The sequence below is a fragment of the Hyalella azteca genome, unplaced genomic scaffold (genome assembly GCF_000764305.2).
Source record: "Hyalella azteca isolate HAZT.00-mixed unplaced genomic scaffold, Hazt_2.0.2 contig4507, whole genome shotgun sequence".
NCBI lineage: Eukaryota > Metazoa > Arthropoda > Malacostraca > Amphipoda > Hyalellidae > Hyalella > Hyalella azteca.
The window spans coordinates 811,651-883,739 of NW_025934720.1; the positions used below are offsets into that span (position 1 = coordinate 811,651).

The 72,089-nt window shown below is 37.4% G+C and overlaps 3 protein-coding genes across 3 annotated transcripts; all 3 read right to left on the reverse strand.

Annotated features, from left to right (window-relative positions):
- Positions 1-10,944: 10,944 nt before the first annotated feature.
- Positions 10,945-13,851, reverse strand: LOC108680098 (tetraspanin-3). The gene is made up of 5 exons (XM_018168856.2): positions 13,717-13,851; positions 13,345-13,533; positions 12,618-12,791; positions 12,006-12,245; positions 10,945-11,592 (listed from the first exon to the last, which is right to left on the reverse strand). Exons 1-5 carry the CDS (start codon positions 13,765-13,767, stop codon positions 11,527-11,529), a joined length of 720 nt encoding a protein of 239 aa, XP_018024345.1. The 5' UTR covers positions 13,768-13,851; the 3' UTR covers positions 10,945-11,526.
- Positions 13,852-25,604: 11,753 nt separating this feature from the next.
- Positions 25,605-38,406, reverse strand: LOC108680095. The gene is made up of 7 exons (XM_047880044.1): positions 38,345-38,406; positions 30,243-30,334; positions 29,266-29,457; positions 27,983-28,165; positions 27,647-27,691; positions 26,596-26,760; positions 25,605-25,989 (listed from the first exon to the last, which is right to left on the reverse strand). Exons 2-7 carry the CDS (start codon positions 30,303-30,305, stop codon positions 25,942-25,944), a joined length of 696 nt encoding a protein of 231 aa, XP_047736000.1. The 5' UTR covers positions 30,306-30,334; positions 38,345-38,406; the 3' UTR covers positions 25,605-25,941.
- A 5,450-nt stretch (positions 38,407-43,856) lies between these two features.
- LOC108680094 (23 kDa integral membrane protein) lies at positions 43,857-58,089 on the reverse strand. The gene is made up of 7 exons (XM_018168853.2): positions 58,031-58,089; positions 53,629-53,720; positions 52,558-52,749; positions 47,487-47,669; positions 46,018-46,062; positions 44,917-45,093; positions 43,857-44,099 (listed from the first exon to the last, which is right to left on the reverse strand). Exons 2-7 carry the CDS (start codon positions 53,689-53,691, stop codon positions 44,040-44,042), a joined length of 720 nt encoding a protein of 239 aa, XP_018024342.1. The 5' UTR covers positions 53,692-53,720; positions 58,031-58,089; the 3' UTR covers positions 43,857-44,039.
- Between the last annotated feature and the right edge of the window lie 14,000 nt (positions 58,090-72,089).

The following is a 72,089-nucleotide window of genomic DNA, read 5'->3' on the forward strand; positions in this document are numbered from 1 at the left end:
ACACGAAGCTTGTAATCAACAAAATATGAGGCATTCGACGCTGCATGGCACGACGCAGTGATCACGGTCTCGACTAGGCGTGATTAAAATGGACATCGCTCCTGCCACTAGACCCAGCGAGTTACTACCTACTGCGTTTGGGCTGAACCCGTGATTATTATAGGCCGCTATAGGAGAAGTAGGAACGAGGGTCAGTTGTATAGATTTTTGTTTATTAATAATGGGCTGAACGCGTGATTAAAATGGACATCGCTCCTGACACTAGACCCAGCGAGTTACTACTGCGTTTGGGCTGAACGCGTGATTATTATAGGCCGCTATAGGAGAAGTAGGAACGAGGGTCAGTTGTATAGATTTTTGTTTATTAATAATGGGCTGAACGCGTGATTAAAATGGACATCGCTCCTGCCACCAGCCCAGCGAGTTACTACTGCGTTTGGGCTGAACCCGGGGCTGTAGGAAGCGCTGATCAATAGACACCATACACGCCTGGGGAGGCGAGCACGGATCAGTTGTCACAGAAAAAATTGAGACTGAAGTAGAAAATTTGTACGTTTGCATAAAAGTATTCAATATAATGTGCTAATTTCAATGTTTCTATCTATTTATTTATTCATTTACTGCTCAATGTCTTTTTCTTCCATTTTGTTCATAGTTCGACGGTGTTCAATTCCAAATAAAATATCATTTCTTGGATTTTTTCAGTGATTTGAAATGTCGTTTCAGATTTCTAATTATTTGGTGGCAAAATTAAAGATGTTGATATTTATTTGTTGAGGCAAACAAGCGACTCTTATGCGGCGAACGTCTCTTGCAGATGCGGAGAGCCTTTTGTAGGAAATTTGTCCTATTATACATATTAAAAAATTTGCTCTTTTATAGTCGCACGTTTATAGGGAATATATACTCTCCTGTCTCCCACGATCGATATAGCCTGGTATCCGGGGTTCATCTCTTTCATCTGCAGTTTGCCTGAATTTATACGAAAATTTATCGGATATCCCTGTGGGCAACAACGTACGTTCTTTTGGCCCTTCTAGAATAAACTGCATTTTGGGTTATTTAGCGTTTTTACTATTGATTGACCGAATTTAGTTTTCCGTTGTAATTGATTGTTAGAAAATTTAGTTACTGGTAAGTGTTTTTCTGAGTTATATGTTATTAATTGTTGCAAATTACAGTGAATAACCAATTAATTGTAATCATTTTAGTCATTTCAATTAAAAGCATTGAGATCGAAATTTTGCGCTACAAAGAATCTTTTTTCTTGTTACCAACGCAACCTTTTGCTGCCATCTGAACTAGAAGATAAATCATCGTCAAGCCGACGCAAATTTGAAATTATGGTATTCAACGAAAAACTATAAATTAAAATTTGAAAAGTATACCATTCTTTTTAAATATGCATTATACTAATTTTTCACCCTAAAGTATACGAATATCTCCACCGTAATCATTTCCTTAAATATTTGTTTATTCCCTTAAATTACATAGGTATGTTTATTGTATTTTAATTGCAACTGTGTTAATTGTAAATACTCCCTTGAAAGGGTCCTGAGCTGCTTTCTATATACGGTACTGTATGTATATAAATGTAGATAATTTCACTCATCTCAAGTTTAAAAGATCTGTTTTTAGTATCATCACTTCAAAATAATAAAATTAACTGTTATCAAGTAGAATATTTTCGCATTATACTACATTTTCTCACGTCTTGAATATCTATGTTGTTCTACCTCTAAGTATCTTTTCTTCTTCAAGTTCTTGAAATTTTCAACTTTAGTCGTGTTGGATATATTCAGTAGCAATTTGACGAAGAACAGATATTTTCCAGCTGCACCTTTATATAGGATGCCAAACTGTATATACCACGCAAATTTGTGAACAGTCATCATTTATAGTATAATTGTAGCAATAACGGGTAATTGAATTGCCTCGGTGAGTTACTTTCGCACAATGGAAGAACTTTGTGTTTTACGATTGATGTAAAAATGTATCATAAAAATCATTTTCAGTTGGATTTCTCATTGCAATTGAACCATTTTCTCTCTGCCGTGTAATTCATCTTCACTGAGTGTAGCTTGGGAGGCTCCTTACCTGATTTTCTTCGCTATTATTCGAACTAGACGTTCCTCAGGGCCGTCGATGTGGCTGCAATTGCATTTCCAGTGTAAGTTAGAAGGAAATCGGAGCACAATCCGGAAATTTTCGTGCGTGACATCGATTCGTCAACACTTACCTTACAAATTGCGGCCCAAGTGAGTCGTTTCGTTCATTTTTAAATTGTTAGTTGTTCTAATCTGCTGGAACAAATTGAACTACCCAGACTGTATGATTTGAGATATTTAGAAGAATTTTGTGTTGAGCCACTGTACCAATTAAGTGCTGGCCGATACAGGGATTGGGCAGACAAAATAAGTGAAACAACTGAGAAATCCACAAAGTATATTTTAGTATAGTGTAGGTCGACCTTTTGCAGAAATTACAGCCTCAATTGAACTAGGTATTGATTCATACAAATTTTGAATTATTTACCAATAAATTTTAACCCATTTTTCAGTTAAAACTTCTTACAGCTCTTTTAAATACGATAGCGTCGGGAATCGACTTCTGACTTGAATATCTAAAATCAACCATAAATGCTTTATAATATTCAGATCTGGTGATTGCGGTGGCCAAATGAGGTGCTCAACATCATTAAAGTCTTCCTCGTTCCATTTGTAATAATTCCAGCTGTATGTACCGGGGCATTATCCCCATGAAAGATGGCGTTCCCCTCCCTTCCTCAATTCAAACAGTGCTTGAACCATTCGATGAACTTGGTCCTCTAAAATTCCTAAAACGTAAACTCGGCCAGCGGTTGGAAATAAGGTAAACGGTGATTCCTCAAAAAAATCACATTTTCCTCTGCTTGAGTGTATTCACTATATTCAAGGCATTATCACTATATTAATCTATATTATATCAAGGCATATTATATATTATATTATATATTATATCAAGCATATAATATATTATATCAAGGCATTATGCACTATATTCAAGGCATTTGTATTTGAAACCAGAGGTTTTCTAATTGCAACTCTTCAATAGAATCCAGATCTGTGCAGCTCTCGGCGAACAGTGTTTATGAAAACTGGGTTCTGTGGGTGTCCGTTGAGGTCTGCTGTAACTTTAACAGCCGTGGTCTTTCGACTGTCTCTCACGATTCGATGTAGGTACTGACGGTCTTTCTCAGACAACTTTAACTTTCCGCCAGACCTGTGCTGAGGACGTTAATTCTTCCTTCTCTTCCAAAAGCAGTCATTACTTTTGAGACAGTACCTCTAGAAACGTCAAATATTTGGGAAGTTTCTGTCACACTGGCAGCTGCCATACTGGCACCAACAGTTTGGCATCGTTGAAAGTCAGAGAGGTTTGCAATTTTTAGGTTATTTGTTAGGTTATAGACACAAAAATTTACTATAAATATCTGTGCACGGATAAAATATCAATTAGCAGCAACAATAAACAACCAAACATAAAAATATGTCACGTTTTCTATACTTATACATTGTTCAAAAATTACGAATCACCTGGCATATCAAAATGCCAGGTGATTCCCTTATTTTGTTCAAACCCTGTACGTCTGTAACAATAAAAACTTCATTAAACGATGTTACGTTATATAATTCCCCTACAAATGTTATGGGATATAGAAAACTCAAAGCCCCAAATGAGAACTTTCACAAAATGAATCGTGTTTTATTAGGCGTACAGTATGTTACATACTATATCATACGCACGTGAAAAAACGAGGAAGCGCTGCAACTGTGATTACGGGTTGTCGACAGAAAAAATTAATTTGTTCAGCCAAAAACATGGTATGTTCGGGAGATTGTGTTAACCGTCAATTCTAATTCAGTATTCTCTCAGTCTCTATAATGTACCTAGCGTAGATGCAGCATAACATAGATTCAAATATCTGCACTGTGCATGGATGGCAAATTTCACGTGAATATTATTGAATAGCAGGCTGAGTAAAATTCTCTAATTTGTTTGTAAGAGCGTACTCCTTTTTAATCACCATACTTCAATCGTTTCATGTGCTAAATTTTACAGCTGTTCAAAGAAGTGATATTTAATATTCAAAATCAATAAATTACTTATATAATGACCGGTTTAAAGGCAGGCTTCTTGCATTTAAAATAAGCGATCTAATCCTCTGCTAATTTGCCTGTAACTTGAATGCTGTTTTTTCTTTCAAAGACAAATTTATTCGAAAAGTATTATGGTCGATTATATGCTCCAAAACTCTATAATAATATTACTTTCAGGCGCTATCGGCCAGTAATTTTACATAGTTTTTTAAATATCTTCTATTTTCTGCCCTTTTTCCTTACCAGTGAATCTAATACGAAAGAACGCCTAATCCCCAAGACTTCGTCTAATTCCTTTGCGCCTCCGTATACGTGACGTTTATTTGGTGGTTGAGTCTCAACACTAAGAATTACACGCGTTCGATGCCCAGGATACCCTAAATAATCTTTATTGAAACGGTCCGGGAGTGCAAAAGATGTCTACAGTTCGTTTCGTTTGTCGGCATTTTAAGTCATTCAATTTTCGGGACTATTCATGCTGGACTCAGTCCATTTTTTGTGATCTCGATTAAATATATAATTGACTGCTAACACTTTTTCCACGAATAACATCCTTGTTTTTTCTACCTGTTTTTTTTTTTGTCCAAACTCTATAGCCATTGAAACATGTATTATTCCCAGTGTAAATAATTTACGACTATTAGACTATCAATTCAGTTGTGTGAAAGAGATGAAGTTTGCACTAGTGAGTAGCCATTGTATATTTTCACGAAAAAAATCAGCCATCAAGATGGAAATTTTGTCGTTTATTCCCCATCTCTTATACGCATGATGGATAAGACCTAATTCAGAAAATACCATTTTTCGCTACAAAGATGAAAGTATAGACGCTTTTACACGGAGAATAAAATATCATATATCTGCGACAAATCCCGAAATTCCAGTGTAATTATTAATATTCGAAAACAGTCTCTATTTGTAGAGTAGGTATGTGTGATTAGCTTCTTACTTCAAACGAATGACTTTATTTTTAACCTGAATACAATTAACCATTTAAATCAAGCTTAAATTTTCACTCTTCTGTGAAATATCTTTTTTGTGTATATACTCTATTAATTGCTGACGTTGATGCATCTTTTTTTATCTAAGTTTGAAAGAGTATTTCACTAGCAAACGAAATAATTTTAATTTTTCCGTAATTTAATGAGCAAATAAATTAACAAAGACTCCTTATGCACTTAGGATAAGTAATAAGAAAAGCGCGGCCCAGAAGTTCACGTGTGGGCAGAGATCGAGCAGGTGTAGCGTATGTACAGCTGCTGGAGCTTGGGCAGGGGCACCTTTAACGCTGGCGGGGCAGCAGCAGCAGCTGCGGTGCTACTTATTCAGCCGCCCTTGGTTGTCTTTGCTGCAAGAGACCACGAACTGAAAACACTTAAGCTCACCTACATATTTTTTGTGTTGACTGCCAGCAAAATATTAGTTATCTGCCAGTTGAATCGCACGGTGCCTAAACTATCTTGAGTAGAATGCCACTGAAAAACAAATTATTTACCAGTTGAAGCTCAACGTACCTAAACTATTTTGCGAACACTTCCTACGAAGTATAAGTTATTTACCAGTTACCCTTAAGATCTATGATACTAGTATATCTTGATTTAATCATGTTGTCTTTCCTGAAACGGACCAGAAACTGTGCATGCCAAAGCTTTTATTGTCTACTGCTTGTAAATTGCATCACTGGTGTTTTTAATTTCGATTTTAATATTTTTAACATGCAAATTTAGCCACTATTAACCAACAAAAATGCAAATTAATATTAATTCATGCAATTTAAAATGACTCTGAAACAAGGTTGTTTCCTCCCTTTAGTATTTCACTTACAATTTGTTATATGTTGTGTTTTTGTAGCTAGTTAATTGCGAATTTAATTGTTTTCTATCATTTATTTTCATTAATATGCATAGGTGACCGTTGTTACTTTATTTCAAAAAAATTATTCATTCTGTGCATGTTCTGCTGCCGAGCAAGAAACTTGGCAAATTAAATAATTATACATAAATACTCTGCAATAATGGGAGGTTATATAAAACATTTCAGTTACACAAAATAAACGGCCATGATTGTATATCAGATACCAAACTTTCGATTGTGCGATCGCGCAAGCTTATTTGCGCATTTTCTCATTTATGGAAAAAATGCGCTATTGTGCTCGTCATGTCCGACCGTCCGTGAGAAAATGCGCTCTCTGTCACTCACTGCAGTGAGTATTGATCTAATTTTTTTTTTTATCGATGAAAAGCTCGTTTTCGCAGACCTTCTTTGAAAGTATGAAGTATGTATAAATAAATATGAGTAAATAATTTTTATGGCTTGTTTTTATCATGCCCGTTTGGAATGTCTCAATTCTGACATCATAAATATTTTATTTTGCTCCATATAGAATCAGATGACTGGAGAGCTGACCATTCTGCTATCACTATGTTGTATTCCAGCTTCGCTTGCTTCTTGAATATGAAAAATGCAATTCAGCACAGGTTTAGTCTTAGTGACCAGAGTCTATCGTTTAGGCATGTGTGTACTTTGTGTACAGCTTAACTACGACTATTTGGCCAGTTCTGTCAAGACAGTACGAGCAAGAGTTATCCTGTTGGTGCAGTAGCTCAAACCGGCGAGTAGACCAGTCAGCCGAATCGTAGCCTTTATTTTTACTGCTAATTCAGCGAGTTATGTTCACAGCTACTACAGCTCTTAAGGCTTCTGAAACATGTTTGTGTATTGCAAAGGGGAGGAAGCGATTCTGAAATAACTTCGGTGCCATAACTTGAAATGGGATATTTGCTACAGAAACGGTGCTGCTGCTTTCTATTTATTTAGACATCACCGAACCCCATCACTGTATGCTTAAAACTGCAGCTAGGTCTGTACAAGATTTATTGGGAGTTGCAAGAAAGTTGGATTTTTTGCAAGTTTTGTAATTCGTTTTGAAATTGAAGTAAGTTCCCTTTGAAAAAACTACACTGTTAAAGTTAAACTACACTGCTAAAGTTTTGTTGCCATTCTAGACCGTACTCTTGGATGTTCCAATTTGAGCCAGTACCTTTCTTTCTCTCGAACAAAATATTAACTTCTACCTGCTACGTTATGTTCAATATATATGTTCCTACCAATTCTTCGTCACATATTTTCACTTGGTGTTAAGTTAACTAATTTTTTTATATACTATATATACTCTCGTCTGTGAAGCTTTTTAGCTTATATAGGCCTTTACAAGGAAGCATTTTGTATTTTTTTTTTCTTCTTCAAATTTTCGATCTTCTCTTGTTATGTATTTTTTTGTGTGCTCCTGTGTGAATAAAGAGTAAAGAATAAAGAATAATTTTAACCCTGCTATCGTGCTTGGTTACATTCAATATTCATGTTCTATCCAAGCTTCCAACCCATGTTTTTGTATTGTTTTTGCCACGTTATCTAATATAAACTTTGTTGCCGTGCTTGGCTATGTTAAATATTCTTCAGATGCTTGGACCATATTTTTCCTGGGCACACTTTACAAGCTATACTTTTTGGCTTGATTTCAGAGGCGCACCGAGCACTGGAGCTGCTCGAGGATTACCACGCAAAGCTGTCCCGCACCCAAGACAAACAACTGCGTCTTGCCATCGAGAGAGTCATCAGAATCTTCAAGTCGCGGCTTTTTCAGGCGTTATTAGGTGAGTACCTTTTTCTTTCATTACGTTATTGGGTGAGTACTTTTTATCCCAGCCGTTATTAGGTGCGTATCTTAATTTCCTGATATTATTAAACGAGTAACTTTTTTGTAAGACGTTATTAGGCGAGTATCTTAATTTACAGTCGTTATTAGGTGAGTACTTCTTCCCGGACACTATTGGGTGACTACCTCCATTTCCAGACGTTGTTATGCGAGAACCTTTTCTTCCCGGACGTTCTCAAAATAAGTTCATGACCATATTATGGAAGGTCTAATCGATAGTAATGCGTCAATGTATTGTAATTAAAACTAGGAACGATTCCTTCAAGATTTATTTACGTATGGAAGACTGATTTTTATAATATCTTCTATATGACCTGCGTTATTTTTAGAACTACTGTAAAAGTTCACACGGTTCTGCTTATTGTTTTTCGTAAAGGAATTTAATTTCTGATTTACTGAATCGTCAATTGGAACATAGCGAGATGGGAAATCCAGATGCACTTTAATCCGGAAAGTATGAGGTCCAGATTATATTGTACGTTAATCTTATTTAAATATTAAATTTATCGAACGATGTATTCAAATGTTAATCCTCTTTGTACAGATTGTTTGATATTAGTTATCATTTCATAACTAACTGAAACTAACTATAACTTTTTATCCGAAACTTTTTCCTAGTACAGAATCCTCTTCAACTTTGTAGATTAAGCAAGCTATATGCATCCTATTTTATCCTTGGAAGTCGATTTATAGTTAACAGTTTTGCTTCTATACGAATTATTATAATTATTCTAAATCAATCATGTTAATTAATTAATTAATCGAAAAAGCGTTCGTAAAGCAGCTTCCTTTTCCGTCGCAGTTAAAATTAAAGTTTGATGAATGAGCATCATTATTCAATTTCTCGTCTTACGACTTTCGGACGAAGTATTTCAGTTTTAATATTTTCTCATTTAAAGTGAATTAATGATAAAGATCGCGATATGAACTGTGGAAATCTATGCATAGCCAATGAACGAGAATGTATGTGCTCCTCAGTAACGCCTAAACTCGAATAAAATAAGTCATCTGCCGCGTTTATTTTTTCTTCTATTTATACTGGCTGTTTTGCGCCAGTATGCATTCATATAAAATATTACAAAAAAAAACTTCCCGGATAAATGTTGACGGCATTTCATAGTATAATGATGCATTTTTTTTTAATTACCTACGATCAATATTTAAATAAAGGTGATATTATAATTAAGGGATGGAACTATTAGTAAGAAAATTATCGGCAACTCAAATGACCATTAAAAGATCGTTAAAGTTTAACATAAGCGAGACGGAGTCGCGGAGCGTGCACGCTGCGTCGCTGTAATGGTCTCGTGTTCTCAGAATGCAAATCGGGTAGTAGGCGGGATATAACTTAAGGCCAGCTGCAGTGGACATGTGGAACTTCTCTCTTTTCTTTCTTCATCAGTTCGTTGACGCATATATGTAGTATTACCTGGTCGTATCGCTCCAATGATCTCCCTAAAAGGCTAAAACTGCGTGCGGATCACGATCAATTTGTTGCCCTTGGTGCACACTGACAACTGCACTTCGTGCTCAAGAGTCAAGACAAGACTACTGAAGGATAATTAGCAGATTTTGAGTTTGATTATCGTGCATATGCAGAATTTCTACAATCAACATGTATTCCTGAATACTCCTTTCCAGTTGCTTCGTTCACGGCCCATCCTTTTTCCGCAATGGCGTTGCTGTTCGATCACAATTTATTAAGTAGTTACGCCTAAAAAATAAAAAATTCTGTGTTATCTCTACAGAAAACTAGGTATTTAAGCAAATACTACCCTAGTGATGTTTTAGACATTTCCCATATTATATACGGGCTGCCGACAACCTCCTAGTTAATGCGCCAATCATAATTAGTAATTACCCTAATAATATTGCTCAGCTAATCCGAGACTTACTTGATAACTAATTAATTTTCTCAAATAATTCTGTAGGTACAAAACTATTTACCTGTTTCAGGTGCACCAAATTGGGTTTGAAATTCTGCAAATATTATTAGAATTTAGCCCAAATTAGGAATTGTTGGTGGGATGCGTTGTGCATGTACTGTAAGCTGGAACGTTGCATGGGACGCACACTGGTACGTCGAGGTAAAAATGGTGAAAGTTTACATAGGTACTGACTATCTCCGCGTAACGAACCTGTGACGGCCATTGCACGAGAGCAGTTCAACTGCGAATGATTCACATTTTGCGTTATGGCGCCTCTTACTTGAAAAATGGTTCCACAATTATTCGTATTTCAATTCGAGAATTATTTTTAACTTTCATCCATACTATGCACGAGAACTCGCGTCATTCAAGTATCGCTCCTGACGCAGAACTCGCAAGTGTTATTCTACTCTTCTACTGCAATCAATTCCACCATATATTATTAGATTTATGTTTTATTGATCAGAAATGCGTTTTGTTGCGTTTGGGCGATACACTTACTTTAAGATTGATTTGCTCGCTAATTTTTATGGCTAGAAAACACCTGCGAAGAACCGTGATTTGTCTGTCGTGAAACTGAAACCAAGGACTGAAGTGGGTCAATTTAATAGCGGTGGCGACTGGTGGGTCTTCGACACTACAGAAGAGCTACCCTAATGCGTTTGTTATTTGCGTAAATTACTATTTACTACGTCAAACCACGGCGTACTTATAATGGTTTATACGTAATTGTTTCAACTATACGTATACTACACTCCAAGGTAATAATTTTAGTACCACATACACCTACGCGAAAAGTGAATGCTAGGGTCGTGCCCAGACCCTCTGCACGGCCGGATAAATTCACCGAGACTGGCGTCTTGGATTGGGCAAAGCTTCAAGTGACGAATGATAAGGATTTGAGTACAAAATTCATCGTTTTTCGAATCGTAAACGTAAAGAACAGCCGCTCTCATTGACAGCATTCCAACCTTGAGTGATTCAGAATTGAGAGACACGATTTCCAACCCACGCCCCTTAAATAGTGCTCCGTAATTTTCATCTCAACTTCTGTAGTGTATTCGTTTCCTACATGTCCCATCTCTGTTTGTAACCATGTACCTATGTTTTTCATACAAATTTTCCATGCTTCTGGATAATACGTCAATGAATACTATTCTTCACTTCGTATTACCATTTATTAAAATAATTCACAACATACAATGTGTACATGATAATTAGTGCCTATAATGTAGTTAGCAGTCTCACGTGCTAAGTACGCAGAAAATCTGTTGCGTCAAGTACGTGTAGAATACTGTAGTTCAAGCGATAAACGTAAGTAGATCGAGAATAATACGGATTAAACTTAGTTCTACAAATACAGGGTAAATGATATCACTTTCAGCAGTATGGTTTAGGTCCATAAATTTCGAACCTCAAACACTGCAATAAGCTACCCTGATTCTCCATTTCGAATACGATTTACTAAATGAATCCTTTAAACAAACTAGTCAGGGCAAACAGCTCGTTAGAAAACCATGTGAGGATTTGACATTCGACAAAAACCTCTACGATATTTCCAACCATTAGAACCCAACGCAAATAATAGTTAGTTTTCCAGAATAAAATAGTAAATTACTATAATGATGGGTGCTAAACAAACAGGAATCATATATACAAAAATAAGAAACTTGTTTTCGGAACTCATTTCCATGTTACAGTAGACTATCCTCATAGTCGAACTATTTCCTCAGTCTCGCAAAATCTAATACACCCGATGATCACTGCCGCCCCTCTTGCCGATACCGCATGCGATGAGGACGCATCCAAGCTGTAGAAAAAAATTCAAATTAATAGTTGGCAGTCCACGACACAAAAATGTTTAGGTACTGTGGGCTGATAAAATTAATTAATTTCAAAATAACTGGCCACACAAGCCCATAAGCAGCACTATTCCTCGATGCAATGGCTATGCAGAACTAGTTCCTAAAAATTTCTGGATCAAATACCGCTGGTCAAAACACTTTAATTCACGATCATCATGTCGCCATTCTAGCTTTAGGTGTAATCTACTATTGTTGGTTTATTTGTCGTTTCGACAATACGGTGAAATTTTGACTTGCAGTTTCTTCAGAGGAGAGCTTTCAAATGAAAATATTGGACAATTCTTAACAAGATTAATCTGAAGAGACTGATAGTGCTCTTAGTTTTCTCCTTTGACACCCGACCATTTATTTAGCTCACCTGTACAAGTCCCAAAATTATCGCTCCGATCGCAAGCCATAACGCCTGTCCCCTTATGGTATCAACAAGGAGAGTGTAGCATCCAGTGACGTAAATATTGTCGGGGTTGGTGTTCACATTTTGGTAGCAGCCCGTGACGTTAGTCTTGCAGCACCCGGGGGGCACAGTGTTGGCGGGCAATGGGGAGTTGATATAGCCCGAATTCCAGTCCGTGTAGTTGTACACTCCGCAACATTGAAGCTGCCAAAGTTATTTGAAACTTGGAATAAGTTAATTATGCATCTACAGTAATTTGATGAATATTATTTCATCGAATAGAATTGCCGATGGGAATACAGAACCAAAGAAGATGAAGAAACTAGCACGTTTTTCTTCAAAGTTCTTGTCACATAGAACTTGAATTCTTAGAGATTGCTACTGAAAATGAAGGGCGATTTTTGGCTCTTGGCAAAATATTTCTAATCAAAATAGGGTGGGGCTGTCGCCAGCATTTTTGAAGAAATTAAATTGTTACAGGAAAAGTGTCGTAAGATCATTCCTACGTAATTTTTTTTAACATATTGCTTATTTCAGCACAGACTTCATATTATATGTGAATAATAAATAGCTTACCTGATGCTGAGCTGCGTCCAGCGCATTATTCAGTTCTGTGTCATCACCACCATACTTGCTGAACACTTCGGCCATGCTGTTCGCAATCTTCTCTTGAATTTCATCTTTTTCTACAAGACCGTAGACTGCAACCCCAATTTGGGCGCAGAGCAGAACCAATACAATAGTGGCGTACTGAAAAGAAAATAAATTACAATCAAGAGCGACAGGCATAGAAATCTTACAAAGAAGGTTAGCGCAAAGACGAGAAAAATTATGCTATCTATCTAGCGGATTACGGCATTCGTTAATTTTCTACCATAGTTTTACCAAGGTATCCGAGTAAGGTGGCCTACACAGAATATTATCATTAGAAAAAATTTCCCTTTTCTTGGCTATTATTTGACAATATTTGTAAAAATGGAAGCGCCAGAGAAGCACGATCAATTTAAATTATGGGAGTCATGTCAATGTTGAATGCATGCTTTACACTGGCATACTAAACTCATTATCGCTCACGTTAACGTTGCCTCAGTTCATCTAGTCCGCATTTCATTGAACGAAGTGTACTAAGCCTTATTTATTTCGGCTATTCAATTCAGTTTTTCTACGAAAATTTCAGCTATATGACAAATCAACTGGCGTCGTTGAAACTCGGAATCAGCTAAACAGTTCATGGCAAATAATTGGCTAAGTTAAGCAGAACAGTCAAGCTAATAACTGAACTGAACTTAACTTCGAAACTTACGGTATAGAGAAGACAGGGACTCTCTCGCATCGCACCAAAACAACCAAAGAAACCAATGAGCATCACGATGATGCCCAGAATGAGGAGGATGATGGGTAGCGTGAAAACTCCATCGCTAAGCAGGACCTTGAAGTCGTCGCTGTTGGCCAAGATCAGGGAGGCCAGAACAATGACGGCTACACCCATAGCCTGAAAAAATTCAGAGATGAATTCCAAGTCATGGAATACTATCAGAGCTAATACAATTGAAAATGTAAGTCACAATGTGTGAACTGCGTGACCTGGTAGATATATACAACTTAGGATAAATGGCAAAATATTGCGCGGATTAAACATGCTCGAATATATACACACGACTAAGAATTTACTCACAAAGACAATGAAGTTCAGGATGAACAGGAAAAACTTGGAGAAGCAACCCATCTTGATCTGTTTATTGGGTAACTCTTCTTGTTCAATTTATATTAATTTACCTCTGAAACAGATGCGGAAAATTTAAAAATTTGCACTGGGTGGTATGGGGAAATCTGGGTGGTATGGGGAAATCAATCTTACTTCGTAAAATATGTTGGTTTCTTACAATCCTAACGTTCTTGACAATTTATATTCATCCCTACTTGCAATTTCTATGTAGTAACAAAAACACGAACACCCGAGCCAGATGGTTTGACTGCATAAAAGAACAGCGATTGAACACCAATTTAACTATCCACTGTTGCCCTGCGTGTAATGCGATCGAACGGTTCTACACGAGACCAGACGGTCTTATATGAACCTTGAACCCTCACATAGCAGATGAATTTCTTTTAATCCACATATTGCTTGCCAAGCTTCAATCAATATTAAGAAATAGTACAGAGTAATAAATTGTGTAGTTAGTCCACAGGATTCACGTTTGCATGCAGGTTCTTGGTTACCCTTGCATCAAGTATAAGAATTCTTATTCTGACGGCTAACTGGTTCCAGCCGACTATTGACACCTGGCTGATAAGCCTCAAACTTTCACTTCAACTCGGAGATAGTGGTAATGCGCGGGGCGTGTGGCAGCGATCAAAGGGAGAATTCACTTCCGGTATAGATTATAGGAACGAAGCCAAGGTGAATGATAACAAGAAGGTTTGTATTGATTACGTATCTCGTTCATTGAAACTTTCGATACCTTTAGTACTCATACGTTGCAAATCCAGTTGTCAAAATAGTTTACAGGATCCAAAGAATCAAGTCAATTTGCTTTTGTTCAAAGTTTTAAGTACTTCGCACACCCATCCTAAAAAACGACTCGTATCGTCACTGAATATTATACACCTAACCTAGCAAATTTAACTACATAAATTATCAGTTGGTCAGCAGATTTAAAAATTTTAACGCTTTGGTTCAGCAGTAATCAAAGACCGGAATGCCACGTCCAGACCAATTATACACGTTCGCATTTACGGTGCTGCAAATGCCAACTTCGATTTACGTTCAATCAATATACAGATGAGAGGCGGTGAGATACACGGGCAGCCAAATAAATATACCTACTTAATTTATAAACATTGAAGCACTTCAATAATATGGAACATTAATTGCAGAGTTTTGTATACGAAATTGAGCAGATTAGTTTTTACGTGTAACATCACTAGCGCCCTCTCGCAAGATGCTTCCTGATAAACTGCGCTCCTGCTGACTGAGTGCTGAGTGGAGAGTCCTACGGCGGTTGGCAACCAGGACCCGCACTGTCCGCCTGCATGCCATTGGACGACAGATTGCCTTCTCATGACGTCACTCAAAGCCTTCTCATTGGCCGAGTTTAATTTCAGTTGTGTAACTTCCAGGATTTTCTGTGTCATCCTGTTTTAAAGATTTCGCCCACTCAAGGTGGCAGGCGTTTGACTAACCGCAAAGCTCGGACGTATTAGTAAATAGTAAAATTTGAGTCTCAGAGTATTTGCTAGTACGAAAATATCATTTCCGTTTAGGCTGTCCGATAAATATTGACTAAAAGAAATTCGTTACGACTGAAATATTTAACGAGGACAGTTACCGATGAATTGAATTTATAATAAACGGTCGCTGTTTTATTTTCTCGGTTGAAGCCACAAGGTAATAGTACATTTTATTTGAAGCTAACTTTGAAGCTAACTAATATAATAGGACAGTAGTAGTAGCGAGGTCAATATTAAATTGAATAATTTGTTGGCGGCCTTCAATTAAATGTGATAAACTTTTAATTAGAACGACCTTCGGTCCTGCAATCTTCGCTTAATTTCATCAACAGCTTTCTAGTTTCAGCTATACAACTTAAGGAGTTCACATTGCTATGTTCAAAATCCGTCCTATGAATTCATTGGCATGCACAGCGACAACACAACCTTACCAACCGTAGAAAGAGCTGGCAAGAACTCGAGCTCTTCAGGCAGCTGTCGTAAATGCACATCTGTGCCGTGATTTCGCATCGTGAATGATGTCACTAGCAACAGGTGCACACTGCAAGGGCCTATGCCAGTTAGCCCACAGCCCACCAGATTAACCAGAAGAGCGGAGAGAAGAGTTATTAGTTTAGCTCTCGTGACGTCAAATTCAGGAAATGGACACAAATTCTTGCTCGGGTACCAGTATAACTTCCTACATCCGTCCTTCTTTCGCCCCTCATCATAGGAAGCTCAATTACGAATTGGCCATTGATCTAAACAAATGGATCTCTAGAATACGGAGGGTTAATAACTAGACAGTTTAAAGTCTTGATAGTCTTACTGTAAATATTTGAAAGTTACAAATATTTACACTTTTACAGTATGACTGTCACTAAGACATAGGTAGTATCATAAATTGTAACTGAAAGGGCCACAAATGTCAAGAAAATTTAGATACACAACAGCGCGAGCAGTAATGCGCGATTTTCATCAATGTATTATACAAAATATCCAATGGCCGTCCCCTGCTCTCGCAAATAACGACGCACGACTCCTATTTCAAGTTTCACCACAACTGGGAAGAGCGTATCGCAGTGGTGAACGTAATATCAAACTAAAAGCCTGAGGCTAATCAGGCTATCAAACGAATGTTAAATGGAAATTCATGAAAAGTCGCAACCATGTTAGTCGTCTGACTACGACCAGACACAAATCCCTATATATTAAACAGTGCTTGATGTTTAGAAAGTGCTTTCCTTTGTTTAGACTTGAATTTTATACATGAATAGTGTCAGCAAACCCTGCTAAGACGTAACTCGTCAGAGATGATCACTAACTGGACGAACAAATGACACCGCCGATTTCGATACAGTATTAATGTAGATTATAAACGTTTATTATTGATTTAATAATCAGTCACGCTGTCAGCTCGATCGGTGTTTTTATTCGTTTCCTGCACAGCAATAGTGCAGAATCACAAAACACATGAAAGGCGCACATCCTACACCCGTCAAGTCTACGTCGTCACTGAACAGAAGCGCAGCAAAGGGGCGTATTTATTCGTGTAACAACTAACAATGCTTAGCCCGAAAAGTGATCCCACATGCCATTTGCTTTTATCAAATGCATGCGATCCATTTTCCTGCACGAGATAGGAGAGTCATTGTTTGATTGGAACATGCGCTTTATTGTCCAAATTCATCAGAACAAATCTAGCTTATTTTGTCAGTACTAAATTGATACCAAATGACCAAATGCGAGCAACGTTATTTGTGATCAAATCTTGAGTAACAACGTTTGCCATTGTATTGCAATAATTGCTGCATTTTGCTCGAACGCTGAATACGGCGATTAATATATATGTTTCAGAGAGTAATCTCGGCTGAAAATCAGCCAATTCCTTAATGTCTCAAGCTTTCAGCCACATAATAGCCACAACAGTAGTGATGCCAGTTCCAAAGTAGTGCAATTTGTGGAACCAATACTTTGATGAGACTGGACTTCTTACTGATGGAAGTTATTAGTATAAGCTGAAAATATAAAAAAAGAAGTTAACGTCGAGGTGTTAATAATTAAATGCACTTCTTTCAAAGTGGATTTTTCTATCTGTTGAAAAATGCAATACTAGTACTTACAGCTTACTTGTCTTTGATCAAAATTTTAATTTGATTTCTTCTTTGCATAACAAAAATAATGTTTTTACTGTTTACTGTTCTCATGTATGATTAAGTTTGGTCAGGCTACAATGATGTCGCGAGGAGTAGTCTATGAAGACCATCCCGGATTACTAACAAATCCTAGTTTTTCTGAATAAAGTGATTTTCAGCATCCCAGTTTTTTTCAAGTTGATCCATGTTGTATTGTCAAAGTGCGTTTTTTACGCATGACTATGAACTACTAAAATTAAACGGTTTTGGAAAAAAGTCCCTCGTACCTTATCTGAGGGACTACGATTCCTCCTCGTTGCATCGTTCTAAATCGATACCTGATAGAACTCCACTGCCCATCATTTCAGCCTGACGATTCCTCCGTGATGTGGAATCGAAATTGAGTATCACCTCTAGCTGATGAGGCAATGTTCCGTACGTCACCGTTCCCCAACGCGCGTTCATTGGCTGGGAACCACCTTCTGGATTGACGTCATCACATCCCGTTCATGGTATTGGTCAAGCTAGAATTCACGTGATTGTGGCTGAGGGTGACTCACTACCGCTCAGCCGCAGCTGCATCATATGTACAGTGTAGCTAAAAGACTTTGAGGAAAATCCTTAGTGCGTAACATGACGTAATTCTACTAAGAACTTTACCTTCCGGCAGTTATGTTTATTCCCTAATTTTTAGACTGTATGTCATACGTATTGCTAATACGACACTCCTCAATCGCGTAATGATGATGTTGTTACAGAATTTGTCCTATAAACTCATTAGTCAAAGTCATATTTTGATAATCTGAATAGTTAATGCGATCGTAGCTTTAATTGCCGGGAATATTTGACTGCTATCTCATCTCCAAACTTCCGCCTTGCTTCATCCAGAAAGTTATTTTGATGAAGAGTTACCACTGCGCGGATTGATTATATTATTGCACCATTTATCTAAACCTAGTCCAAGATCTGAACCGAGTTCCTTCCTAGAACAAAATCTGTTCTATACGAGAATCCGCCCTACTGCATAGAACCGAATGTCATCTGCGTGTGTTCATAGTGAATTTTTATATGGTACGTTGCTCTTAATGTACTGTAAACTACCGGTTTCTATTTAAACATCATATATCAGGCGCATTTTTTTCATTTTTACTAACGAAATAATTGAAAACCCGATTGAACTGGATACTTCAACATAGACTTCGATCGCTCTCTCAACTCGGAAATTTATGATTCATACATTTACCCCGGACATCAACGATATAGTTTTGGCGTAATAGCCCTGCAATCAAATCTGTGTTTGCGAAATAAATGCATCTTTCTATTCCTGTCTGTTTACGGTGGATGAGCCCTGAGAGGTTCTTCCTCGTTGTCAGTCCTGCTCTTAGCTTCTGTCAATTCTGGCCACTCTTTGTCAACATCACGCGGTTCGTATCTGGGCGTCAACTGAGATCTGATTGAGTGATTGATATGCTCTGTGTCAACTCCCGCGTATTTAATTAATCACATAGAGATTACGAGATATTTGATGTCACTTACGGTACAAATTATTTGAAAATTGTGCGGTAGAATAATAAGATAATAATTAAGCGTCTTCAAGAATTTTGTTACGAGTTTATTGCTTCCACAACAGATCCAAACTAATAAAGAAATGATATATACTGGAAATGAAGTTAATGTAGAAAGTCGTTAGCTGCTCGGTGTATGTATTTTTCGTGTAATTTCTCTCTTATTAAGTGAAATCATATCAGCTTATCTTAATCTTTAGGCTTATAAATTGTAATAGTTGGTACAAAGCTTATCTTTATTAGGCTTTCGGTTTGTGCGTTAGTCATCATTTTATTAAACTTTGCTAGCGTCGTGAATCACGCATGAACTCATTGAACTAAACTGCCCAAGAAGTGACGTAATGCCTCGGGTTATAAGGCCGGAAATGGCGCTATAGCGAATGTCGGTGCACCAAAAGGTTTGACGCGAATAGAGAATTTGTTTCAAGAATCTTCGGACTTTACTCTTTAAAAAATTATTGATGATAGCTAGAAATTTTCAGTATGTACTCTTGTATGTCATTTGCATTTCCCTTCTAACACCAAAGGTAAACTTTTAACAGACGAAACTACAACTTATCTCATTTGAAATGAATTAAAAACAGAATTTGTTCTCTTTTGAGTTTGGGCTATGGCCTCAATGCGTAAATTTTATGATTGTAAAGGTCATTTACATAAGTAAATCTGTCTAGTAAGTATCTCTCATTAAGTAAATTAATCTGTCCTTGCTTACTTATATTTTCATTTTTTCGGTGTATTAACAACCAAGTTTTTATTTTTCGTGGCATTTGTGATTGCTTTTACGATCTTTATTAGGATCATAAATTGTGCATTCCAAAGTATTGAGTCGTTGAAACTAAGCATTATATCAGGGGCTTCCCAGCCCCGTAATATAATGCTTAGTATTTCTTCACAATAAATAACTCTCTCTAACAAAATCATAACGATCACTAATATTACTCAAATTCACTACAACGATTACAATGATTTTTACTAGGGTGCATGGGAAATGCGAATGAAAATGCCTTTACACGTTTATAAGTAATTGTTGTGATCAAATGAGTTCAGTGCAATACATAATTGCATGGAGGCTGCTACATCGGCCACATTATTTTGCAAAACTTTCAAATTCGAATACATGCAATATGTTGCTTACTTGCAGTCTTGCTTCTATTTGTACCACACCATGCACTTATTCGCTCGTGCATCCGTTCATTCACTTTCTTGTGCATTCACTCATGCATTGCCAAAGTTCATACGTTTACCTCTGATGTTATACTGTACATAGTCGTGTTGTACCCTCTACATGTCCATGCATGTACTCGAGCGTATAAATACCAGCGTCTTGTGTGGATATTTGGTCGATCATCGGTACATATATATTATATAGTCATACGTTTCTTCGATTATGTTTCAATTTATGCAGAAGACTGTTTGTTCAGTAAGGATTTATAATGCAGTCACACTCATTCATGGTTGTGCGTTTGTTTATTCGTGCGTTCATTTATTCATTATTGGCTTTAAACTATATCAAGCAACCATTGATGTGATAAATCATATGAAGCAACCATTGATATGATAAACGATATGAAGCAACCAATAAAAATATACTTCTTATCACATGACATGTATAGCAAATGAAATGTATATCTTTGATGTTTCTCTAAGCTCTTGGTATCTATAATGTTTATACTACACTGAGAATTTGGTTTTAAGTTTACTTCGCCAATTGTATCCGGCATGTGTTAATGTTCAAGCTTTGTTTTTGTACATCGAATTATTTAACAACGAGAAGGACAGAGTTCAGCTTTTAGAGGAGTAGCTTTTTTCTCACCACTTCGTTTATAAGACCGTGAAAAATACGAGCTTGATTTGCATGTTGCGAATTAGACGCGATCAATGGCCCCAGATACTCAGAACTTTCTCTAGAACTGCTTCAATTGTCCGGGATAAAGAAGCTACTTCTCGATGGTGCCTGCAGTATATTGAAGGCGAGCAACAATTGCGAGTCTTGCAGACATCTTTTACAAAGTACAATTGTACGCTGAATCAATGAAAGCAAATTCCATTATGTCCTAATCGAAAGGGTAAATTACACGTTCATTTGACGAACATAGGACAACGCATAGAAATTCGTGCAGTCGTGACTTTTTCATTTTTCAATTGACTCCTGAAATTCCATGCGATGTGTGCTGGTAATTTTGATGATTAAAGACCATGATTATTGTCGATCTAAGACTTGCCGACTTTTGGCTATGAGCTTCACTTCACCAATTCTGCAATATATTGTTCAGCACTTGACGTTGAATTGAATTTCATCGTTGAATCGTATTCACTCGGAAATGGATATCATTGAGGAGATTAACGCCATTCAATTCAATAACAATGTGACTGAATGGCGTGATAGTCATTCCTTTCATTGTATCGGAAATCGTAAAATTAACTTAGGTTTTTATGTACTGTAAAGAGACAAAAAGGAAATAAATATTCAGTTATTTTTTCAATAATTCTATCATTTTTATCGAGTTAATCGTACACGCCTCTAGCCATGACCGGACGTTCAGTACCATAAATCAGTTCGTCATCGTGATTCCTGAGGCTGAAGGCTAAACGTTAGCAGCGAACCAATACAAAGATTCTTTTATTTGTATATTTGCTTATGAAATCGTGCAATTGATCACCCAGTGGCCGATGGATGACAAATATTGAAATTTGATACTTCAATAAGGTGACGCTTTGCACTGCCACCACCAGCGCGTTTATTAGTATACTAATACTCGTGCATATATTAGGCGGCTGGAGCAATTTTCAGGGCACCATGAGGAAGGGGACAGCCGGATAGATCGTACCGACTTGAGATCATAAGTTATCAGTTTAAGTTTAAGTATAAGTAAGTTATCAGTATTTATAGGCCTCAGCACTAATTGGTTTGATCGACCCACGGGACACAACCACAACCAACTGCGCACATGTAACCTTGAGCAAAAAAAAAAAAACACATCTATTTGTGCAGTAATTAAGGTCGGCAGCGTATTCTAAAAAGATGGCTTTGATAGGCATTACTAATAACAATCAATCTAAATTGAATAAATATCGTATAAAACTGCTTGAAAAAAAATTCGAATACTAAGAGAATTCACTATTTTCCATCGTTCGCATCTCCTTTATGAGATCAAATTTATTTGAAGCTGTATTATAAAACTGAATGAGAATAACTTAGCACACGTGCTGTTTGATGCCTTCATACCTACGTGGGACGTTGGGTGCAACTCTATTTTAATTTTGAAGCTTCAATAATTATTGAAACTATATGTTATGCTATATAAATGTCGAAGGTATAAATCTATAAATTATTGGAAATTTATTTTAAAATCACTCTAAAATCTGAAGGTATTAGTAATAGCTAGAACAGTGAAGAGTTTTCAGGGAGTTTATTTTGACACTCATTTATCACTTAAAAGCAGTGCAGGACTAAAAGCAGTGACTAAAAGGTCTTTGATTTATTCAAATAACTTCATATCGATGCCTTTCCTATCACTGAAATTACTTTTGAGACTTCCTTCCGTCATTCTTTCATTTCATTTTTCTGGAATATGTGAAACAATATTTGACTATCACTCAATATTTCGTCTGCCTGAAATGCCATAATGAGGCGCGTGCTGGTGACTCAACGCGTATCTTATCATCGATAAGGGTCGGCGAGGACGATAAGCTCTGACGCATTTCGGTCATCGATTTGTGTTGCCAGCATTTACTTCCTTCGTATACTAAGAGAAAAATACTTTTAATTACGAGATGCATTCAGGTTATAACGCTTCCCATATTTTTTTCTCTTAGTTGGAATTGGATAGCAACATGAGGTGTGTTTAAATTGAGCACCTCGTAACTCGTGTATGTACCCCGATGCGAAATATGCCTGCAGGTTTCTTTCAGAATTGAGCTTCCGTTTTTTCGACTCATGAAACATTATTATTTCCCATTGTCTTTCTAGGCCGCTTCCATTGGGAACATCCTGAACTGTGTTGTGGTTGTAATGCGGGCTGCGCCAAGGTCTCTTGGATTTATGCAATGCGTGCATGACGCAGATCCATGTATTATAGTAAAGTCACAGCGTCGCACATATGCAGGGAATTACTTGAAGGATTAATTTCAATGATATGCTTGTGGCACTTGCAATGCAATGATGTGTTGTTCTTGTCATGCAACTCGTATACTGGCCAAGTGATGTGACGCTAAATAATTTTATGCTCCGTTGTCAAATATGTTCCAACCATGCACTGGCAACCAGATCTTCAGAACACGAAGCTATAGGAGTTCTCTGACTGTATAATCATAATGCCATGCTGAATGTGTTCCTCCACTTAGTGCGATGCTAAATATGTTCCAACCTGATTGTGTGATGCTTGATGTGTTCTTAGGCAATAATCGCGCTATGCTATGCATGTAAATAGCTACTCACTGTGTGATTTTAAATGTGTTATTGTCTAATGATGTAAAGGTTAATTGCTTCTTATGATATAATGTGATGCTACTTGTTCTGACCAGATTTTGTATTGTCAGATGGGTTCTCAGCACATCATCGTGTGATGCTGCATTTTTAGCCTACGGTCGTGCGACGACAAATATTTTCTTACCCGATGATCATGTGATACTAAATCTATTCTGATGAGATCTTTTGGTGATTTTGTTATAACATATTATTGAATTCTGCGTTCTAAGCTGATTGGTTTGATGCACGCCGCGGCGCGATTCCAATTAGTGCAAATTGTTTCACAGAACCCAAAAAATAATTTTCAAATTGAAATGAGGTCTGTGTAGAAACTACTTTTGTGATGAATGCTAATTTTAAGGTACCAATTCAGAAACATTTTCCAGGTTTGCCTGTACGAAAAGGACGATCATCCACTGGCTTTTGACAGGAATACTTAACAAGAATAGCACCATTGATAATCGATGGAGCCATTGTGCTAATTCAAGTTTGGAAATTTAGCATTGCCACTTAAGAAGCCGAATTTTTTTACATAATTGATAAATTTTATATTCTAGGCTGAATGCTGAAATAAATATATTATTGATGCACAAGTACACAAACGTGCTTAATAAGCTTTGAACGAACGCTAACGAACACAATGACGGTCACATTGTTCTACGAATATCGACGTCGGACCAAAACATAAGTAATATTTATATTTTAAAACTGAGCCCACGTTGTGCTTTTAGCCTGAGCCTGACAGCCTGTGTCTTGATGATGTCTATTTTTGGATTTCGGCATTAGCTATTAGGTGGACATGAACGAAATTTCTGAAATGATGAATAATCGTGAATAATTAAATCATGCTCTTATTTTTACTACAGATACCTAATTGCTTTTCAATTTCAATTTTAATAGCTGATTGTGGTAATAGTCTCATGTTTGAAAATGAAATTTTTCTATGTCCATCGCTGTAAATATTTCAGATCAGCTTGTAACGTTTTCTGTGAACAAGAAATTTTCTCTGAATCTTGAGGACAAACTCTTTAATTTTATTAGCTCTCACGATTCATCCGCACGAACTTTCTAGTCTCTTCAATTTTCTACTTGGAATATTTCTAAATTTCAGTTTTGCAAATGTGCTTTGTAGATTTTTCGCTCGGTCTGCTCTTTCAGCTATTCTTACCTCACATCGATTTAATTTCTCAGACAGATATTTTTATTCGAACAGCTGGTGCGACTGCGAGTACTCAGTTGACCGATAAGATACCGCATCTCTTGAGTAAATTATTTTGAGATTGACTCGCATCTCTCGTTGACAACTTAATCATGCCGGCTTTTCGAGCCAAAATGATCTGGAAACTTTCGACACATCATTGGCTACCTACACCAATGAAAGTAATGAAATTGCTATTAATTAAATGGCGCGGAGACCTCTATTTAACCTGGTCAGGCTGATGTATGATGGTATGATCATACTTCATTTGCACCATGGCCAATGGGATTTTGAAAATTATTATTTCATATAGCCCAGGAAAATTACTTTATATCTTTAAGAAATCCAGTTGCAGACAACTTTTTGACGCAAGTGTCCGGATGGTCAAATGCGGTCCAACTATTTGACAGGTAATTAATAGGTATTCATATTTAATTGGCAAGCTACCACGGCGTTGCTCGGGATAGACAATTCCTGCTCCATGATCACCGTTGCAGCAATCATAATAATTATTCTTAGTATTAGTTCTATTAAGATTAATTAAGAAAATACTAAGATTATTAATTAAGAAAAAGCCTGTTCAAGCTTTCATAAACCTTCCTGCTTTTTAATATGAAAACGGAATGTTTCTAGACATTGAAATTCAATTAAGCAAATGTAGGTTTATATATAATTCTCCATTTCTTCCTATCCTGTTGTAAGTTTTGAACTTAGGTAATGTTTAGATGTATCTGTTCCATCCACGTCTACAAAGGAACACTTATCTAACTCTCGTTTTTTAGTTTGAAAGGGAAGGGAATTTTATATTTCAAAATAAAATTACGCTTTCAATTTCTCAATCTCATCCCTAGTATATTTTTCAAAATTTCTCAGTACTCCACCATATAACATTAAAAAAAATTTGTGTTTATTTTTTAAACATTTCTGTTTCTGTACACATTCCATTTTGAAGAGAACAGGAAAATAAAACTGCTCTATTAGTTCCTATACAGTTTTATATCATAATGGATAGAGGCGCAAGAATCACAGCAAAATCTCCAATCTATTTGTAATCTAATTTCATCCTAAATATGTATTCGCTAGACGGTTAACCTAGACCGTTAAATATGTATTTACGGTAATTTTATTAACTGCAGTCACTGAGACATTGTTTCAGAAGCAGCGGGGCGCGCTCTGATGGGCATAGCATCGGTACACTTGACGCAGACACGTCGAGGTCAGTTAATTGGTACACTTGACGCACAGACACGTCGACGTCAGTTGGTACACTTGACGCAGACACGTCGAGGTCAGTTGGTACACTTGACGCACAGACTCGTCGAGGTCAGTTGGTATAATTGACGCACAGACACGTCGACGTCAGCAGCGCGAACTGTCAAAAAAGAGGAAAACATGAAGGCTGTATTTACGTACTGACGTGTTCAACGAACTTAATTAATTTTAGCAAATAAATTGTCAGAGCAGGACAGAGGATTGAAAAGGAAAAATGTTCAGCATTGATTTTTAATATATTAAAAACATGAAAAAGTAAAACTAGAGTAAAAAATTAAAGCAATCTCGACTTGTGGTATTTTTATTAACCTGAATATTGAAAATTGTTTATGCTTATGCTGATATTGCTCGATAATTTTTGTCTACTTTATATCTTATGTTTTTTTTTTTTTTGGGGGGGGGGTTTAACTTGAGGTTTGGACGTTCCACTCATGTTTCAAGTCCAATTTGAATGTAAGAATAATTATAGTGAAATAGAAAACAAATAACTTGAAGTTTCAAATTTGTCGCTAAAAGTAGTTCTGCACTATAAATTGCTAGAAGCCAGTTGTAACTTCTCTTCGTCGGAATAGGTGCTTTGGAAAATGGATCGATCGATTTATAATTTCTCATACTTTTTCGATCTCGATCTCACCGAAGAGTAATAACTCATGACCATGAATAATAACAATAATAATAACTAAAAATTTATTTAAGGTATTCTCACCAGCAGGACACCGAAAAAGATGGCGAAGTTCACAGTAGCTACAGCCATGTCGCTGACTACACTAGAAAACATGACCCAGCAGCCTTGGGTGTAAATGTTTTCTCGATCTGCTGTGCAAACTTTCCCTGGGACATATATTTTACAGCATCCAGCTGGTAGCTCTCCCTGCAACATTCAATTGTATATAGCAATGTTGAAATATAGATGCTTCAAGGAAAGTTGCGACAGAAAGACACAGTGACGACAGCAAATCGTCAAAGTACTTTCTTTGATTTTGAGTGTGAAAATGTTCATGCATTGATCATCTGGAAGTCATCATGCAGGTTAGAACGGAAAAATGATATAATGTTATTATGTTATGATAATTTTTTTATATTCAATATAAAAGCTTATCTATAATCATTTTACATATGCATGGTAAATAAGCGTCGTCGCTAGGGTAATTAATAAAAATCTCACGATAATTCTCCATTTGATTAAATACAGAAATATCCAGGTTTATCGCTGATTTTTTTTTTACTCGGAAGATGATAGACTAAGTACGAGTAGTTAGCTGAAAGAACTTGGTAAACCCTTTTGAATCAAGCTACTTATCGTGTTACGACTTACAATTCGGTATTTATGATGGAGTACATTGGCAACAGAATGCATTAAAAAATAGATAGCATCTGCGAGTTCTTAATCTGTGGAAAAATCATGGATCAAGAAATGCAGGCTTATCACATTTTTTTCGTGATAGCTTCAAGGACAATACAAAAACTGAATTAACCATTGTTTTTTGCGTAAAAAAACTCGAGAAATAAAGTTCCAAAGACGGATAAATCTATCGTCCTTTACCCAACTCTCACAATAGAAAAATATCAATGCTCGAAAATTTTCAACAGCCCTTAATTTTTCCTACATGAAAAGTTTCAGAAATAAATGCAGAAATCATCGTGAAATTTAAAATATCACCATTTTGTTTCTGATGAAGACAGGCGAAGCGTCACTTAATTAAAAAATAAACTCAAAATGGTTTATGTTCTGTTAAAATTATTATATTATTACTTACGTCTGGATAAGAGATGTTGTAATAATCGACACCGCAGCATAGGTTCTGAAAAGGGAAAACTCCAATAGGGAAAATAAAAGCAACTATTCAATTTCTTCTAAGTATTTCAACATCAAATAAATTATATATTAGAATGTACAAATTACTTTTGTAATGACAGTAAAAGTTGCAGAAAAATTCAACCCGCTCTTAATGATCATCGGCTTAGAATGAGATAGACGTGAAAAAAACATTATCAAATATGAGTATTGTCAGTCCTAAGAAATAAACTAACTTTTAAACCTGCATTTACTGGCTTATAATTAAAGGCGGAAAATTCATCAGGATATTAAATACCAGTTGATATATCTGGTCAATCGAAGCTTCATATTCTCCTTGTTTTTCAAAGTTGTAGTTTTCAGTGTCATTTTGCATTTGCGCTCTGATGTCATTTTTGTATTTCTCGTTGTTGATGTTGGCGGCGCCCATGCCAGCGAACACCAGCGTGATGACCACAAGAATCACGCCGAGCACGAAGTACTGAAAATGTTTTTTTCAAATGATAGGAATTATTGATATTGAATGATAGCTATATAAGCAGAGACGAGTTGGTCGTTGGCGCTCCGAGTATGAACGCGTTCAAGAACTGACTAGATAAAGTTATAGAAAAAATATATGTTCAGACTTGAAACGCCTAGCACCATATCGAACCCGATGGAAGTCTAGTAGCGACTTCAAACTATCGTCAGTCTTGAAAAGATCCGGTCAAATGACACGATTTTAGATCTTCTGTTTACAAGTTACGAAAAGTTCAAGAATCGGCCACAAGCCACATCAGGCCTACTCTTCTGCAGCGCCGACATCACTATGTTATGTTATGTTATTACTGAACAATATTGCTGAAACTGCGGTAAGCTGAAATCTTGTATGTATTCAAAGTCGTTGGCCTTCTCTTTGTTTATGCCAGCGAAATCCTGTATGGCAATCAACTCATCATTCGTTCAAACAGTTAAAAATTCAAATTAAAAAAAATTACCTAAACAAAAATTGGCTGTATCTCTATGGAGAACGTTTAGGCGTCCAGCTCCACCGCTAGCTCGGAATTACAGAAACAAAAATAAAATTATTTCTTCAAATGCAGGTAACCATGTTTTACAATTCGACTTTCATCATAAGCTCTATGTCTTTAACATATATTGCACAAATCTCGTTGCCATTTAAATATCAATTGGTTTATGAATTAGTTACAATTGCAAAAATAATTGAAAGAGTCTAGAGTCTAGACTCTAGACTCTAGAGTCTAGACTCTAGAGGAAGAGCTTGTTGCCGCACCTGCAAGACCTTAAGACAATATATACTCACGGTATAGAGGAAGAGCTTGTTGCCGTAGCAGCAAGACCTAAAGACTGTTCACAGTGTAGATGAAGGCCTTGTTGCCGCGGCAGCAAGTCCTTAAGACTATATATACTCACGGTATAGAGGAAGAGCTTGTTGCCGCAGCAGCAAGACCTTAAGACTACTCACAGTGTAGTAGAGGAAGAGCTTGTTGCCGCAGCAGCAAGACCTCAAGACTACTCACAGTGTAGAGTAGAGGAAGAGCTTGTTGCCGCAGCAGCAAGCAAGACCTTAAGACTACTCACAGTGTAGAGGAAGAGCTTGTTGCCGCAGCAGCAAGAGATGACCACCCCAAAAGCGCCCAGACAGACGATGAAGGTGGAGGCGGATATCAGACCAATGCAGACGTCATGAGGTTCTTGGGGAATGTCATGGCCGTAGCGTGACAGCGTGCTATCAATGACGGATGCCAGAGAAAGTACGATCAAGCCTGCCCCCTGAGCAGAAATATCGGGATAAATTTTACCAGATCCCTGCTGATCGAGTAGCTTCTGGCATTTTGTACCAGCCAGTTCATGAATTCAGTTCAGCCAGTGTGACCCAAATTGTCATCAAATGGAGCACGCGGTCAGAAATCCATTCGACACCCTACAATAAGCCATGTGATTCTTGGCTACATCCGTTTGATTTACCACAACAATTTTTATGTTATGGCTTCTGGGCTCGCAATTAAGCTTTTGTCTCTCATGCTAAATCATTATTCTGTACGGGGTGCAAAAATTTTATGATAGTATACTATTGGCATTAAAACTTTGAAAAGATCGTCTTTCACCACAAAGATTTTAAATTTAAAATTTAAATCTAAAAATGTCAAATAAAATTGTCGATTCCTCATTGTTTCTTAATGCTGATCTTTTACTGCTATTACGGACTGAACTTGGTATAGATTTATCATTTGTAAAATATTTTTGTTGTTAATCAACGATGTTATTAAATGGATGGACACGCGATTTTAAATATATTGGATGCAGTTTCGGCTGTGAAACAAAATGCATGTTTGGCTATGTATTGAATGATTGAATATTTCGATCGAGATACTTGGTAATAAATGGTAATTTGGTTCACCAATTATGCAATGGTAAAATTTCATTGCATAATTGCCGTAAGATTTTATTGCGAATTTCATTTCAATTTAGCTTTTCATATTCTCTTCATATACAGTATAATAGAATTAAGATTGAAATTTAAACAAATTTGATCCTTCTCACCGATTTCAACTCACCGCCACTACGACGTTGAAAGAAATTAAGAACGTCTTGGCCACGGTGTCTGTGATGCAACCCATCTTTGTCGTTGTCTTCGAGAGTTCTCTGTCTGGAATAAATTTGTCATAATAATAATAATTTTAATAGAATAATTTTCTAATATAGATGTTTGTATTTGCAGAATAAACTGAACCAAGCGTCATGTATCTGCCATAAAAATATAATTCCGTTCATTTAAGATGAATTTGACGATAAAATATAATTAATGAACGGAGTGCCCTGAAAAATGTCTGAAAATAAACGAAATTCACTGTATATATTCAGCTAATTGCAAGATTGCGTATTTGTCCATCTCAGCTGCAATAATCAGATTTTTCATTATTGAGTTTCAATTGAAAAAGCTTGGATGGAATCTAATTGGCTTTAGCAATATAATCATATGCTTGTATGGTCTAAATGCATTTTTTAACAGGAGATAGCACCGCTTGGAAACATTAAAAAGATAACGATTCTACAAACGATATTCGTAAAACATTTTTTGACGACGTTACAGTGATGTAAATTTGTTAAGTTGACTTTATTTTGAGTAAATATGTTAGAAAAAATATTCTAAAATATAAACATTTGTTGACGAATAGTTATTATGGCGCCAGAATGGTCAATAATTCAGTTCTTTCGTTGTGGATTCCATCGCCCTATGATAATTTTTTGGTTCAAAATTAAATTGAAACATCTTGACTTCAGAAGTATGCTTCCTAATGCAAGTATTATAAAAATACTAACCTCTGTCTAAAATGACAGTTGTTATTACACTACAAACGATGGGTCAGTAATTTTTCATGGATATGGTTAGAATATGGGAAGACAGCGCAGTTAAGAATATAGCTCTTATCTTTCTCAGTTAATGAAGAAATAACTCACTGCCGCTATCATTAATTGCGTGTGAGGAATGTACCCAGTCAAAATTTAGAAGCAGCTGTCGGTCGGATTTCGGTTGCCACTCTCGAGTTAGAAATGAGTCAGACGTGAAATCCCTGTCAAAAATTTCGTGCCGATTAAGGTCGTTTTAGAGCAGTGGTTCCCAAAGTGGGCGATATCGCCCCCCTAGGGGCGATGGAAAGATTTTGGGGGGCGGTAAGGAAGAAGAGGGCGGTTGGGGGGCGATAGGGGGGCGACAATCCGAAGTCGAAGTCAGAAGTTCGAAAGTTTGTTTGACGATTTGTACACAACACGTGCAGCACATGACTCCCAGCGATGGTTTTGTCACACAGATCTGTTTTTTTAGCCTCTCCTGGGTTTACGTCTCGGACAAATTAACGGCCGAACTCGCGTCCGGTCTCACGGTCAATTGCCAAATTCAATGATCAAGGAATATCTCTCAAACTAATGAACTTAACTCGATGAAACTTAGTACACGTATTCATTAGGACCTAACAATAATGTTTAGCTCGTGAAAATTGCTTGAATTTTGTCATCGTTTGTTTTTGTCATAGTTATACGGCAATACGGGACAAAATTCACAGTGATCAAGTAATTTCTTCCAAACTCGTTTAGCTCTTGAAAATGTTTTCGATTGCGCCTTCGTTCGCGAGTTTTTTTCACCTTCATTCGTGATTTAAACAGCAATACGTGTTTATTTAAATTCGCAATAATCAAGAAATTTTTTCCAAACTGCTGAACAGATTTGAACGAAACTTAGTATTTAAATACCTAACCTCAGCAACGGTGATTTTTAGCTCGTTACGGTGATGTTTAGCTCCTTACAATTTTTTCGTTTTGCCTTCGTTTGCCAGTTAAACGGCCTTATACGGCTCTTGGTTAAACCGGCCGGTAGAAAAGCCGGTCGTTCCTCCAATATCTGTACAACTCGCGAACGAAAGCAAAATAAAAAAATTGTCACGAGCTAAACATCACTGTCGAGAGGTTAGGTATTTATATACACGGTTTCATTGAAATTTGTTCTGTAGTTTGAAGAAATTTTTTGATCGCCTCGAATTTAAGTGACAAATTACCCGGCGATACGGGCCGAATATAGGGAAGTGTGAAATCAAGAATGACGGTGAAATGAAAAAAAAACTCGCAAACAAAGGTAAAATCTAAAAAAAAAATTATAAGCTAAAAAAATCACCGTTTGGTAGTTAGGAATGCATATTCAAAATTTCGTTCAAATCTGTTCAATAGTTTGGAAGAAATTCTTTGATCACTGCGAATTTCGGCCTGTTTCGCAATATACGCGTAACTCACGAATGGAAGTGACATTCATGTCATTTACAAAAATTACAAGCTTAATAACACCGTTAGGTTCTGATGAATACATGTTCCAAGTTTCATAGAGCTGCGTTCATTAGTTTTGGAGATACTACTTGATAACTGAATTTGGAGATTAGTCGAGAGACCGGCCACGAGTCCGGCCGTAAATTGGCCCGAGACGTCCTGTTTCTTGTGCTGAAACAGCTGAAAAACATATTGGTTCACTAAATGGGGTTCTATTTGTGAAATACACATTTGTGTTTAACCTTTCTCTTTTAAAATTGCAGCGTACTAAATTTCAAGAAAAAGGCGCATGTCTGTGGGGGGCGCTAGAAATTCGCTAGGGAGCCAAAGGGGGCGCCAGCTTGAAAAAGTTTGGGAACCACTGTTTTAGAGGAACTATATAGAGAGGAACGTAGGTTGTTTTGCTTCTATTTACCAGCCTCTTTTGGAAGTCAATTGCCCGGTAGGCCAAATCTGCGTAATATGATTAAAAAGAGCAGCTGGTCAAGCTTCGTCATGATGCCCTTGGTCAAACGCTGATGACGCTACCGCATGATGGGGCTGGTCAGATGCTGAACAGGGTAAACGCATGAACCATCGAAATTCCCGCCATACGGGGGTATGCGGGTATGTGGAGGTCTACCTCCCGCACCCCCCATACGGACAGCATTAGCCGTTGCAGCAAATCAATAGGAAGGCGGCAGTTTAGAACAAACCGTGAATCGATCAGTACGTAGTGAAGAGTGTTCATTGCTCAATGCTCATCGAAAAGGTATAGTTTTGTCTCCCTCAGAGAGCTTTAAACAATTTGATGGTAAATACCATTGCACTTGTAAACATTGAACAGGATGAAAATGAATATTTTGAGTGCTTGTGGAAGTCCTTGATTTCGAATTGTTTGGAGATTACTGTTCTTCAAGCCCACAAAATAATGATGGCTAGTGGCTATAATAGAAATGTTCAGCTTTGAGTATATGTCTGTTTGAGCGGCTAAAGATGTAGCTCTTCAGATATGCTTTAAATTAAAATTTCTAAGCATCCCTACGGCCAACAGCTTAATTTATGAAGATTGCATAAGAACGTTTGTCGTAATTTCCGACCACCTCTGAAGACTGGTCCAGTGCGGTACAAGAACGTTCTCGCTGCCCCAACTGTCGTATCGGTGAACTATCGCGTACAAGAAGGCAGGGTGAACGTGTTTAAACGGGATCCAATTTGTGAGCAACTTATTTGATTTAACATTACTAGGCTATAGTATATTCCGTTATAATTTTGGTTATCCATCCAGGAATTTAGAGTGCATTTGATAATTTGAAAGCTTGAAAGAATTTAATTTTAGAGCTCAACTCTTCCAATGCAAAAAAAAATAGTCGACTCCTGTTGAGTGTGATCGGATGGCTGTTTACTGCAATCAAGCTACTGCAGTAACTTGACTTTGTTAAGATTAACACTCACTTTTCGATTGTGTTGCCTTCCTTAAATTATGACGTATTTGACTGGAAAATTTAAATTATGAAGGAAAATATGTTAGTTTTTCCTACGAGTATTTTATTAATAAGATGTAGTTGTATCGTATGGTGTATCTTTCACATCGTATGGTGTATCTTTCAAACGCAGCAATTATACGATGCAAGATATTTTTTCGACAATAAGAGATTTCATGCGGAATATGCTTAAATCAGTTATTTGATCAGTTCGCTGCAATAGGTACTTCTCAAGTTCTCGTCGGCAGGCGACATTCATCATGACTACGCATTTGTGTGTTCAAAATTTTCAACTTTGGGCATGTCGACACGAGCATGTTATTTAAGCTGCTCCTGTTTATATGCTTAAGGTTCTAATTTCTAAATCAACACATCAACTGGATCTATTTGTGTAGTCGAAACTCGAAAGTTTATCATTGCCTACGATGCTACCTAACCGACAGACAACACTCGAGTGACTCGACACCACTAGGCGGGCCAGCTGAACAGGATGGAAGAGGTTGCAGAGCGTATACCGATTATTCTCAAGTAAGTTAGTTGCATTTGTTCTGTTCTATCTACTATATTTCGTTGTATCATCAGGTTTCATTGTGGAGTTACATTTAAGTATAAGGATGAATTTGGTTATTTCTGAAGAACTACAAATTATACGAGGATAGATTCAGGAAATTTCCATCGAGCTCAGCAATATTGGAAGGGAGGGGGCATTTTTTTTAACGCATTTTTTCAGATTCGGCCGTGTCTGTCCCGAACGTATCAGGTACTAAATACACGCGCCCCACGATCGCCCCAAGCTCGACAGGAATTTCATAAGATTCTATTTCGGCTCTTATTTCGCTCCGGCAACCGGAACCTAAAGCGGACATATAGAGCTTCTAATTTACACTGCCATTAGAACTTGGGGCGTCCGTGTGCCAGCGGCTGACAGGTCTTCGAATTTCGATAGGGATGGCCGTCTCCTCTATTCAGCCACCAAATAGGAGCTAATTTGGGTAGTTTCATGTTAAAAAGTATAATGATAAAATGATACACGAAATCAGCGTGTATCAGGTTTTTTCTATGTTTGGAGTCGGTCCGGCGGCCGGAAAAACCTAGCCAATCAACGAAAACCTCGCAGGTTAGGTCCAGTTAGGTACAGGTTCCATTAAAAATTTCCGATGCCGACCGCCAAAAACGGATTTCAGATTCTTAATCTACACCCCAAAAAACATATAATTAAAAAAACACCCTTTTTTAGATGCACTTAATCTAAAGTAATACCGAAATTTGTATTAACTGATATTTTTCCTTTGTCAAACTCCTATTTACTTGCCAATTGCTTCATTGTGCCGCGGTGATACGTGTCTAGTCTGTTCAGCGATTCAAATACCCCCTTCCTTCCCCCCAGTATAAGGGGGGAAGGGAGGGGCATTTTTTACTCCCTGCACTTTTCAGATTCGGCCGTGTCTGTCGCGAAGGTATCAGGTACCAAATACGCGCGCAGCAGCAGGAGGATCTATTTATTTCACGACATATCACTTGTATGTTACGTCCAACGAACCGCTTTGCACGAGCCTATAAAATTTTGCCTACAGTGTCTGTAAATATGAGAAGAACTACTTCTACCGTCGAAATTCCAATTGGAATTTGTAACCTTTGCAACACTGCATGTTCTATGTCAAATTCAGAAATTTACCCTGTATTAATTTGTAATTTTTCGAAAATCATTCACTTCGATTTCACTCTGGTACCAAACCCGATGATAAAGCGAAAAAAACACATAATCACGGAAAATGAGCAACTTGCTAACTTACGACTTCGTTTTGTATCCTTGTCTGTAGGTGTTTCCTTCGCAGCGGCTCGCGGCTCGTTGGCAATGACTTTTAACCTAGCCACGCACTCGACTATTAATTGAAGTTTCTGCAAATTGATCCAGCTTTCTCGATGAATTAGAAATTAATAAACCTGAAGCATATGGACACGAGCAGCTGAAATAACACGCTCACACCAACATATACCACAAGTTAAAAATTTCCATTACTGCCATTGTCAAAATCTTGGATGCTCAATTCTGTGTTCTAGAATGGCGCGATGTCCATTATTCACTCAGTGTTCATCCCGGTGCCGGGTTCCAAAAAAGCAAGCTTCACTTTGAGAAGCCTTGGGCAGTAAAACTAAGAAACTCGTTTTACCAGAAGTGTTCAGTTTTATAAATTTAACATTTTGAAGTCACATTCTTCGCTTTTAACACTACAATTACACAAGTGAAATGAGCAGTATGCATCGTTCAACATCTCACCAACACAAGTAACAAGCGAGAACTGCCGCCGGCAAGTTAGCGCCATGGCTGCAACGTTTCAATTAATAGTTTACATATTAGTTATGTATATTATGACTAGGATTCGAAATACATCTCCTGGAGCTACAAGCATAAATTTTTTACTGCCAAGTACTTATCAAGTATTTTTCTTCTCTTGCACCCCGTAATGTTTCCATACCTTCAAACAGACTGTTGTTTTTAAATACAACAAAATAAATTCAGATATTTTTGTCATAGAATTAATGAAATTACTATCTAAGAACCACGAAAGCTCAAAGAATTTGTAAAGTCAATTCTTATTTCGTTCCATCGTATGAATTAACAAACGTTCGCGCGTGCATACATTGTGCATTGTGCATACATACTGCGCGTGCATACATTGGCCATACGCCAGTACATTAACGGGAGATGGTCATGGTTCGCTTATATATCGGCATCTGACATAAGACAGCTTGACCAACTACTCTTTTTGGTTACAGTACGCAGATTCGGCCCATATTGCAATCTATACTCCCGCATTAAGCTCCTAATTAGCACCGGAATAGGCAAGAATAGACAAGATGGCCGACTTTCATATGATTCTCCTCTAAGCCGAGACAATGGGACCCGCGGGGCGTCTCAGAATGGAATCTGAATTTTGACTGGGTAACGATATTGATTAGACTTGATAAACTCGAAATAACGTCGATATAGTGGCTTTATGTATATGAATAACTCGTGTGATCCACGGTATTGAAACAATTCCACGTTGTATTTTTTAACTTCACCAACTGAATAAATAATGCTTAAACCACTGTTTAACTTCATAATTAACTCTGAGGATTCGTTTTCGGTAACTTACAACTGAATTTGGCTCGATTTTGACAATTAATTCTAAACCTTAGATACTTATTAATATTCATCATAACCTTTGATTTCACGCTGATTTAATGTGCGCTGGCGTTGGGGCCACCCTAATTATACAATGGAATAGCCGAATAGCAAGTTTTTAATTTATGAATGAGACCATAGTCATTAATTGATCATGAATTTCGTCTCTTGTATTCTTACTTTTAATTGCAGTGTTAGCTTTGTGTGCGACTGATCAATTTTATCTGTTCTAGTAGAAGGTGTTTAGAAGGTGTGAGGACTCGAAATTATAACCGCTCTGATATGATTGCGATCTCTTGGTAAACTTTTCAGTTGATCTACTAATTCTAATGCAGGCAGGTTTTCTCTCTCATTGAACAATTATTAAATTAGAATACCCATGACCAAACCAGTGACATGGTTGTGTAACGTATATTCTGAGTTCTATTGAAATTTGCAACTTGCTTGACGGCTAACTATTTGCATTCGAATAAGATTAGAATACAACATTGGGAAAAGCTGAGCTTCGCACGACTAGTTTAATGATGCGTGCATAACTGCGCTGGTGAATCCTTGATGAGCAATTGAAATCTTACCTATTGGATTTTACATCAATGATCGGCAGGTTTAGTTCAGAGTATTATTTGTGTAATATGGTTCTAAATAAATATTCATATTATTTGTTGATATTAAGGCTATGCGAACGCGTACCATAACTCTATACTTCATTAGTGTTCTATACCATTAGTATTCTATTAGATCTTCATTAGTATTCTATTAGATATACATATCATGTATATCTAATAAACAAAATATAAAATGTTAAACTTCGCTTTACGTCATATGTTTTCGAAAAAATGGGCTGAATCCCGTGATAATTCTTTATATCATTGGCACGTTTTCTGCTAATGATAGTTAGCAATACCATGTTACTGGTTACAAGTCTAATTAGGGTTAACATATATTTTACCATGATTTGATAAAATAAGAACAGAACACCTTTTTTCACACACACAAATATTACACCAAGCAATCAAAGAACGTCGCGTAGACACCTCTGATTTATAAATCTAGTATTCACAATACAGCTCTGACTTACTTTATATGTCAAAATTTAACTATAGCATATCTTTGCATTAACGTATGAACATGTTTAGAATAACTAGAAACCTACAAAAAAGAACTGAATAAGCACAATTCTTTATGTGTTCAGAAGGGTCTCTATACGACTTACCTGATCAACTGCAGTCCTGGCGGGAAGTGAGTCTGTCATCACACGTAGTCCTTTTTGTGGACTCTTAATCAGTAATACTGAGACCATATCAGCGTAATCATCTTTATACATAGCACATGCTTTTATCGGCTCAGGCTTTTGTCTCATGAGCCGACTGATACATGCTATCACTAGGATAATTAATATTTCGTTAGGACTGACGTCATCCTCATTGTGGCAATGCTCATTGTGACGTCATCCTCATTGCGTCAATGCAATTTAAAAGCAATGATATAATTTGTAATGCTGATTTAATGATATCATTCTGATGCTGCTAGCCTGGCTGGTTCATCGGAACTATTCGCTGGTGATTTATAATATTTAACATCAAACCCTCAACTATTTATTAAACGCTTTCATTTGCACAACCAAGAATTGCGAAGATTGCGGTGCTTGCCATATCGTGAATACGTTAATCCCACAGAAAGTTATCTTCGTAATTTAAAACTAAATCCTCGTTGATGGGCCAAATAAATAATTTACGCCTCTCTAAAGCTGCGATCACCTAAAAAATTATTTTTTAATGGTTTTCACTGTAGTTTATTATTTCTTTATGACTTAGCATATCTTCAAGAAATTGATGGTTATCATTAATTATGATAGACTATAGGCTAATTATGGCTATCAAACACTCTGTTCATGCCTTGCGGGGCTTTGTAAGTACTCGAGGAATTTTCAATTACACCTTTTTTGGTTTAGATCTGATGTTATAAATGTACTAAATAAAACGAATAATAATACCACTTGATTCATCTAATTCTTTGTCCTAGTGTTTCCCCAAGTGATGCCCTCGACGAACCAGGTCAAAACTAAATACAAATGAATCTATTCGAACCCACGAGCCCTCGTCATTGCAACGGCCGAACTTCACGCCTAGCACTGTCACCTACTCAGACTGAAAATGTAGCACAACCAATTATAAAGCCTTAGTTTCCTTAGTATTTGTTTGGGCAGCCAATAAACAATACAATGGCTTATCATCATCTGACATGAAGTTACATTTTTATTGTTACTAACTAGTGTAATATAAATATTTTATGCTGTACAAACTATGTGGATCTGGTGCGATTGAATCGTACTGTTGTTCATTGTCCAGGAGAATATTTCGTAGTTCACTCTTGCTATCAGTGATGATATAAGAACTTCAATTTCCAAGGCTTGGTCGTACTAATGTGAATTAATGTGAATTATTGACGGGATCCGTACCGCCATCACTGCATGACAACGTCTGACTGCAGCTAATCTCCTGTCCGATAACCGCAGTCACGCTGGTTCATAATGCACTGCGCCATGATTAATTATACTGATGATGTCACCCCATGATGCCGATTGTTCTACAATTCTTTTCAAGAAGGACTTATTCTTTGTAAACTTTTAGATGGGAATTGGCTAAAAACTTATTAATGACACGGTTGAATATATAATGGTGTTCATACATGTCATTGACTCGCTTTGCTTCTGAATATTTGTCCATGATGAAAACAATCACCGTAAAAAATTATCTAATATATAAACTAATACCATTTTTATCATTAACGCTCTTTCTGTACTTGTATGGGTACAGTTCAGAAATGTACAGTGGCGGAAATGGCTATATATATACGACCACCCGTTTTTTCTGAATATTTTTTCTTGCATGAAAAAATACTGGATTCTAATTACACGAGGCTAAACTACGGTTAAAAATGGTTCCAACTCTATACGGAAAAAAATTTTCTTCAAAATATATGAGAAGAAATGATGAAATTTAGAAAAACCTAGGTGGAAATGGTTATAAGACCATGAAAGGTTTTTCCGTTTATGGATCCTATATACTCGTTTTAATAGGCAATCATACCTCCTTTCGCCTTAATTGCCTCAATGAAACTTCTCCTCATATGTGATTTACCAAATAAAACAGAGTCTTTTACGGAATTTTATCCCGGGAATGAAGGATAGCCGCGCTCAGGTCACTCACAGATTGGAACTGGCACTCATTTTGGTAAACATCTCTCGCCATGATGCCTATAGATTTTCTATGGTATTGAGGTAAGGGCTAAACGTTGGCCACGGCTACAGGGTAGCATTCTGTTCTTGGAACCACTTGTTTGGTGACTTTGAAGTTTGAATCGAAACATTGCCTTGCTGGAAAAAAATGATCCCTCATGTTTCTCATCGGTAAAAGGGAGAAGACGGTGAAATAGCGTGTACTTGTATACCTCGGAATCTTGTCTCCCTCGCAAAATAGCTAGAGTTGATTTCCCTTTCGGCTGAACGCCCCCACACCATGACCGAACCAACACCAGATTGCCGCTTTCAAAAAAATTGAGGCTCACGGTTCAGGTGGTGCCAATCGCATTGCCATCTATCTGGACCATCAAGATTGAACTTTTTTCATCACTGAAGATAATCCCTCACCGATAAGCACATCCTTTTCAGCTAGTTTTAGTAGGTTGATAATATGTTTTTGTTTGAGCGTAGGATCGTTTTTCCGCTTCATGTACTTGAATTTCTTCGAGTCATGCAATATCTGACTGATGCGTTGTGCTGTTACATCAACTCCAGTGGCCAATTTTATAGAGTAGAGGTAGCATCAGCTTTAGAAGCCTCTGAAAACAGTCGCCCAAGATCCCTGTCGGTTAATTTTGAGGTTGGTCCAGAGTGCCTTTTCGATCCGTAGCCGTCCGAATTAGCAAAAAATGATTGTAGAACGGTTTTTTTAGAGTTTTATTTCCTTTGCGATGTCCCGTTGGCCACTGCCGCATTTCGCAAAGGGCAAAATCGGCGCCTTCTCGGCCTCTGTGAGTCTTGTCCCCTTTGGCAACTTCTTTACTTCAAAAAAATATAAATGGACACTGAACTACACCGGAAGTACCAAAAATGGCGATAATCAGGATATTCTTTATGTTGCTGTACTTTCTAACGTGAAAATATTACTGAATGATACTAAAATCAAGAAAATCTGATCACGGTCTATAACCATTTCCACCTAGGTTTTTCTAAATTTCATCATTTCTCCTCATATATTTTAAAAGATTATTTTTTCGTATAGCGATGGAATCATTTTTAAACGTAGTTTAGCCTCGTATAATTAGAATCCAGTATTTTTTATGCAAGAAAAAATATTCAGAAAAAACCGGGTGGTCGTATAGCCATTTCCGCCACTGTCTCAGCCTCGAATCTGCTCTTGCAGAGATTCGATTATAGGAAATTCCCCTCAGTATTTCACCGGCGTCGATCGCTCGTCGGTGGAAAATCAGGGCCAAAGTTGGCATTACTCATATCATGAAAATCTCGTCACAATCCTGCGGGATTACCCTCAACCGCGCGACCAGATGAACCCTTAATACTGGGAACTCTTCCATCTTTAATATAAAGACGTCGTCGTCGAAGCTTTTTCCGGACTCTGCGAAGAACTTTCCTTAATTGGAGAAGACTTTTTTATTCTTTGCTGACCTGAAACTCAGCGATAACTTCGGGGAATGTTTTAGCGACCTCATGTTATGGGGCGCTATTTTTATGGGGTAAAATCTTACCAAAATATATAATTGGTTGACAATAAAATATTTTTATTCGTCATATGCGATATTTGTGCTGATAGTCTTTGAAATGCATAGACAATTAATGAGGTGTTGATCAAAATGTTATCTGCTGTGCAATTAAATATTCTCCTGCAGGCATATATTTTTCATGCAAAGATTTATTTACAAAATGTTTCTCATAGTTTTCCAGTACGGAACCGACGGTCAAGGCAGTTTGACATCTATCTGCGGATTTGTTAATCGTCGTCGATGTTATTAGTATCGTCAATGCTATTCGTAATGGAAAATTAACTGCATTTTCATTATTTACCTTGAATTTGAACATTTACCGTAAATTTTACTATCTTAGGTTGTTCAAAAAACTGATATATATCCTCCCACCATGCTCGGAAAACTTTAATTTTCTCCTCAACTACGTCATACTCTAATAACTAAACATATCTTTCCGGGTGGATTTTCATGACATTTCTGAATTGTATATTATTTATTGACATTGCAGTCATATTTTATCAGTTTTAACAAGGCCCTGAGAGCCTGCACAGCGAATTATATTGACAATGGAGCGTGAGATATTTGTGCTTGTTTGAGAGCACCCGCCAAATTTTCGAGTCTCGGCCGGGTATCTCCTTACTTGAGCTTAAAGGAAAATTGCACATGATTACTTCATTTCAATATTATTACCTTGAACTGGCAAGATGTCTACTGATAATTTTATTTATGCTGGTGTATGTGATCCGCATCTCTAGTTTAACTTGAATTCTTTTATATGTGCTGGAGTATAATCATTCCCAGAAATAAGTTGCGACCTCGCAATTTTTCGCGGCACAAAGTTACTGTGATCGACGTATGATATGATGGTATGATCATACTTTATTTGCTCCTCGAGTAATGGGATGTTAAACATCAATTATCAAATATAAATGTTAAGGGAATATTAATTTAATTCATAAAGAAATTCAGTTATTATCTACACCAGGAATACGGTATTACTTTAAAATTTAAATCATAAAGAAAACCAGGTATAACATATACGTTCCTTCCTTATACGAACCTTCCTGCTTTTCGTATAAAAACGGAAGGTTTCCAGACATTATAAGTTAATTTAGTAATGTAGGTTTATATAAATGTTTATCAAGAGTTAATCTTTATAACAGTATTCATCTTACGATGCCTCATACTACAAAATAAATAAAAATGCATATCATCATCACATGCCGATACGAAATACTGAGATATATCATGCATCAGCAATGGAGTGTCCACATTTTTACAGTGCCACCCAATTTGGAACTCAAATAAAGCGCGATTAATTATATTAGAGACTTTAGCAACCACTTTAACCTGGCGTTGCCTGGGAACGATAGTTTATAAAATTTGAGAATTCATTTCTTCCTATCGTGTTGAATTTTTTTGAACGTCGGTAATGCTTAGATATATCTGTTCAACCCACGTCTGCCCACGCCTACCAACGAACATTTAACTCATTTAACTAAAACTCACTTTTTTCAGCTGGGAGAAAGAATGAATTTTATATTTCAGAATAATATTCGCACCTTCAGTTTTTCAATTTCACCCCTCCATCCATTTAAAACATATCTTATAGTTCTACCATTACGAAGAAACAAGCAATTTGGTAAATATTTAATAGACCGATTACAATTCCCCCTGTGCATTGGCGGATTAGATTTTCGAAGTGTGATCCGCTTGTTAATGACCTCTGATGTGAATTTTCCAAGCCAATTTTTTTGGTGAGCAAACTGGCCGATTAACGTTGAGTTAAGGAAGGGAAGAATGATTCGAAAAAATCGCAATTAACTTACATCCATTGATGGCTATCATATAATATACTTTCGCTATTAAGCAAGAAAACATTATTTCAAATAAACAAATTTCCTTGTTATTTTCCTGCAACACATTCCATTTCAAAGTGAACAGGAAAAGTAAAACTGCTCTATTAGTACCCATAGTTTTATATTAGTGAGGATATATAGAGGCACAAAAATCACAGCAAAATCGAATCTATTTGTAATTTAATTTCATCATAAGTATGTTATCTCTAAACGATTAACATGAATTTATTGTAGTTTTATTAATCGTCGTCACCGAGATGATGTTTCGGAAGCAGCGGCTGGTGCTCAAATAGGCATAGCGTCGGTACACTTGACGCACAGACACGTCGACGTCAGCAGCGCGAACTGTCATACAAGAAGGAAAATATGAAGTCTGTATTTCCGTACAATGTATTGGCATCTTAGGTGTTCAACGGATTAAATTAATTTAAGAAAGTCAATTATTCTAAGCAGGACAGAATAGGAACTGATATAAAAGGAAAAATGTTCAGCATTGATTTTATATGCCACACATTATTATTCGTTTACGAGGATGAAAACACACCCTTAAGTTGTGGTTTGTAATGACTCGAATACTGAAAACCATTCATGAATCTGCTGCTTTTAGTCCCAAACTATGATTTTCAATTTAGTATTAGTATCCATTGGAAATAATTGCTATGATTTTGCCAAAAACTAATCGAGATGCGTTAAATTTTCAAGTAGTCATTAGGTTAAAAATTATTGCCTCATTTCATCCTCTTCTCAATCATGCTGGTTCACGATCCCGTGTTTAGCCCTATTATTTTGCATTCAAAGGCGTTTTTAGTTTCCGAATTTAAATTTTCGTCTCCTTTTAACTGAATTTTTTTGCGGTTATGATTTTTCTCTCGGAGTATTTTCACACTTTGCGCTTGAAAGCTATTGTAGTTACATAGCACATTATAATTTGAAGTAGCAAATTAGTCGCTAGAAGTATCGGTACATAAAATATTAAAGGGCTGAAGCTAGTTACAACTTCGGTTCACCGGATTTGTTCTTTACCATTAATGGAACAAGTGTTATGGAAAAAATTTAATCGATTTAATATTTCTGAGACTTCCAGTCATATAATGACCAAAGAGTTACAGCTCGAGCCCTTTAATGATAATTTAAAATGTGCTTGATTAGAATATATGCTCACCAGCAGAACACCGAAAAAGATGGCGAAGTTGACGGTAGCTGCAGCCATGTCAATGACATCGTCAGTGAACTTTTCCCAGCAGCCTTGTGTGTAAATCTTGCCTGATTCTGCAGTTCCTTTGCAAATTGTGCCTTGGACATCTATTGTGTCTTTACAGCATCCAGCCGGTAGCTTTCCCTACAACATTAAAATGCCAGTGAAAATCATTATATACGACAGTGACGCGAAATTTGTTGAATCCATCATTAAATCATTAGTTGGCACGAAAATCATTAAATTTGACTGTGTTGAATTATATATTTTTCGTGGAAAATCGCGACAAAAACGACTGCCAACTGAAAATTGCAAATAGTATAGTGTTTTATTTTGCATGTGGCAATGTACAGACATTGGTCACCTGTGAGTTTTTTGGCAAACTTTAAAATTTGATTCAAGTGTCTGTCAATGTCGAATTTTATGGTGAAAATTAACGACGGAGCAATTTATCCAAGTTTACCGAAAATTCTCTAGTTGCTTTATCATAAATATTAACAGATTCTCAACATCTATTTATTTACTCGAAATATGATAGTAGTTATCCAGCAGAAGAAATAAAATCTCTCGAACCCTGTTGAAGATAATTTGGCCTATTTTTCACCTTTAAAGCATAGTTCAAGCTAATTTCTAAGTTTCCACTGAAATATGCCGAAATATACCGCACATGCTTAATTGTTAACTTTTGACCCTATTAATTAACATGTTTTTTTTACAAATATTGCTCCTTAGGAAATTAAACTTATCGCGTTCCGTACGTGAAAACTACTTAATAAATCAAGACTTGAGATGGAACAACAATATTTTTATTGTGTGGGATATAGCTCAGGAATATTACATGAGACATGCATGTCATCGTTTTTCGTCCCGCACAATGGAAAAATGTCGCTACTCTTTCATCCACTATGACCTTTTTCTTATTCTTATTTGAAATTTTCGGATATTTTTCATTCGATAATGTATAAACTCGTCTTATTTTTTTGGCTAACAAAACATGCAAAGCGCCACTTAGTTGAAAACATAAACACATAGCTTATGTATTCAAGAAATCGTTGTATTATCACTTACTGTTGGGTAAGAGGTAGAGAAATAATCGACACCACAGCACTGGTTCTGAAAGGGAAATTTTTGTTTCCATAATGATTACAAGTGTTTCATTGCATTGAAGTATTTTAACATCCATAAAAACGATCACTGAAGATGCATGGAAAATTTTGCAACAATAAAATAGAGCGTGTTGGGACGTTCCAGCATCTACACTCCACTCATTCCAGCAACCAATGCCCATCCTCTGAATCGAAACTCCTGATCGAACTGCCAATGACGACAAGGAAGATGGATCCCGGAAATCAGCAGAAGCCATGTGGAACCTTGTAAAATTCGATTGCGAAAGGATAACCATCTTCTGTTATATTATGATTGTAAATATGAAGGGACTCATGTACCCGTTACAATATTTTACTTATAAAACTGCAGTGTTTTCGTTTAGTACATTTGCTTAGTTTGCCTCAATATTCTGAAGTTGTAATTAATCTATTACACTTTTAACGGGTTCATATTTTCAGGGATTCTCTTCGATTTGTGGTTTCTCATTGACAACTTGAGTGAATGCTTTGAAAACTGAAAAGTTATCGGATGGAAAACGTATACATAGACATCAACAGATTTTAGTACAGTGGTAGCCTGAGTGTCGTCGGAAAACTATTCCAGAAGGAACGCATAGACTTCTGGAACGGTCGACTTTCTTCAAAGAGTACAAAGTCACGTACAATATGCGAAAACAACTGCACAGTTTTGAAGCTTTCTATAGCTAATTGAATTATGCAGCTAATCAACACTAACTATATACTGTAGTAGCGTCGGATAAACGAAAAAGAGCGTCGTTTTTTATAATAACCGCGTAATTTGTGTTGACATCCGAATTTTCATAGAGTTATGTGACACAATCTTGCAAAAATTTTACGACAACTTCCTATCATGTCTGTCTCCGATACAGTTGACTTCCCTGGTTCTAAGCAGTTTCAGATTTGTGTGTATGTCAAGAATTTTGATGCTCGTGATGTGCTTTTAAAGCGGGCAGAATTCATGCATACATAGGTCAATTATAATTGACCAGTATATGAATACTTTACGTTAAAATACTTGAATTAGGAATTTTTAGCAATGATACTTCTAAGTACCATCCTTACAAATTTGTAATCATTCCTTGTAGTGGAATCTATGAAAGAAACAGCGTGGTATTTCTGAAATGTGTATAAATTTGGCTTACTTTGGGACAAGAGCCCAGAAACCTCCTGTCATTCTACTCTACATATCGATCGACTTAAAATGAAAGAGATATAAGTAAAATTTGAGTCTCTCTACGTTAAAATATAGGTGGAAAGCAAATATCAGTTTAAAACAATAGAAAATTTGTAAATCTCGCTAGCCATATGGAATAATTTACTATCATTTTCTTCTTAACTGGCATGCATTAAACGCTTGAAAATTCATCGAGGCTCTTGCAACTAGCCATTACCACTAAAAATTATACATACCTCCGTATATATCTTGTCAATCGAAGCTTCGTAGTCTCCTGGTGCAACAAAATTGTAGTTTTTTGTGTCATTTTCCATTTGCGTTCTAATGTAAGTTGTGTATTCCTCGTTTTTAAGGTCGGTGGCGCCCATGCCAGCAAACACCAGCGTGATGACCACCAAAATCACGCCCAACACGAAGTACTGAAACAGTTCCAAATGATAGGAATTATTGCTGAACAATATTGCTGAAAACAGCGTAAGATGATATCTTGTATGTATTTGAAGTCATTGGTGTTTTAATTGTGTATTCCAGCGCAGTCGGGCATGACGATTAGCTCATTATTCTTTCAAATAGTTTATACATGCACAAAATTTAAATTTTTGCTTTAAATGTACATTACAGGTAAATCGATGATAAGCCTCAATGCCTTTACTATATATTGAACATGCAGTGCGCAAATATCGTTGACATTTCAATATCAATGGTTTTATAAATTATTTATTAATTTATAAATTCTCGTGAATACATTAAAATATATATATATATATATATATATATATATATATATTTAACACATGAATATATAAAAAAGAAAAATATTCTCGTGTTAAAAATGTAGGCATTCATTGAATGATCATAATCAGATCTTTTCCTCTGCTCGCCGACCGTTCGAATGCTGTAAAATTTTGTTTACCTAAGTCATGGTTTCAAAGTGGTTGATGGGAAATAAAAAAAAACAGATAAATCTACGGACTTAACTGGTCAATAATTTTGAAGGATATGAAACAGTTGGCCGATTTAAAATTAAATGCAATAGGAAGTTTGAAGCCACTGAGATGTGGTTGTACGAGGGGCATCCGGAAAGTAGTACCCATTTGGGAATTGAACAAAAGGAAGTAAATATTAACAAATGTTAATATTTGTTTATTGAAAAGTACATGTTTATTGTAAAGTACATGTTTTACACTACTTCTCTACATAATCTCCAGACAAATTTAAGCATTTGTCGTATTTTGTCATGAGTTTTTGTATACCAGTGTCATATTCCTCCGCCGCCAGTGTACGCAGTCACGTGTTCTTTACGTTCTTCCTCATTTTGAAACTTTGTCCCTGCCACGAAGTCCTTGAGTTTCGTAAACAGATGAAAATCTGAAGGAGCCAAGTCCGAACTGTAGGCTGGATGGTCGAAAGTTTCCCACTTGAATTTATAGAGAAGTTGTGTTATCCGAGCCGTATGCGGCCTGGCATCATCGTGCCGGAGTATGACGCCAGTAGACAACAGACCTCGCCGTTGATTTAGAATTGCCGCCGTATAATTTTTTTAATGTTACACAATGTGCTATGGCATTGATTGTTTCTCCACGAGTCTTGAAATCGATGAGCAGTACACCTTGCCGATCCCAGAAACACTGGCGGCGGAGGCATATGACACTGGTATACAAAAACTCGTGACACGATACGACATATGCTTATATTTGTCCAGAGATTATGTAGAGAAGTAGTGAAATGCATGTACTTTTCAATAAACATGTTTACATTTGTTAATATTTACTTCCTTTTGTTCAATTACCAAACGGGTACCACTTTCCGGATGCCCTTCGTATGTTCGGAATATCTATGATGGAATTCGTCATCAGTAAAATTTTTACGATTCCCTGCAGTTAACTGCTGATAAGGAAAATCATTGACATACAGTTAAACAGAATTTCGTTTCAGATCGCAATTTAGTAATGCGTCATTAATTTAGCCTTTAAAAAACACCTACTTAGAGGTTCAGTTTCAAGTATTAAAGAGTTGTCAGGAATTGATTTTCTATTGGCCAAGGGCTATATTTCCTAATACTTAACCTCACTGGGAAAAATTAAATGGGATGACATTGGTCTTGTAATGTGATAAAATAAAGTCTGATTGTAGTGTGAGAAACGTGCAGACAACTGTACAGAGAAAAAATCTCCAGCATCAGCAAGACCCAAAGACTACTCACAGGGTGGAGAAAAGAGCTTGTTACTGCAGCAGCAAAACATAAAGACTACTCACAGTGTAGAAGAAGAGCTGTTGCTGCCGCAGCAAGACCGAAAGACTACTCGCGGTGCAGAGGAAGAGCTTGTTGCCGCAGCAGCAAGACCTAAAGAGTTCTCACCGTGTAGAGGAAGAGAGCTCGTAGCCGCAGTAGCAAGACCTAATGACCACTCACAGTGTGAAGGAAGAGCTTGTTGCCGCAGCAGCAAGACCTAATGGCAGATATCAGGCCAGAGACCAGGCAACACAACTACTTCGATTCGCAAGGGAGCACTTGCTAGGTCAACAGGTTCTGGTGCCAACAAGAGAACATAATATCCTGGATCTATTCTTCACCAGCAATGAAGAACTGGTTGCTGATATTCGTGTTGAGACCACACTGTCAGACCATCGACTAGTGGTGGTCAAGACAACAATTGAGAGGAGAACCCAGCCAAGACCTACACCTCTAGAGGGGCTAGCTGGGCTAAATTTTCAGCATCGAAGAACAGACTGGGACGCCATTGGGAACGAACTCCTCGAAATGGACTGGAGATCTAAGTTCCTGGAATTAAACGCCGAAACAATGTATAACAAGCTGTGCGAAGTATTACTGCTGGTTTTCGTGCGCCACACACCGGGAAAAACGGCTCCCAAGCGCCACATAATTCCGAGGGACAGACGGATTCTCATGAGAAAACGAGCGAGCTTTAACAATCAGATAACGGCCGCCTCCAGGAATATGGAGATACGGAGGCTGGAACATCTAAAGGAGAAAATTAAGGAAACTGAACGACAGTTGCAGGACCCACACGAGGCCGAGCAACAAATTGCAGAGGCGCAAGCGGTGTCTGCCATTCGAGAGAATCCCAAATATTTCTACAAATATGTAGAAATATATGTTCAGATTTGAAATGCCTAGCTCCTTATCGAACCCGGTGGAAGTCTAGTGGCTACTTCAATCTATCGTCAGTCATGAAAAGATTCGGTCAAATGACACGATTTTAGATCTTTTGTGAACAAGGCACGAAAAGGAAAAGTAATCGGCGACAGGCCACATCAGGCCTACGCTTCTGCGCCGAGATCACTATGTTATGATATGTTATGTTATGCCCAGTCAAAGGCCAAAATCAGAACCTCTGTGGGGCCTCTGAAAAATAACGGTGTCCTTGTTGGAGACGACCAGGGCATGTGCGAACTTCTGGGAGCGCAATTTGAAAAAGTATTCAGCGAACCCCGATACTCAAAACAGGAAAACGAAATTGGAGTCATTCAAGAACTTCCAGGGGGCGGGAGCTGATGAACATTGAGTTTGAAACACCGGATCTAGAGAGGAGTATCCAAGAATTATCGACGTATTCTGCTCCCTGGCCAGATGGGGTCCCTGCTGTATTACTGAAGAAATGTGTCGGTGCACTAAAGGTCCCTCTGGACTTTGCTCTGGAAAACATCATTGAGAGAAGGCAATGTTCCAAGTGACCTAAAATTAGGGCTAATAACCCCTATCTACAAAGGAGGTGCGAGAGACAAACCCCAAAACTACAGGAAGGTTACATTAACATCACACGTAATCAAAGTATTTTAGAAGGTTGTTGCCAGAAGGTTGGTGCAGTACATGGAAGACGCTGATCCTTTCAACAGAAGGCAACACGATTTTAGACGAAATCGTTCCTCTTTGTCTCAGTTACTGCAGCATCACCACCAAATCCTGGCCATGCTGGAGGAGGAAGCCGGGGTGGACGTGGTGTATTTGGACTTCGCGAAAGTCCAAAAAGGACAAAGTTGACCATGGAGTGTTCTTCATAAAATTAAGAATACTGGGAATCGGAGGTGAATTGCTGGAATGGATCCACAGCTTCCTAACAGAAAGACTACAAAGACTCGTTGTAGGAGGCTCGAGATCGAGCGAGGCTAGGGTGAAGAGTGGAGTACCACAGGGAACTGTACTCGGCCAAATCCTCTTCCTCATTCACATCGCCGACATAGATGTGGCTGTGAACCACGCCTCTGCATCGTCATTCGCGGACGACATCAGGATACTAATGATCATAACGGACAGAAGGGACTGCGAGAGGTTGCAAGAAGACCTCTCTGCAATATATGACTGGGCCCAAGTGAACAACATGCAGTTCAACGGAACCAAGTTTGGGTTTCTGAGATACAGAGGTAGCGAAAGAGCTGGTATGGAGCCCCGCTACCTAGCACCTGACAACTCGGAAATCGAAGAGAAGTGACTCGTTCGTGATCTAGGAGTGTTGATGAATCTCAGGTCAATTTTGGTGATCACATAACGGTAATAACCGCAAGAGGTAGCCGACAGATGGGGTGGATCCGGCGGACGTTCAGAAGAAGAGAAGCGGAACCGATGATTTACCAGCGGCGATCACACTCTTTAGAGCTCCTGCAATACCAATTTTTGAATACTGCTGACAGCTCTGGACCCCGTTCACACTCGGTGCAGTGCGGCAACTGGAAGGTGTCCAGCAAACCTTCACTTCCAGGATCAGAGGGATGGAAGAGTCAAACTACTGGGAGAGGTTGAGGCGCCTGGGTCTGTACTCACTGCAGAGGAGACGGGAGAGGTATGTCATTCTGTACACATGGAAAATGATAACCGGAATGGTGCCAAACTTCATGAGCGAGACCTTCAGGATTGAGACATATCACAACGAGTGAAGGGAGAGACTGTGCAAGATCCCCTCACTACGTAACAGATCCGCAGTCAGATTTCAAACCCTGCGGTAAGGATCACTTTCCGTGGCAGGACCATGCAAGGCTGTTCAACGTCCTGCCAAGGGATCTAAGAGAGGGGGAGTTCACCCTGGAGACCTTCAAGAGACAACTGGACGTGTTCCTGGGCACAATCCCAGATCGACTTCCCCTGCAACACTACCAGCGGCGAGAAGCAAGCAACAGCATCGTGCATCAGGTGGCTCAAATGAGGGCGGATGAACGATAATCAGAGGCGGCGATCCATCGTGGCCTGGGACTGCTACGTCCGAAACAAATACCAAGATACCAAGATAATGACCACTCACGGTGTAAAGGAAGAGATTGTTGCCGCAACAACAAGACCTAAAGACTACTTACCGTGTATAGGAAGAGCTTGTTGCCGCAGCAGCAGGAGACGACCACCCCAAGGGCGCCCAGACAGATGATGAAGGTGGAGGCGGAGATCAGGCCAATGCAGACGTCATGAGCGTCTTGGGGGATGTCGTGGCCGTAGCCTTCCAGCGTGCTTTGGACGATGGATGCCAGAGTAAGTACGATCAAGGCTGCCACCTGAGCAGAAATATCGGGATACATTTTACCAGAACCCTTCCGATCGAGTAGCTTCTGGCATTTCGTGCCAGCCAGCTCATGAATATTTGAGTGTGACCCGAATTATCCTCAAATGTTGCACGCGGTCGGAAATCCATTCGATACTCTACAAGCCTGTGATTCTTGACTACATCCGTTTGATTTGCCAAAACAATTATCAGATATGGTTTTTGGGCTCGGAATTAAGCTTTTTGTATCACATGCTAAATCATTATTCAGGATAACGTCAGCTAGGTCTGTACGTTGTGCAAGATTTTTATGGTAGGTAGTATACTATTGACATTGAAACTTTTAAAAGATAGTTTGTCGCCGGAAAGATTTTAAGTTTAAACCTGAAAATTTCAAATGAAATTGTCGATTCCACATTGATTTCTTCATCATGCTGAACTTTTACTGCTTTTACTTTACGTACTGAACTTGTTACAGTTTTGTCATTTGTAAAATGTTTTGTGGTATTTAGTCAACGATTTTATTAAATGGACTAAACCGTGACTTTAAATGTATTGGATGAAGTTTCGGCGGTGAAACAAGATGTATGCTACGTATTGAATAATTGAATATCTCAATCTAGATATTTGACAGCGAAATGGTTTTGTCATTGCATAATTGGCGTAAGACCAATCTTATTGTGATTTTCAGTTTAATTCAGCTCTGCATTTTTTGTCATATATGTACAGTACATGCAATACAATTAAGATTGAGAACTTGTTTTACCACAAATTTTATTCTTCTGCTTGAAAGATTGTGGTTCCATGTTCATTTAGTTGACAAGTAATTTCTAGCATTAAGCTGAAATTACATTAAACTAGTTAAACTACCTATATATTGCTTCTAACTCACCGCCACGACGACGTTGAAGGCAATTAAGAACGACTTGGCCACGATACCTGTGATGCAACCCATCTTCGTCGTTGTCTTCGCGAGTTCTCTCTCTGTAATAAAATTTTCATTATAATAATATTTTTATGGTATAGTAATTTTCCAATAGAAGTGTTTATATTTGCAGGATAAACTGGAACAAGCGTCAAGTATCTGCCATATAAATATAATGTTATGGCGTTTCCTTTGAGTTGATTTTGACGATCAAATATAATTAATGAACGAAGTGTCCTGAAAAGTGTCTGGAAATAAAGGAAATCCACTTTATGAATACTAAATGCAAGAGTGCCTAATTGTTCATCTGAACTGCAATAATCAGATTTTTCATCATTGAGTTTCAATTGAAAAAGCTTGGATGAAGTCGTATTAGGTTTAGCAATATAACCATTAACCATATGCTTGTATGGTCTAACTGCATTTTTCAAACATGAGATAAAGCCGCTTGGAAACATTAAAAAGATAAAGATTTTCCAAACGATGTTCTTGAAGCATTTGTTGACGACGTCGCAGTGATGTAAATTCGGTACGGTGACCTTATTTTGAGTAAATATGTTGAAAAAAACATTCTAAAATATAAATATTCGTCGACGAATAGTTATTGGCGTCAGAATTTCTAATAATTCAGTTTTTTCGTTACGGGGTGATTATCATCTCCCGATGATAATTTTTGGTTCAAGATTAAATTGAAACATCATGACTTCATAGAGTATGCTTCCGAATGCAAGTATTATAAAAATACTAACCTGGTTTAAAATGACGGTTGTTATTGCACTACAAAATAATCTGTCAATAATCTTTGATAGATAAGGTAAGAACATGGGAAGACAGCGCAGTTGAGAATATGGCTCATATCTTTCTCAGTTAATGAAGAAATAACTCACTGCCGTTATCATCAATTGCGTGTGAGGAGGTCAGTGTTCTTGGATAAACAGCTAGAGTAAATTTTAATTTGAGTGTAGATCGAATTCGAACTTATGCCCTTTTTTGCTTTGTATTTTTGATCATGTTTTTTCCTCAAAGAAAAAAAAAACATGTCACTTTATCTTTCATAAAGAAAGTAGCTGAATTTCTGCGAAAGTGGATATTGGGCGACTTTGGATGAAAGAGTAGCACTGGTGCCGTAGTTTATAGCTTTTATTTCTCGTCACGTACGAGGGTTCGTTCAGGCTTTTGATGCAGTATTATAAAACTTCGGCTTTCATGCAGTGCGTTCGCTGTCATATGATAAGTGACCAGCTCTGCTGATAACGATATTGACTGGACTTGAGAAACTCAAGATAACGTCGATAGTGGCTTTATGTATATGTCATATGTGTTAGTATCTTGTGTGATCCACGGTATTGAAACAATTCTCCGTTGTATTTTTTCACTTCGCCTACCAAATAAATGATGCTTAAAGCACTATTTAACTTCATAGTTAACTCAAAGGATTCGTTTTCAGTAGCCACTGAATTTGGCTTGATTTTAACAATTAATTCCAACGCTTAAATACTTATTCATAGTCGTCATTTTATGAACAAAAAAGCCTTAGATTTCTGTTTTACACATGTGTACCAAACTTCAAAATGATGCGTCTGTAAATGAAAAGTTTTTTTATTAGGTGTACATGTTCCCCATGAACTAGACGCACGAAGCAAAACAAATTAGGTCTTGCATTACCATAAACAGCATAAAGATTGGTTACTTTATCATTACCCTCTCAAAATATTTTGATTTCAATCTAAAAATCATTTTTTCATATAAATCATTAATATATTTGAGTTTGCAGAGAGTTTGCATCTGGCAGTGGTCGAGGACGCACGTAGTGTTTGCGGGTCCCAACTTTCTCACTTTTTACTATGCCGGTTTGACTTATCTCGCGAATTTTGTACCGAAACGATTTCAGACCGGTCAAATGACACGAGTTTAGATTCTATGAACAAGGCACGAAATGGAAAAGAATCGGCGACAGGCCACATCAGGCCTACACTTCAGAGCCGACATCACTATGTTATGTTATGTTATATTCAATACAACCACTGCTCTCAGTATATTTACTGATTGTAAACTAATTAAGTCTTCAGGGCTTATGTGTTCAAGTGTTTCAGAGGACCTTAAATTAATTGAAAAAGAAGAAGAAAATGCTGAAAAATTGCTTGATACTGAGACCCTTAAACTGGTTGACTGCTTAATGCCCTTAAACTGGAATAGCAAGTTTTCTAAATTCACGAATGAGACTATAGTAATTAATTGATCGTGAATTTCACCTCTTGAATTCTTTCCTTTAATTGCAGTGTTAATTTTGTATACGTCTGATCAATTTCCCTTGTTCTAGTAGAAGGTGTTTCAGAGGCCTCGAAATTATAACCACTCTGATATGATTGGTGAATAGGTGAACCCTTCACTTGATTTACTAAATCAAATATACCCCTAAGGCAGGTTGGTTTCTCTTTCATTGAGCAATTATCAAGTTAGAATAACCGTGACCAAAGCAGTGACATGGTTGTTCATTCTGAGTTCTGTTGGAGTTTGCAACTCATTTGACGGCTAAATATTTGCATTAAAACACGATTAGAATACAACATTGGGAAGAAATGAGCTTCGAACGTCCGTTTTAAAGAGAACATGTACACATAGAAAAAAAATTTTATGTACAGACGATTAATTTATTTGAAACTTGGTACACATTATATATGTAGAATATAAATCAAAAATTTTTTTGTTCATTTAAATTTTTCGAAAGAAAATGAAATAAAACGTGAAATTCATAGAAAACGGCAAAAGAGGGTGTACTGTAAAAATCGAGCTCTTCATTCAATTAACGTGCTACAATATCGCGAGAAATACCATTCGATTCGTCAAACCATATCTAGCGATCATCCGGTTATTTTTTCAAATTTTTTAGTTTATTTTTATTTTTCTAATTTTTTCGATATGGCCTCCCCCCTCATTTCTTCAATATATAATAAAAAAAAAAGAAATCAGAAAAGGGAACGGATGATGGCTAGAGCTGGTCTTTACAAATCGAATGGTGTATCTCTCAATGCTGTAGCTTGAAAATCATAGGAGAAGATAGCTTTTTAAGATGAAAATGTTTTCAGGAGGGCCAAATAACTAAAATTTATTGAAAAAAAGAAAATGCTGAAAAAATTGTTTGATACTGTGAGACCTCAAGCTTTTCCATTGCCAATTACTTGTACCGAGGATGCCCTCACGCGTCTTTAGACTTATTCTTGTCCAGTTTAACGCAAATAAAAAGCTATAGATATTGTTTTTCTTATATATTTATTCAAATGGTCATTTTATAAAATTTCAAAACGACCTGACTCAAAAAGTATTTCATATGCATCCATAATCCATGGTTGTTGCTTTACTGAACACGTCTTCTTTGCAGCTTTAAATCGAGTACAAACATATTGCAATTAACGCGAATAATGAGCTATAAATACAGATATAATTAAATACATGTTCATTTCATACATGTCTCATGTTCATACATTTCAAATACATGTTCATACATTTCAAATACATGTTCATACATTTTAAATACATGTTCAAATACATGTTTTCGTACATTTCAAATGCATGTTCATTTCATAAAGTTCGAAACGCTCTCACGAGAAACCGAAAAAGAGCTAAAGCACTGGGGTTCTTCATTTAATGCTAAATAGTTCTCTCTAAAAATGAGAATAAAAAACAGAAAACTACATTTCGTCGATAACATAGAGTACATTCTCCCCTTATAATGATGCGTGCATTACTTTTGATGCTTCATTCCTTGTGCGCCGGTGAATCCTTGATTAGCAATTGAAATCTTACCTATTGTGTTTTACATCAGTGAACGGCAGGTTTAGTTTAGAGTATTATTCATATAATGTGGTTCTAAATAATGATTCATATTATCTGTTTATTTTTAGGCTATGCGAACGAATACCATAACTCTACTTCATTAGTGTTCTATAATCTAATGAACAGAGCATTATAGCTGTTGAACTTCTTATTTAAAAAATTGGTTGAATCGTGTGATAATTCATTATGTGATTAGCACGTTATCTGCTAATGAGTGCAATATCATGTTACTGGTTACAAGTCTAATTAGGGTTAACATATATTTAACCCTGATTTGATAAAATATGAACAGCACACCTTTTTTCACACACACAAAGATTACACCAAGCAATCGAAGCACGTGCGTAGACACCTCTTATTTATAAATTTAGTATTCACAATACAGCTCTGACTTACTTTATATTTTAAAATTCATGTATCGTATAGGTATCCTTTCATTAACGTAAGAACATGTTTTGAATAACTAGAAACCTACAAAGAAGAACTGGATCACCATAATTCTTTATGTGTTCAGGAGGTTCTCTATACGACTTACCTGATCAACTGTAGTCCTGGCGGGAAGTGAGTAACTCTTTCTCTGAACTCTTACTCAACTATACTGAGACCATATCAGCGTTATCATCTTTATATATAGTGCATGTTTTTATCGGCTAAGGTTCTTGTCTCAGAAGCCGACTGATGTATGCTATCAATAGAATAATTAATAGTGAAGACTGGGTTCTTTGTGCATGATATCATCCTCATTGCGTCAATGCAATTTAAAACCAACGTTATCATTTTAAATGCTGATTTAATGATTTCATTCTGATCCTGCTAGCCCGGCTGCTTCGTCGGAACTATTCGCTGGTAATTTAGAATATTTAATATCAAACCCGCAGCTATTTCAAAATTTTTCATTTCTTCACAACCAAGAATTGCGAAGATTGCGGCGCAATTCTTGCGCCGCAATCGTGAATACGTAAATCCCACAGAAAATTATCTTCACAAGTTTGAATTGAATCCTCGTTGCTGGGCCAAATATGTAAATAATTTACCCTCTGCGAAGCTGCGATCACCTAAAAAAAATATTTTTAATGGGGCCTCATGTAGTGTATTATTTCTTTATTACCTAGCAGAGCTTCAAGAAATTGATGTCTATCATTAATTATATGCATATTTATATATTTAAACTTCTATAAAAATGGCTTTTGAATAATCTGTGTTTGGTTTAGGTAGGGTAAATTTTGATATCAAATCTATTTTTATGCTTTGCGGGGCATGGAAGTCAAGAATTTTCAATTACACCTTTTTTGGTTTAGATCTGATGTTATAAATGTACTAAATAAAACGAATAATAATACCACTTGATTCATCTCGTTCTTAATCTTCAGTTAAAGTTCAGTTAAAGTTTGGATGCAAGTTCAGTTTTTCCCAGTTGATCCAATCGACGGACAGGACAAAAACTAAATGCAAATGTGATTTCGAACCCACGAACCCACGTCCCAGCAACGGCCAAACAAACTCCACGCCCGCTCAATTCCACTTGCTTTCTCCCTTTCCTGCTCAGGCTCATTATATAGCACAATCATCAGTACAGCCAATAAACATTACAAAATGCTTATCATCGTCTGACATGAAGTTCTGTCTTGTTATATTTTTACTGTTACTGACTATTAATTGTAATACAAATGTTTTATCCTGTACAAATTATGTGGACCTAATGCGATTGAATTGTACTGCTGTTCATTGTCCAGAAAAATATTTCGTTGTTCACTCTTGCTGTCAGTGATGCTAGATACTTCAATTCAATGATGCATGAGTGAAAAACTTCAATTCTCAAGGCTGGGTCGTAATAAAGTGAATTAGTGACGGGATCCGTACCGCCATCACTGATAACGTCTGACTGCAGCTAATCTCCTGTCCGATAACCGCAGTCAAGACGATTCATAATGCACAACGCCATGATTCATTACAGTTATACCGAATACTGATGACGTCACCCCTTGATGCCGATTTCATTCTACAATTTTTTTTCAAGTAGGTTTTATTTATAGTGAACTTTCAGCTGGGAATTAGCTAGAAACTGATTACTGTCACGGTTGAAAATATTCATATGTCATTAACTCGCTTTGATTCAGAATGTTTTTCCATGACGAAAACAATCACCGAACAAAATATTTGACCAATATATAAACTAATACTAGTTCTTATTATTAATGCTCTTTCCGTACTTGTATGGGTTTTCTATCAGCCTCGAATCTGCTCTTGATTCGAGATACGAGTGTAGGAGTTTACCCTCTGTATTCCGCCTGCGTCGATTCCGTGTCGGTGGAAAATCAGGGCTAAAGTTGGCATTACTCATATCATGAAAATCTGGTCACAATCCTGCGGGATTACCCTCAACCGCACGGCCAGATGAACCCTTAATACCGGGAACTCTTCCATCTTTAATATAAAGACGTCGTCGTCGAAGCTTTTTCCGGACTCTGCGAAGAACTTTCCTTAATTGGAGAAGACTTTTTTATTTTTTGCTGACCTGAAACTCAACGATAACTTCGGGGAATGTTTTAGCGACCTCATGTTATTGGGCGCTATTTTTATGGAATAAAATTTTGCTTAACTATATAATTGGTTGGCCATCAAATATTTTTATTCGTCTTATGTGATATTTGTGATCATGACGGTCTTTGAAATTCATAGACAATTATTAATTGAAGTGATCAAAACGTTATCTGCTGTGCGAATATTCTCCTGTAGGCAGTGTTGCAGCATAGTTTTTTTTTTCCGGTACGGTACCAACGGTCAAGGCAGTTTGACATCTTTTTGCGGATGCGTTAACGTCGTCGCTGCTATTCGTATCGTCGATGTCATGTGTAGTGGAACATTAACCGCAAACTTCACTATCTTAGGTTGTTCAAAAAGAGAATAATCTATCTTCCAACCAAGTTTGAAAAACTTAAATTTTCTCCTCAACCTCGTCATACTCTAACTAAACAATATAATTCCGGGTGGATTTTCATTGTATTTTCATATCGTATATTATTTATTGACATTGCAGTCATATTTTTCTCAGTTTAATAAGGCCCTTAGAGCATACGGAGCAAGTGATAACGACAATTGGAGCGTGAGATATTTGTGCTCGTTTGAGAGCAGCCGACAAATTGTCGGGTCTCGCGTATCTCCTTACTTGAGTTTAAAGAAAATGGCACATGATTACTTCATTCCAATATTATTACCTTGAACTGGCAAAATGACACTGGCACTGGCTGTGATCCGCAACTCAAGTTTTACTTGAATTTTTGTATGAATTTTTTGTTTGAACTTGGTAAGCTTTTTTAAGCCCCCTTTGTCAGCTAAGAGAATCTTGATGACAAGGTTCCGGTAGCATCCGTGTCTAATTAAAATGAGATACTGGGTGGCAAAAGCGTCCGTGTTGGCATCGAGTGTCACGAAAGCTATCACACAGGTTGGGGGATGAAACAGAATTCTCCGTCGTGAGCTGAACGTCTGCAATTACGACGAACTCTAACCGTAAAACTAAGAGCACGGGCAACGAAGTTCATAAGATTATCTTATCTAATCAAGTTTCCGCATGATGGTTCGTAAAACGTGTACTCGATTTCACATTTGTTACTTACATTTTCGGGGCACAAAGTTATTGTAATCGGAGTAACAAATGTATGTAGTTAACCATATATACATACAACGCTGCACCCGGAGTTCATGAACCAAGGCCACGTTTGTCCCAAAAAACTCGCATGGTTTCGGTGGTGGCTGCAATTGGATGAGCCGTGATTAGCATTTAGAGCCTAAAGTGTTTATCGCAGTCCTCTGTTTTAATAAATCGTAGTGTCCAAATGTTATATATTAATTGATAGGCAAATTCAAGGCAAAACACGGCTCATCAATTCACGGCAAAACATAATTTAAATTGAATATTAGACGTGGCTATGCAGAAAGCGAGGATTAAAGGATTTGCCGGTGACGCTGGTATTTGTTGGTCGGACATCAACTGTATTAGCTGACGTGTGTTTAAATGATGGAACGCGGGTTTGTGGATTACGTCCTCTCAGATATACCAGGAACAGAATTCACCTTTGTTTATGTCCCTTGCTTACGAATTTCGCTGGGCTTATTTTGTGGGTATCTGTCATCAAGAGTTTCGAGAAAAGCTGGCGTTGAGAGACTGCAATTGAGCTTTATGATATAATCCGAATAACCCAGAATGACGATTTGTTAGAATTTCTCACACTTTGATGGTTCTCATTAGATGATATTAAAATTTTATTGTATGCCAATTGGGCTGAAGTTCTAGTTATTATTTAAAATATTTTATGATGTAATACAAAAGTTAATTTTAATAACGAGTCGAGGAAATAGAGTGGATTATTTGCCAGAAATTACCAACAGTTTACTTTTCCTTCATTTAGAATTTAATCCTTGTACCTAGCTTTAAACTTCTATCCATTCAAGGAATAATTTCTTGAGCTACTGTTCAAATTTGTGGGTGCAGAAATAAGATGTAACTTTGAAATTATTAATGATCATATTAGTTATATTAAGGCTCACATGAACTAACTCTGTTATTGAAGCTAACGCCCACTTGTTTATCTTCCTATTAGCGGATTTTTTTTTAATTATGAAATTTGATAATAGAATTTTAGGGACTGCTTGTATACGAGTTCTTTCTGTGTTGGATATTATATTTTTGTATAAATGCTCTATCTTTGATTTAACTTGTGATGTCAGGAGTATTTCCAGCCTCATCGGACTATCCTGAGCAGATACGTAACATTTTTCCAGGATTGTTGTTGATGTGGTAAATTATTAATGCGCTCCCGTGAGGTGGAAGTTATTAATGAATTCAGCCTTACAGAACTGCTCCCGGAAGCCTGCAGAAGTCGATTGTGCTGACAGCCGCAAGAAATTTCACTTAAATTTATCTGCGCACGAGTAAATTTGACGGTTCATGTTGAGTGCTTTTATCCCTGATAGTCAACAAGTTTTAAAATAATGTTGAATAAACAAAATTTGCAGTAAATGATCGTTTATTTGGTAATTTATGATTATGAGGTGCTTGATGTTATTTTGTGAACGCTGCCAAGTCTCACGATCTTCTTCTCTGGATTTATCCAAAACTAGGTTTAATTAACTAATAAAGGTAATAAATATTATAATATAAAAAATTATTATATAATAATAATTTTTATCACAGTTAGAAATACAAAAAATTACAATGAAGAAATAACAAATGTATTTCAATAGGAAAAATGAAGTATGTATTTCCATTTATTATGTTCCTCGTTAAAGAAATTTTCAAACTATCGACTGAATCGAGCCTCTTCTAATCAATGATCAATACAATATCAGCGACGTCAGGCTTGATCTCTAGTCGCGCATACAATTCATCAAGATTATCATAATTGGATGCAAGTTCCGTGCGATAATTAGCATCTTTTCTCAAAGTTTCCTACAAGAGGATGCTTGAAGCGGTTGGCTCCCTCATTTGCATTATCAACTTCTGCATGCTGTCACCGGTCGTCTCCATCAGTTCGCCTGAAGCTCAAACAAACTGACACATCTTCTCAAAACTGGACGCTCGCTAAAAATACCGCTGCATCCAATGGCGCAAAAACTTCATCCCAAGCATCTGTCACCCTCAGTGTGAGCTCAGGCGCCGACCTGTGCGGATGTGTAGGCTAGTGGGGTCGACCTGGACCGACGGTCCTTGTAGTTGAATATCAACTGCTGCCTCCGTGGACTTTTGCCGCAATATTTTATTCCTAACCTTTAACTCCTATACAACGATTACATTAAAAGCGTATCGTATGTTAATATTATAATATTACCTGAAATATCATGATTGATAAATCGAATTTTCATATTTTGATCAGTTCGGCAAGATTATTCAAAATATTCTATTAATACAATCGATAAATTATCAAGAGATTTATTCGGCCAAGCCTTATGAATTTTTTGCCATACTTTTTGTTACTTAAATATATCTGTAACGATGGCTTCACTCTGGCGCTTGGCCGGAGCCACAAACTGCAAATAAATAAGTATTTCTCGAAATACGGAGCTCTGTGGGAAATTTTCTTATGTAAACTGCAGTAAAAACTTTGAATGCCTACCGTATATTAGCTAAATAGTGCACTGCACGAATTGCTGTGTAACGGGCGTTTAAACGTTTATACTCGACGTGGGAAGTTTATCGACGTGGGAAGTTTTAGATTGCCATATTTCGAAATAAATAGGAAAATAGACATAAAATAACAAATTACGATTTTTAGAAGTGTGCAAAGTAACATATTAACATAGTACTCTGAAAATATTAACATACGTAACATGCATAAGTGAACAACAGTGTGGAACTCAGAAGAAATTCATTCAATTCGCCTAACTTATTATCTATCTTTTTATTAGTATAAAAGTGAAAGATTTTGTGTTGCTGTGTGAACTTTTATGTAATGTTGGAGGGCAAAAGAAGAATATTTCCTTAAGAAAAAAAATTTGTTCGTTAAATTTCCTCGGTATTATTCCAGCATTTTACACCAACTTCTTGGAACGGGCAAACATTTTGATCTTTATGTCGACTTGTAACTTCTACGGAGTTCCTCGTTACTTATTCGTATCGAAATTTTTGGAGCGACTAATTTTAGTTCCAAAAGATTCACTGTCGCATTCATTTCAGTTTATATTTTTGATACCAACGAAGGCCAGGGATTGCAGCCATACAAAACTAATAATTATTATAGCTCTCAGTATTATAGCTCAATTTTTTTACTTCCCAGAGCTAGAATTCATGCACGATGCCATTGATTTTTGGTTGGCATGTATGCCTCGGTTGACACGAGCGTCTTGTGAATGTTTTATTTGAATACGAGTCACAGATTTCAACTCCAAATTTAGAGGCGTTACCCCTCCTGTATTCTGTTGCCTGTCACAAATAAGAGTTTTGACCTGCTTTTTACTGCCAAACTTTGGCCAGCTGTAAAAATTGACAAATTGCTTTCTAGAAGTGGACCTCGCTCCTTTGGTCGAGAGTTCCTCGGCTAACGCTGGAGCATTAATTTTAGTTGCGTATTATATATTGATTTATTCGCTCGTTTTTTTTCTTGATTGTGGCTGCTGCAAGCCGCATACGAGAAATGCCATTTCCATCCTTCTAATTAGTCAACTAATTAAATATTGCTAGGGAAGTATTCTAACGAAAACACAAGAAAGCAAAGCAAAGAATTTGAACGAAAACTGCATGATTCTGCCAGGTGATGGCACTGTACATTCTAGTGTCCAAAAGTGAATAAACATCTCTTATTTTCCATGAACAATTATTTTTCATCTTCAGTGATCATAGTCGTCATTGTATTTATAATCATTATTATCAAGTTCTGTAAATCCATCCTAAATTAAAATTGCGACCATGGACGTGGTCACTGCAGGGATTCGAGATGAGGCTGGAGACGGAGCATGAGCTAGGCTCATGAAAAAAAAAGTCGGCTAACTAATTTAATTACTTATGAGTATCGATACAAGAATTGTTACGGACAGAAACATCTTGGTAATTATTCTGCAATCCAAGTCATATTAAACTGAACTTGTTTTCTATTCATATCCAATTCATTCTTCAAAGGTGTGAGATATTTTGTACAGTTTAAAACAACACTTTTTGATTACTCCACGATATTCAGTTTTATTAAAAAAAATAATAATACTCCGTCAAATTCGATTGCGGAGAAATATATTGCAATTGACTATTTTTATTTATTCAAGGTCATTTCTGACGGCCTTAAAATTATGCACATTGTTGCAATTCGTTCTATTCAATGACACAAACTCTGTGACAAGCTTGCTTCATCCTATTAGGCTGCATTGTAACCGGAAACTCGAAGTAAAGTTGTAAAGTTAACTCTATTCAAGAAACTTCGAGTAGGCAGTAAAAATTGGATTTTTCTCGTTGAAAAAGAGTGAAGTCATAAGATAGCAGCATAAAAGTGGCGGACATTAATGACATGAATAAATCAAGATTGTTTATTACTCGGTTTAAAATTATTATTGCTCTTATATACTCTCTTGATTTCCTAATGTTTTCATTAAGTCAAAACCGATTAAAATAGATTTTGATTTCAATTATTCTGTCCAGTTAATTGGTTTCATTAGTGATTAATGCATACTGTGAATTATTATTCGCCCTCGAGTCTAAACTTTGAGTTTGTGTCATCATTGAGCGTCTTTAAACAAGCGCCCGATTGCATTGTGTGTTCCAGAATCCTAGAAATCCTGTAACTCCAAGAATGTGGTCCACGATGCAGCGTAACTGTACATGACAGCTCATGAAGTTTCTTCTCATGTACGGATAAAGTTCTCAGGGCTTCGTTTGATGCGGACAGAAAACAAATTCCGAGCTTTTTTGGGTGGAGGATGCAATGGAGTTGCTCAATGGGTGCTGGGAAGTTTTCTTGTCTGTGTAGCCATTACATTTAAGAGTGTTCTCAAGGTTCTTTCGTTGATTTCGTTCAATTTTATATTTTACAGGGTAAATAAATTGTGTTCCAGATCTGATCTCACGCATCTGCAACGGGAGTTAAAAGCTGCAAAGCTTTTATTTGGATTGTGAATATTATTCAGTCAAACATGAGTGCATTAAGAGTGAATTTCAAGTCGTCGGTAATTTACGTGGAATATGTGAATGATCTGTAGCCAGTGTTGGTGGAATTGTAAGTGTAGTTATCTTATGGGTTTAGATTTATACCCAAAGTTATAAAGTTTGTGTATTTTAATGTAGGGAATTTTACAGCAAATCGTAGTATTCTTTAGAATATAACTTGAATTATACTAATTTTACTTACTTTTCTAATCTCTGCTTCTCAAAATTTACGCTTTACACGATGACGCAAATGATATCCTATATTCAAATGATATCCAATATTCCGAATTCCGCCCTTGATATCCAATAGTCCGAATATTTGCTATGGCACTTTTTGGCATGGTGTGGATCCTAAAAATCCGCCGTCACCTCCGTTCGTGCTCGCATTGCCGAGAGCACGTCAAAACATGTTCCAGATGCTGTACCCCCAGAGACGGTGCAGAAAAAAAAGCATTAGGATCTGATGTGGAGGCTAAGTGCTCCGAACGTGTTGTTGCTACTACGTCGATTTCTGCACCAAGTGCAGCACTAACAAACACATCACGGAAAGACGCGAGAAGCTTCATGGGTGGGAAGGTGGTATGTCCTGAAGATGTAGGCACGGGCGCTTTGTTGTCCGAACGTGAGGGTGGTGAAGGAGGCATGGCCGGTGCTTCACAAAGCTCCCTTCTGAGTCATAACGTCACTTCCTATGGCGAGGACAATTGTTTGGACGCCAATAGGCCAACAGCGTCCGCCGCCATGCTCGACTCCTGTAATGCTGATTCAGAAACCAGTGCCACGATCTTGGGATCTATTTCCCTGGATGTAGTGCCTCACGAGTTCGACAATTCCAGCAAAAAACAATCAGATGGTCACAACGAAAAGACCAGCGCCGATGTTCACCAAGGTTCTTGTCAAAGCGCCGCTGTTGATTCATCTACGGACATTGGAAATATAAGCACAACAAGTTTCTTCTTCGTACCCTCTAGGTATAGTGATGTTCAAACTGAGGTACACTCGATGCCGCAAGATCCTCCAGACTTCTTGTCAGTTTATGATAGTTCGTCTGTACCATCCACCATAATGAATCAACCTCAAATTCTTCAAACAATTTCACCCGTAAAAGTCTCTCATATGACCACTCAGAACGTGCACATCGCGATCTCGAACATAGAATCAGTGCCTTTGCCCATAGCGAGTTCGAACACAGAGCATAAATCCGGTAGTATTGTCCCGTCTTCTGTCCAAATGCCTGTAACCAACGTTGCGGCACCCGCAGCTTCGGAAATTGTCAATACTTCTTTTTTTGGATTATCCTCCAGCCGATTAAATGATGAGACTGCCAAGCCTTATGTCTGCGTGAATGAATTATATCAACAAACTTCTGGTTTTGGTAGCGCTGCAAAATGTCAACAACTACCGTCGTTTACTCAAACTAGCAATTTGAGAATGACTGTCAATGATGATCTTGGAAATGCTAGTAACGTATCTAGTTCTCCGCTACAGTTTTTCGGCCCAGAATTGGTTAAAGAAGGCAATGAGACATCCTGGACTTATTCCATAGCCGGCCGTCAAAACAATTCTACCGACGATCCTGTCGCCCACATTCCTGGATTAGCGAGTTCAGTAGAAGGAAGTTACCGACGACAATCGTTGATTCCCACAAGTGCAAATCACGACGCATGTGAAGATTTTTTACTATCAGCAGTAAATGAAAGAGTGACGGAAAAAACCACTTGGGCAACTTCGACTCTTCCTAAAAAAAATTCTAAGGCTGAAATGGCTACAATTGCATTACAGAAAAACACGACACTTCCTCGACTAGGCAGTGAACTTTCTCTTGAAAATAAACATTCATTAAATAACACATGCGGTAGTATGGAAAGCCTTAAGTTATTTCCTCGACGCCGGAGCTCCAAAACAAACTTATCCTCAGTTCTCAATTCTCAAGCACCTCTTTTCCCACTCAGCGCGAACACTAACGACAACTTTCTTACTTTAGATCCCAGAAACCTGACCATCGTGCGAACAAACGGACGTTCGTCAAGTAATTTTTCCAAGCAGTCCTTGCAAAGATCTTCCAGCTTACATCGAGTTCAATCACTCGGATCCTCGTCTTATCTTTTCGAAAGCGTACCTCCTCCTGCTCCTTATAATCAAGGCAGTCGGTCATATCAGCGCCCCACGCTCAAACATCAAAGGGAAAACTTGCCTCCGTCGCACTTCAGATACCCTCTCCCTCACCTGTTGCCCAGCTTGTCAAAAGCCAAACGCATTGTATCTCGATCCTTCTCCAATTTATTGACTTCTGACAACAGCTCCTTTTCTTATGGAGATAATCTCCTTCAACTTCCTCCCCCTCCGCCTGCACCTTCTGCCAAACGGATTCCATTATCACCTGATCACATGGAACTTCCTCCTCCTCCTCCTCGTCCAAGCGGCTCCATTCCTCATGCGGATCGCTGCATGTCACAGCTCAATACTGTGAATGTTGAACGTACTTCCGCTAAAACCTCTCAAGCAAGGACGCTGCGTTCCCAGCAATGTATCGTAAATAATTTCCAGTGCCCAGTTTCTTTCCCCAAATCCAGCACTGAGACTGTGTTTGTTAATATACAATCAAGTGAGCCGATCGTGAATACTTCGTTACCGCCAGCGCCTTTGCCGCCCAAACCATCATATCACAAAGGACTGTGGTGTATTCCAACGCAATCTAAGACTACAACATTTTTGGGGGCAGACTTGCCCTTTTATCCACCTGGAAGAGTGCCTGGACGTGACAAAGATCGCTCTGCATTACGTCAATCTTGGGAGTATCTCGCATGGGAGCTTGATGATGTGTCATCCGAAACTGTTGATGATGTCAGGTCTACTGGATGTGATCCTCATGTGAATAAGTCCGTGCATCAGCCACGCAGGCTTGAGTCCATGATGGTTCATCAAAGTATTTCTCCAAACCATAATTTTAATTTAATGTCAAGTAAGGATATAGAAGCAACTTATATCACTGAGCCCCCTTTGAAATATAGAAGTCCGCTAAACAATGGCCGCGCAATTTTCACTTTGCCACATGAACATGAGTCTCCTGCTGGTGCCATGACAATCGGAACAAAAATACCCGACAGCTCCGTAAGGTCACTTGGAATTTCTTCACATGTCCACAGTGCTGCTGGATCATATTTCCCGGATCAGCAATCCGGAAATTTCTGCGCTGTCCATGGCTTCGGCAAAAAATCAGGTGAGAACAAAGGACTGAAAGTCATTAATTCATATAAGGGCGATTGAAAGTTTTCAATGTTGAAAAATATTTTCCCACTAGTAAATAATTTTCAGCTGACACAATTCAATTTCTAAATTTTCTTTCATTTATCCAAGAGTCGGAATGATATTACGACCAGTTTCAGCCCATATTTCTCTCAAACATAAGCTATTTGAAATGAGATGTTGTTAGAAGTGTCTCGGCAAATTTCATTTTCAATAATTGAGATCAGGAACTTTCTTCTAGTAGCCGTGATTTACTTAGACACTTCATCAAATTTCCCTGGGAAATTTCGGCCAATGATATTTTGGGTTAGGTTTAGTAGGCTGCTTGAATGAGCTTCACGCTGCTCCTAAAGATGCGGTCTGCCATAACTTTATCCAACTGACGATACTCGATCTAAAGGAAAAAATTTGTGGACCTGTTCTCCATCAGCATCGCTACCACCTCTCGTCAGTATATACCTATAATTGATAATTTAGAATAAATAAGTGATCAAAAATACGCTCTGTTGTATTCTCGTCACGAGATACATTCTTACTCGAGTTCTTGTAGTCGAATCTGCAAAGAACAGAATCTTCTGAATCGTCACTTCATTTCATTAAAATTCAGTTCACATTTTGGGACAGCGAGTCTTAGCGTCTGTCGTAAACAAGGTATTAATTTTCTGGCTCATCACATACATGGGAAACTTAGCCATTTGATGTCGTTTGTTGGTCAAGCGTACAGACGTCCTTGTGAGGCCAACGCAGTCTATTTAATGGAAAGCATATTTCATAAGGGCATTTGCATAATGAATATCTCATGCAAGCCGATGAGCGGACGCTGCGCTGCAAATGGTACGGGGAATTGCTGCTGCCTGTAGCACCAAATACATCCTCGTCTACGTCGTCAATACAGAGAGCATACAAAGGTCAACTATTCTCTTAAAATAATAATAAAACTGGATGTTTGCTTTTTAAGTAATAATATCAATATCAGTGTATGCCACTGAAGGTTTGGTCTTTTCAAGAATAAGTATAATGATAATGTTAATGGGTATTTGGTATTTTTAATTCTTTTACTGGCGTTATTTTCTTGACAAATGTTTTTTTTCATTCTGTGACAAGGAAAATATCTTTTCCAAATTTTTTTCAAAAATATTCGATTTATCCTTAACTTATCTTATACCTTAACTTAACTTAACTTATCCTTATCCTTATGGAAATTAAAACATTAAATTTATGGAATCATTCCATGTATTTCACTTTAACTAGGGCCGAAAATTTTAATGAAAGCAAATCACAAAAAGCTGATCCAATCCAAAACTACAGCATTTGCTTCACTCTATAAAACTTTCATCTAATGCCCAATATGGAGTTATGTATGCAGGTTTTTTTACTGCCCATCCAACGATTTAATTTTGAAGTATCGTGATGTGCGACCTAATTCATTAAATAATTGAATTAAATTAAAGATTGAATGAAATTTAATGAAATTTCGACTATATTATTGGACAAAATTTTTGTTACGATCTCAGGGTCTCGAAGTTTTCTCATTCATTTTTAATGAAGTGCAATGTGCTCCAATCTGAGACTGAATAGTACACTAAATTTGCAAATATATTATGTCGGATAGCTTTTCCGACTTTTAATTAGCATTTCTGATACGGCATAAAAATTTTGACCTGTCTTTGTATCAGAGTTCATTAACAATGAACAGAATTCCCCGCGAATATCATCTTTGATGAAAAATATTTATTAAATTAGACGATAGATTCTAGAATGCTAACAAATACCATCTAAAATTTGAGTGATTGCTATCATTTATATCATTATCATCATAATGTTCAACGATACCATAACTCTTGTCTTTGATTTATACCACCAACCTGCCGTTGTTTCCGCACGTAATCATCGCGTGTTTGCCGAGGTGCCTACGTGCTGCATGGAGATGATCTCATCTGTGTCGAGTACGCGGGCACATTAACACTTGAACGCTTGTGTCTTGTTGCGTGATGGGGGCCCTGCCCGCATATGTTGTTGTAGCTCCTGGTGCTCCTTAACTACATTATGCCACCACTGCTGTTCTTACGTAAAGCAGCTACCATAAATTACTGGTCGCGTCCAGTATTCGAGCACGCGCAATGGAATGGGAAATATCCTTTATGTTTTTCGGTGTAGTGGACGTCGTGAGCCGGTATCGTATTCAGTGCTAGAGATTCATTGCGCCAATTTGAGCGTTATCTTCTGGGAGTAATATTCATTATCAGGCAATGTATTTCTATTTTATATTATTGTAACCTTAGTCAAACATTATTCTTCTACATTTCCCGCTATTGAGCTATTATTATGTAGTGTATTATGATGCGTTTCCAGAACTTATTCCGTGTAGGATTTTTCCAACTGACCTGCCACAGTCTGCCTCGAGTGGCGTGAAGTGGAAGTCACTTCAATAACTATACTCGAAATGAGAATTGTGTCTCGTGTACTGATGCCTGTGTTGAGTTATATGATTGTTTGAAATGCAATATAAATGAATATCAAATTGAATTCCACGTCAATTTACTCGAAAAATCTACTGTCTCTCGGATCAAGCTTCCGCTGGAGAATTGCTATTCTTTCGCACGGACTCTGCGTTGTTGAACGTTTCAATGCCTCGAACCAGGTTGCATGAAACTGAATTAATTGTCATATAATCGAACAACTATATTCATTCGTGTTGGGCGGATATTCAAATTTCACTTCT

Bases quoted from the DNA above. Each gene is read 5' to 3' on its own strand.
- LOC108680094 (XM_018168853.2), bottom strand. From the start codon at position 53,691: ATGGGTTGCATCACAGGTATCGTGGCCAAGTCGTTCTTAATTGCCTTC. The intron at 47,670-52,557 runs GTAAGTAGTCTT...GAACTGTTTCAG, and splicing joins ACAAGCTCTTCCTATACACG to TACTTCGTGTTGGGCGTGAT. The intron at 44,100-44,916 runs GTGAGCATATAT...CTTGTATGACAG, and splicing joins TCTTTTTCGGTGTTCTGCTG to TTCGCGCTGCTGACGTCGAC.
- LOC108680098 (XM_018168856.2), bottom strand. From the start codon at position 13,767: ATGGGTTGCTTCTCCAAGTTTTTCCTGTTCATCCTGAACTTCATTGTC. The intron at 12,792-13,344 runs GTAAGTTTCGAA...TTTTCTTTTCAG, and splicing joins GTCCCTGTCTTCTCTATACC to TACGCCACTATTGTATTGGT. The intron at 11,593-12,005 runs GTGAGCTAAATA...TTTTTTCTACAG, and splicing joins TAATTTTGGGACTTGTACAG to CTTGGATGCGTCCTCATCGC.
- LOC108680095 (XM_047880044.1), bottom strand. From the start codon at position 30,305: ATGGGTTGCATCACAGACACCGTGGCCAAGACGTTCTTAATTTCTTTC. The intron at 29,458-30,242 runs GTGAGTTGAAAT...ATTTCTGCTCAG, and splicing joins CTTTCAACGTCGTAGTGGCG to GGGGCAGGCTTGATCGTACT. The intron at 28,166-29,265 runs GTGAGTAGTCTT...AAACATTTTCAG, and splicing joins ACAAGCTCTTCCTCTACACT to TACTTCGTGCTCGGCGTGAT.